General features: G+C 49.2%; 4 protein-coding genes across 6 annotated transcripts; all 4 read left to right on the top strand.

Moving 5' to 3' along the window:
* Positions 1–7444: 7444 nt before the first annotated feature.
* Positions 7445–28958, top strand: LOC103182063 (microtubule-associated serine/threonine-protein kinase 3). Of its 2 annotated transcripts, none has more exons than XM_007898918.2 (26): positions 7445–7535; positions 10618–10706; positions 13408–13480; positions 14806–14884; positions 16034–16191; positions 16859–16934; positions 17183–17392; positions 17775–17876; positions 18459–18591; positions 18720–18787; positions 18894–18982; positions 19130–19338; positions 19734–19872; positions 20565–20697; positions 20973–21138; positions 21683–21784; positions 21924–22046; positions 22550–22665; positions 23163–23299; positions 23670–23893; positions 24408–24611; positions 24982–25208; positions 25708–25830; positions 25976–26112; positions 26328–26509; positions 26785–28958. In XM_007898918.2, the coding sequence occupies exons 1-26, from the start codon at positions 7453–7455 to the stop codon at positions 28182–28184; spliced, it is 4782 nt and encodes a 1593-aa protein (XP_007897109.2). In that variant the 5' UTR covers positions 7445–7452; the 3' UTR covers positions 28185–28958. The 2 variants fall into 2 exon arrangements, with proteins under 2 accessions (XP_007897109.2, XP_007897110.2); XM_007898919.2 differs by having other exon boundaries at positions 18897–18982.
* A 4985-nt stretch (positions 28959–33943) lies between these two features.
* On the top strand, positions 33944–51969 carry LOC103182064 (phosphatidylinositol 3-kinase regulatory subunit gamma). 2 transcript variants are annotated; one of them, XM_007898921.2, is made up of 16 exons: positions 33944–34006; positions 37452–38117; positions 42079–42171; positions 43033–43107; positions 43905–44036; positions 45302–45503; positions 46186–46271; positions 46408–46525; positions 46893–46991; positions 47708–47888; positions 48310–48435; positions 49068–49210; positions 49679–49855; positions 50249–50323; positions 51133–51303; positions 51738–51969. In XM_007898921.2, exons 2-16 carry the CDS (start codon positions 37778–37780, stop codon positions 51925–51927), a joined length of 2208 nt encoding a protein of 735 aa, XP_007897112.2. In that variant the 5' UTR covers positions 33944–34006; positions 37452–37777; the 3' UTR covers positions 51928–51969. The 2 variants fall into 2 exon arrangements, with proteins under 2 accessions (XP_007897112.2, XP_007897113.2); XM_007898922.2 differs by lacking the exon at positions 33944–34006 and adding an exon at positions 37058–37077.
* Positions 51970–56078: 4109 nt separating this feature from the next.
* Positions 56079–60115, top strand: LOC103182066 (IFI30 lysosomal thiol reductase). The gene is made up of 7 exons (XM_007898923.2): positions 56079–56254; positions 57470–57646; positions 58448–58522; positions 58826–58921; positions 59163–59315; positions 59511–59579; positions 59964–60115. Exons 1-7 carry the CDS (start codon positions 56126–56128, stop codon positions 60024–60026), a joined length of 762 nt encoding a protein of 253 aa, XP_007897114.2. The 5' UTR covers positions 56079–56125; the 3' UTR covers positions 60027–60115.
* A 6374-nt stretch (positions 60116–66489) lies between these two features.
* Positions 66490–67994, top strand: LOC103182101 (C2 calcium-dependent domain-containing protein 4C). The gene has a single exon (XM_042342806.1). It carries the CDS (start codon positions 66490–66492, stop codon positions 67855–67857), a length of 1368 nt encoding a protein of 455 aa, XP_042198740.1. The 3' UTR covers positions 67858–67994.
* Positions 67995–69244: the final 1250 nt, after the last annotated feature.

Consider the following 69244-nt stretch of genomic DNA (forward strand, 5'->3'; position numbering starts at 1 on the left):
GCGAGTTGTTCGAATCTGGAACCCATTGCCTGAAAGGGCGGTCGAGGCCGATTCCATAACTACTTTTAAAAACGCGGTGGACGGGTATTTGAGGAGGACGGGTTTGCAGGTTATGGGGAAGGAGTGGGGGGGGGGGGGAACTGACATTAATTGCTCTATTCAAAGAGTCGGCACAAACTCAATGGGCCGAATGGCCTCTTTTTGTGCTGTATGATGCTATGATTCTAAAGGAGTGGAGGGTGAGGATGCACAGGTTTGCAGGGGAGAAGGAGGCAGATTCCACACGGGGTAATTTGGGTGGGGGTTGTATGTCCGTGTGTGTGTGTGTGGTGGGGGGGGGGCGGGGGAGAAATGGGGCTGCCCTCAACAGACCACCAGCACTAATCTCTTTACCTTTCTCTTGCAGAAGGAGCTCAGTCTCCCTCGGAGAGGCAATGTGTAAGTAACAACAGTTGTTTTTCCATACGGCGCACTGACCAACAACTGAAATACATGTGGAAGCGTGGTGATGATGGTGATGATGGTGATGATGGTGATGATGGTGATGATGGTGATGATGGTGATGATGGTGATGATGGTGATGATGGTGATGAGGATTGTATTCAGAAGTACTTCATTGTACCCAGTACCAGTGTTTAACTGTATTTTGTTTAGACGTCCAGAGGATAGATGTGTCTGAGTGTATGTGTGAGTGTGTGAGTGCATGTGTGTGTGTGTATGTGTATGTGTGAGTGTGTGTGTGTGTGGTTGAATGTGTGAATGTGTATGAGTGTGTATAAGTGGCATCATTTTCATGGTAGAAGGATGAGCTTCCAGCGACAATGGAAAGCTCCCCCCAGTGCTGCAATGGAGAGTCAGCCGAGACTGTGAGCTCAAAGTCCCTGATGTGGGGACTTAAAACCCATAACCTTCTGTCTGAGAAGCGAGAGTGTTACTGAGTGAGCCAGGCTGACACATTGGCACAGACAGATCTTTGGTGGGTGGGGAGAGAAGAAGAAATAGCCACGGAAATGGTTCAGAAGGTTATTCTCGCTACTGAGTGTGACTGAACAGGAAGATTGCCTGAGTCACAACCCCAGGGTCACAGGTGAGATGGTTCTTAAAGTGTCTGAAACTGGGATAAGGAGGGAGTTTTCCTCTACACACCTGATGTTTGTTTGAGGCTTTTTTTTAATCTGAGAGTTCTTATGATGGACGGACGTAAACACAATTGCGGGTCTGAGCTCAGATGACTCATTCTAGCCTGAGATCAGTATCCTCCACTTCAATTACTCAACCATGCCATGCCTTAGCTTTTCTCTCTTCTCTAAGTCTCTCCTCTGTCTCTCTCTCTCTCTCTTGCATCTGTGTGTCTGTCCATCTGTCTGCGTCTCTCTCTCTCTCGTCTCTGTCTCTTCTCTTTCACTTCATATCACAATAATTGAGGTTGAGGGGAGTCTGTGCATCCCTCCCACTCAGTGATCGGAGGTTAATCACACACTGTGGTGGGGAAGATGTGCTTCACAGCAATTTCCCGCGATCAGCCTTGAGTTGAATGACCGATTATAATCAACGAGAGGTCAGGGAAACCGGGAGACATGCCCTCCTCGTTTCTTAATAGCGTCGCAGGTACAACCAGCCGCGCAGGCACAGTTGGGGCTAAAGAAAAGAAAATCGGTCACTCAATCCACGACGGTTTGTGGGACTCTGCTGTGCATAATTGGCTGCCGCGTATTGCCCACAAAATGTAGTCACTCCGCTTTACAGTGTGTCCTGTGAAGCGCTTTGAGACGTCTCGCTAAGGAGCTGTATCAAATGCAAAGATTATTATTATTATTATTATTAACACTGCGCTGGAGCATTAACCTAGACCTGCGTTTGATTCCTGCACTGTGGAACACGCTTTCAGCAGAGCGAATGCTTTCTCATTTTTCCCTCCCTCCATCCCTCCCTCCCTCCCTCTCTCTGTCATATGTCTCTGTGAAATCAGCGCTGCAGTGTTGATAGGATAAGTCAGTACAGCAGGCATGTTTGTCTGTGCAGCCTTTCCCTGCAGTCATGAAATCCAGAAGGAACAGATTGAAAATTCCGGCTCTTACGTTAGAGTGAGTAGGAATCAATTTTATAATTTAGCAGCAAAATGAAATAAAGAGGGGACTTGGTGCTTGTTGTGTGTGCAGACAGTATATCATCTAATATATACCGATATCTTTTGATTTTCACATTTATTCATGTTTTTAATTTGGGAATCGGGGAGTGCGGGCAGCGGGAGGAGGTGGAGGAAGGGAAATAGATTCCGTATACATTGCATTGTGTGTCTCGGTGCATGTCAGCATCTCGGGGGTGGGGGGTGGGGCGGGGGCGGGGGGGCGGGTGGGGGGATTTCATCTGGGAGGACAAGCTACTCATTGCTTCTGGTGGGGAGGAGATGTGTGTGGGGGGGGGGCGGGTGGGGGGTGATGGGGGGCAGGGGAGGGGGAGTTCTGATGCTGATTGTGACTAGCTTTAGACCATGGTGGGAGGGAGGCCCGATAAATCCTCAGCCTTGTCTGACACTCAGACCCCCACTCTTGCCTCATTCGGAAGGCTTTCAGGGCTCTCTGTGTGTGTGCTCTCTGGATTAGGTTCTGCCTCGGGAGTAGAGGGAGAAGCAGAGAGATGTGTGGGCGGTGCAGAGGAGGGAGAGAGGGAGGGAGGGAGGGATGGTAGGGCTTCCCCTAGTTCTGCAGATGGCTTTTCCATATGATAGAGCCATTCATCCGTCACAACCCCAGCAGGCATCCATGTCGTATTGCCATCTCTTCAATGTTCTTCTTAATAAAATAAGACAAAGGCAGAGATTTGCATTTTTTCTGTTTGCATGACCTTTCCTTTCGCAGATTTCTCCATCTCACATCCATTCTTTTATGACCATCCACACCGTCCATTTGCCCACCCCACAACCATCTACTTAAGCCCGAGAACGTAGAGCATTTCAGGTCCCATGTTTGATATTCCCAATCTGTGCAGATTCCCGTTCTGTGCAATCTGATCTCGTCTCTCTGTTCAGGTAGACGTTGAAGATCCAATGGCACTATTTGAAAAGAGAAGGGAGTTTCTCTCTCTCTCTGTCGCTCGGTGTCCAATCCCCCACATACATTACTTTCATGGCTGTTTGTGGGACATTGCTGTGCGCAACTGTTTGCCTACAAATATAGTCACTCCATTTCACGTTAAAAATTGTATGAAGCGCTTTGAGATATCCTTCCGACCTGATAAGGCGCTATACCAAATGCAAGGGTTATTATTATTTTCTCATCCAGATTTGACTTAGTGTCCCTTGGCTAGAAAACGGGGTGGTGGTGGTGGGAGCTGTGTGGGGGGGGGTTGTGGGCTGGAAGGGAAATTTACCCAGAATTTCTGATCATGATTGCTATCCACCGCCCCTACTGGAATGATGTGCGTATGTGCATATTGTATTGGGTGAAGACAGGATGTGAAACCAAATCATTTCATCAACAACTCTCATTTACATAACTCCCTTCAAGGTATGGTAATGTCTTGGAGGGTTTCACCGAGAAGGGGTGGGCCGTAGAACAAGGGGTGTGGGAGTGTTTGTGGAAGGTGAACAAAAGCGAGGTCAAGGTGGTAGTTTCTCACTGCAGTTAGAGAGGGGAGAGCTAGAGGGTTCCAGAGGTTAGGTTCCTGTGGTTTTACGCATGCTTCATGGCCTCAGGCAGTTGCCGCATGGACAGAGACTGTCAGTCAATTTGTGTTCGATTTGCAGCTTATCTCCACAATGCCAGAGCCCGACACTGCTGAGTCCATGCAGCCCTTGCAGCCCGAATAGCCCCCTCACAACGCTACATCCATGGAGGTAAGGCAGGGCATCCGTGGGGTTAGGGGAACGGCAGAGGACAGACAGTAGCAGTGCCAGCCTGGCTCAGTCGGTTGCACTCTTGCCTCCTAGTCAGAAGGTTGTCGGTTCAAGCTACGTTGGGGATTTTGAGCTCACAGCCGCGGCTAGCGCTCCAATAAAGTGTTGGGGGAGCGCTCGTATTGTAAGCGGCGCCGTTCTTCAGATGAGATGTTAAACTGAGGTCCCATCTTTCTCCCTCCGCCTGTTCAGATGGACGGTAAAGCTCCCATTTGGTAAGAGAAGAGAGTTTGTCCTGGTGACCTGACCAACAATACCCAGATAAATCCATTATTTCACCCAGTGGCTGTGTGTGTGTGATATTGCTGTGCTCAACGTGGCAAAACAAAGGCAAAATGGTCTTGCGGGCTAAGACTGGGTGGAATTTGGGGGCTTCTGGAGTTTTATTATCCATTAGCAATACAACAACTTGCATTTAAATAGTGTCCTTCATGCGGGGCAGCATCTCGGAGCGCTAACACACAGAGGGCTGTGAATCTGCCTGTGTGTGTCACTGTGTCTGCATGTGTGAACAAGTCATTACATCATGGAAAGGTCTATCTGTGGCATTGACCTGCCTGAAGCAATCGCTGTCCTTGGGATCTGGCGCTTGCTTTGTGTAGACTGAAACTTCGGTTGATTAATGCAGTGAGGAGGGACACACACACACACACACACACACACATACGGGGAAGCTTCACTTTTGGTCTGGGCTTCCTGCGATCGCTGCTTACTGCAGCCCGTCCTTTTGAGATGTCCCTGTGTGTCGGACTGGTTACTGGGACGGGAGCTAATGCCAGACACGAGGGGATGGATTTGGACGTTTACTGTAAAGCGTTGAGAGGAGAACTGGAGCTGCCGCTGAAGCTCAACACTAACAGGTGCAGTGGAGCTTGTTAGGGAAAGTCTTGGCCTGTGGTACAGGACCGACATCTGTAGGTGGGATGTGCACCAATGCTGCAAACAGCAGCTGCACAGGTGTCAGTGTTGTATTGCAAAGTGCGTTGATGACAGCAATGCATTTGACGAGCTGCATGGGGGTCAATGTTCCATACAACCGGTCACACACATTGCACTGATGTGTATCAGTGACATAGGCTGTACGTGCCGGAGAGTTGCATGGGAGCAGGCTGCACGGGTGCCAGCGTTGCACGCATCAGGCCCAGGAGGTAAGAGTCAAGATGGGCGAAAGAGAGACACAGTGATCTGAAGCTAGAGCGTGAGACGTGAGAGTTTAGCGAATGAGTCAGGAATTAGAGAATGAGAGCGTGAGAGCGAAAGGGGGTTGAGAGAGAGGACTAGAGAGCGGGGTGGGGGGTTGGGTGAGGGTGAGAAGGAGAGAATGGATGGGGTGAAGGAGAGAACAGATCGATGACATTGCTCAGTGGAACATGTCCCGTTTGGCTTCCTATGGGGGGGGTAGGAATTGAATGGAAACTCTGGACCTGTGCCAGGGCCCGGTTTAATGCATTGATGGTCTAACGCGAACGGAATTTGTGCCTCTTTTTTAACGTCGATTCTCTCTCTCTCTCTCTCTCCCAATCCCCAAGTGGAAAATCCATCTGCTGTTGTTTCAGGGAAGATTGACTCCCTCTCTCCACCCACACCCCTGAAGACATCTGCCTCCTTTTTCCTCCTCCCGCTTCCTTCACAGCCGACTGACTCAATATTTCTGTGCGAATCACCCTGTAAACACGGGGTCTTCCTCGCCTTAAGTACTGTGTTAGCCCTACGTTATCGGATGCGGCAACAGCAGCCCTCCCCCCCCTCCTACCGTTTCCCCTCCCCTTCCCTACGTGGTTCCTGGCTTCAGGGAAAGACATTCAATCGGAAATGAATGTCATAATTAGTAGCTTGTGACACATCGATTATTATAGTCAGGTCGGTCCACGGCAACCACCATAGCATGAGGCTGCTGCGTAGTAAACAGAGAGAGAGAGAGCTCAGAGAGTGAGTCAGGAGTAAAGGGAATGAGAGCGTGAGATTGAAAGGCAGGAGAGAGAGGACTAGCGAGTGCGGGGGGTGGTCGGGGTGGGGGTGGGGGTGAGAATGAGAGAGTAAGAGGTCTAGAATGGAGGGGCGAAGGAGAGACCGGATCGATGACATTGCTCAGTGGGACGGGTCCTGTTTGAGGGTCCGACGGTCCGGTCCGGTCCGGGGTCGATCCATTTCATCGCCCACGAAATACACAGTCACTCCACTTCACGGTGTAATCTGTGAAGCACTTTGAGACCCCCCCCCCCACCTCCAGCCTGTAACACCCTCCAGCCTGTCCACCCCCCACAGCCTGTCCCCCCCCCCCCCACAGCCTGTCCCCCCCCCCCCCACAGCCTGTCCACCCCCCCACAGCCTGTCCCCCCCCACAGCCTGTCCCCCCCCCCACAGCCTGTCCCCCCCCCCCCAGCCTGTCCCCCCCCAGCCTGTCCCCCCCCCCCTCCACAGCCTGTCCCCCCCACAGCCTGTCCCCCCCCCCACAGCCTGTCCCCCCCCACAGCCTGTCCCCCCCCCACAGCCTGTTCCCCCCCCACAGCCTGTCCCCCCCCCCCCAGCCTGTCCCCCCCCCCAGCCTGTCCCCCCCCCCCCCCCCAGCCTGTCCACCCCCCACAGCCTGTCCCCCCCCCACAGCCTGTCCCCCCCCCCCACAGCCTGTCCCCCCCCCCTCAGCCTGTCCCCCCCCCCACAGCCTGTCCCCCCCCCCACAGCCTGTCCCCCCCCCCCTCAGCCTGTCCCCCCCCCCCACAGCCTGTCCCCCCCCCACAGCCTGTCCCCCCCCCCCCCTCAGCCTGTCCCCCCCCACAGCCTCACCCACAGCCTGTCCCCCCCCCCTCAGCCTGTCCCCCCCCACAGCCTCACCCACAGCCACACACACACACACACATACGCACAGACTGTCAGTGACAGACGGAGGTGATTGACGGGGAAGTTCCATTCCCCCGGAGGCGCGCGGGGTGAGGTCCGCACACCGGGCGCTCCCCACCCCTCAGCCCCGGGGCCTCAACCCGCGCGGAGAGCCCACGGGCACAGGAGCCGTCGCCCTGTGGTGTGTGGAGGGGGGGGAGAGAGCCGCGGAGTGGAGGGAGGGCGCGGGATGAGAGCCCGAACCACACGGGTTCCCCCCCCCCTTCAGAGTGGTAGGTCCCAACTGCCACTCACTGAGTGACCCCCCGCGAGCTCCCGCCTCTCGCGCCAGAGCCGCTGCCGGTCGTGGCGGCGGTTGACGATGGGCGGGAGTCTGCGGCCCGGAGAGGAGCGACAGCGGGCGAGGGCCGCCGGGGGCAGGCCTGGGGCCTGGGTACTTTGAGAGAGAGAGAGCGAGAGTGAGACGGAGAGTCCCTCCTCCTCCGCCCCGGACTGTGCGCGTGCGGTGAGGGGAGCGCTCGGCCTTTGTTGCTCTGAGGGGAGACGGACCCACCACCAACATGGAGGAGGCACCACCGTCGGGCGCTCAAACGGCCCCGCGCGGCCCTTGAGTCGCCCCCATCACCGGACAGCGCGAACTTTCTGGAACTTTCTCTGCAGCCTCTTGAGACTGACTGACTGACTTCCCCCCCACCCCCCACCCCTACCCCCCGAGCATCATGTCCGACCCCATCTACTGGGCGGCCGTCCCCGGCTACAAGAGTCACCTGGCGGCCGGCGCCTTGCTGCACCGCTCAAAGAGGTAAACGTACGGCCCCCGGGCCTGATCCGGCCCTTCAGCCTGTACCGGGGACGGGGAGGGGGGGTGGGGTGGGGTGCAGGCACCTGTTCACGCAGTGCGGTGCCCTTGTGTCGAAGGGGTTTTGAGGGGTGTTATTGGGATCTGTGGATGGGTTGGGGGTCTTATTGGGGATTGGCGGATCGCCGTCCGGGGGTAATAGAATAGTAATACTAATTTGGTCACTTTGGTCCACCACTGTTTGCGGGGGACGTCGCTGGGCGCTATTGGCTGCCGCCTTCTCCCCGCTCCCCTCCCCCCCCCACAAAACACACAGTCACTACACTTTACAGTGTATCCAGTCGAGCGCTTTGAGACGTCTCGAAGACGTGATAAGTCGCTGTGTCAAATGCGAGTATTATTGTTTGGGGGTTGGATGGAGGTGTTGGGGTTTTGGGTGAGTTCGAGGTATTATTTGGGTTTGAGGGATGGAGATATTGGTATTGGGGGAAATGGGTCAGTGGTCCTTATGAGTGTTTGCGAGTCTTGTTGGGGTGGAATATTTTGGCTTCAAAGCTGGGGGTGTAGCCGTGGGCAAGTAAATGAGCTGTTTACGTGAACATGAGTTGCCCTTTAATCATTCAGTAGGAGGCAATTCCTGTCTGAGCAAACCTGTGTTTACAAACCGCTTTCCAGACTGGGGCTCTTTCCACTTCCTGCATCGTACTGACCAAAGTTTAGTTGATGCTGTTCTTCTCTGACTAAGTGCTGGGCCTACGTACAGATTGACGTGTGAAGTCATGAAGTTATTTCAATCCCTTTCGCTCATTCTCTTGCCCATTTTTCTTCCCTCTCCTGGAAGTGTTTGACTCCCTTTTTTTCCTCCCACCCGCAAGACCCCCTGGGCACCCTCCAGTACCCCGTCCAAGTGGCCAATATGCGAACATTGACATTGGGCTCTGTCACCTGCTGATCAATGCCATTCACTACTTCATCTGAACCCCGCTGTGTTTACTTTTTAAAGTAGGGAGAAAAGTCAGGGCAGGGCGATCACAATCGCACTTGATCATATCCTCATCCCCGACGTTCAGGAGCGTACCCGAAACCTCGCAAACTTCCGAGGCTAACCGCAGGAATCCTTTTTATTAAAAAAAATAAGAGCAGGAGAAAGAAAATCGTTGGCAGGATGCAGATCCGTGAGGATTGGGTAAATCTGCATCAAAAGCCATGACCGTACTTCAGCTCCCGCTGAGAAGAATTAGTTTAGGTGAGGGACTGAAGCAATCAGTCACTGACTAGTTGTAAATCTGGAAAAACTAGGGACAATTTGACTCCAGTTGGCAACGAGTTCCAATGGCTGGTAGCAGAGAAGCCAGAGGTTAATTTGCTCTAAATTCACACTTTGGGGAAAGTGCAACTAAACCTGGTGTTTGGAATTAACAATTAACTTTAGTAAAAATTAATAGAAGTTTGAGAACTCATCGTCTCTCACTGTGGACGTTTACTGACCTCACCGAAGAGATCCAGCGATGGTAAATGCAAAATGTTCTCCCAGGCCAATTTTGAGTCTCTGATCATTATCATTAAAGTGAGCATGTGTGTATGTATGAGATGGATTTAGGTAGATAGCAACAACTTGCATTTGTATAGCACCCTAAATGCGGGCTAGCATCCCGGAGCGCTTGACAATGGCGGAGTTTGGCACCGGGGAAGAGGAAGGAGGGAGGTGACCGTAAGCACGATCAAAGGGCAACATCTATAGGCAGGATTTGAAAGCGGGTGGGGGGAGGGAAGGAGGGGGCAAGGCGGAGGGATTGAGGGAGTGAGTTCCAGAGTAAAAGTGCAGGGGAGCGGGACTGAATAGATAGAGACAGAAGCCCACGGGCATGACAGATCAAATTAACTCCTCCTATGTTGTATTATTTACTCTTCCAAATGTCTGAGTAATCCTTTCTGTGGGTTAAAGTAAAAGCTGCCAAACTGTGTGCTGTGGGTGGGGAAACTCCATTTTAATACTGGTGTGGGTGTGCCTCCATTGTGGGCAGACGGCGTGTGGGAAACTAGCTTACTGTATCATGTTGGTGCTGGTTTGCGGTTGTTCCTTCATAGAGGTGTATATGATGCCAAACAGAGTAGAGAAAGTAAATAAATAAACCCTACGTTTGATAGAGCGCCTTTCAGATCGTAAAGCTGTCTCAATGAGCTTCACAGGATTTTACTGTAGACAAACAAAACTTTGATGTTCCAAGGCAGCAGGACAAGAAGGCACGATAAGGGCAATAAAAAGGGCAATTTCAGGACTGACCCTGGAAAATACTTTTTTTACACAAAGGAGAATTAATTAGTACAATAATACAGAAAGCATGGTTGAAGCAGGAAGTGGCTAAGTGACTTAACCAGGAGACGGTCAGAAAATGTTTGAGTGCTAGAGGCTTCCCCAGAGAATTAGTTAACTTCCTTTTATGTTGACTTCCATTCCAAACGAGGGAAAGGGAGCAGGGAATAATATCTGCATCGAAAACTCTGTTGTCAGAACCTAAGCGAGTGAGTGTAAAGTGTGTGATTCAGTGACTGCCCTAAATAGGGCAGTTACTGAATCACACACTTACAGTTTGTGGTGGTATTTGTGTAACAGCTTCTTGCTCAACAAACACTGAGCCATACCCAGAAACGGTGTAAACATAAGTCTTGTATAGTGTTAACCGTGTGCTGTGGCTTGGGGACGGGACAATCCCTGCTCCTGAACTTGCATTGATGCATCTTGATGCTGAACAAAGTTCTTCCCCCTCTCTACCTGCACTTTACCACCATAAACCAACTTCATCCTGTTTACTGGCCACGCTGTCATGGTGCTGCGTGCAGCTGTCACGAACACAGGAAGTGACAGAGAAACCACGGCAGTGAGACTTGACTGCTCAGGGAGAGTCAAAAGTAGGGACCAAGCTAGCAGCCATCTCTCATGTCTGTGCTTGACTCCTAGTTATGGTCAGGATGGGTTCTTGGCTGTGACATGCTGTCACACTGTGGCGGACTTGTTCTGTACCTGGAGTCTGGCTATGTTGTGCTGTGCCAAAACTGAGCTGAGTTTTGTTGTCTTGTTTTACAGCTGCCGCAGTAGTAACCGGAAAAGCTTGATCGTCAGCACCCCATCTCCAACGCTATCCCGGCCGCTCTCTCCTCTCTCTGTGCCAACAGGTAATCAAAACGTTCGGATCCTTTAAAATTAATTCTCCATTTGATGTCTGGATGTGTAGGATTTGCTTGTGGTGAGTGGACAAAATAGCACAATGGGGGGACTAATTGTAATATTCCCCAACTGCCTTGTTGTATTTATTGTGACTTCCATGACCTGATGAGATCCAAGCTCCCCACAAAAATGGCTGTGTTATCTACTATCCCTTCAAACAGCTGTACAAAAGGAGTTGCTGCATGTTACAGTAATTCCTCCTGAAGCTCTTTGAGACGTGAAATGCGAGATCTTTAAATAAGGATCCCTCTATTTCGTTCAGCTCCTATACTGTCAAAATATCTCACAGTGCTTCTCAGTGAATTGGTGCGAAATGTAGTGACTGCATTTTTCTCTCTTAAAATGGCCTCTGACATATGTTGGTGATCTCTCAACCTTGCAGAGCAGCTCCAAGCCAAAGGCTGCTTGTTGGCATGAACTTTTATTTCACAATGAGAGGATTTTACTTTAATCGTTGTGGACAGCATCAGCATTTGGGAGGTATTACTGGGAGTTCAGCCTAGTAATCTACTATAATCTCTACATTAAATGGCTTTAAACACAGTTGGAGAGTTTTATTTCTCCTGCATTTAATGGGTTCAGCATTATGAGTTAGAAACATTCTGTATATACTCCTCCACAGATTCACAATACTCAATTAGATTCCAACCTATACAACAACAACTTGCATTTACCGAGCACCCTTTATATAGGATAACTCTGTAACTAGCTCCTGTCTCGCACAACCCCATAAATGGTCACCTGTCCTAACACCCTGTGTAAAGAAATACCTCTTAATATGCGTGTTCAACTTGGACTCCGTAGCCGTCAACCTGGGTCCGATTGTCACGTTGCCTTGATGAAGGGGATCAATTGGCTGTATCTAACCTTGTCCTTCCCTTCCTTGTGTCTCCATATTGTTATTCCTCGGTAGTAAAAGTCCCTTACCCGTTCTTTAAGTGTGTCCTGGGAAGCAGTTGCGCTTTACTCTGCTCTTCTCTGCCCGGCCCGGTCTGTGCTTTGTTTTGTTCACCCTGGAATCTGCCTGGAATGTTGATTGCTGAAGTGTTCTCTGAAAACAAGGACGGAATGACCGCCTGACAGAGCAGAGTGCGTTCCCTGGGATGCCTCAACATTGACCTCCATTGCTGAGTGACAGCCTGACTGGGAGCACTGGTGTCACTTTCACTTGCAGTTCAGAAAGATATTGGTTCAAGCCCCTCTCTGGGACTTGGAGCTCACAGGCTGGGGTGACACTCCAGTGCGGTACCGGGGAGGAGTGATGCATTCATTGCAGGAGGTGCTGTTTCTCAGATCAGATTTTAAAAGCTCTCACGTGTCTGGACTGTTCAAGTGGATCTACATAATCAGAAATCACAATTCAGAAAAAAAGGACGTTTTTTTTTCCTTGTCCTGGCCGATGAACCTCTAGGTACATTTGTCATTTGTCTCGAGGCTGTTTTTGGGAAACATATTGTGCTTACACATTTACCTCCAAATGCACAGTCGCTACACTTGACAACAATTTCCTGTCTCCCAGCAGCACAATATCATCCGCCAACAGAAGCGCCAACACAATAATAATACTTGCAATCTTGTCAGAGAGGCCTCGAATAGATACACCGAGTGGAAGGATGTGTCCCACCAGAGAGAGCGTTTGCATTCTATTCCAACAATCTATCTGGGATTTCCATGTGGATGCATGGAAATCCCATCTTGGTTTGGAGACCCTTAAACATGGGTTTCCCCGTGTGTCAGACACCCGGCTGACCAAAAAAAAAAGCAATTTCCTCTGAAGCGCTTTGAGACATTTGAACGTAATAATAGATAAGCTGTCGAATGCAAGCAGTTTCTTTCACAACCTCTGATGCCCTGCCAGGTCCACTCAGGGATTAGATGATGGAATCTAAGTAATTGTGGTTGCACACAAGGTCAATGGTTGGCAAGTAGGAATCATCACGTTGATTCCGCCACATTGTTGAACAGAGCTGGCCAGACCTCGGTTACAGATTATGCACAGCAGCCCTAAGAATAATTGGCTCCCGCAAAGGCTAAGCCACATTATCCAGCGAATTAGCTGGGTCAGAGAGGAAAGTACTCTGTGTGTTCCTAGGTCTGTGTTGACACAACTGCTGTGAAGTTGTTTAGGAGTGAAATATCCTGCACTCTGATACTTTTGATCAAGTAAGCAGTCCACAATTGCTGTCTCAATAGTGGTCACTTGGACGAGGAACCGACAGGCAACGGACCTTGTGGCCTTGCAAATAAAGAGACAAACTTTCTTCTTTAGATGGTTTTGCTCTGCACGTAACCTGTGCTGTACCTGACCTGGGAGTGCAAAATGGGACAGTGTAGAGGAAGATTTACTCTGTATAAAAATCTGTTCTGCAGTTGATGTGGGAGTGAATGTTCCATGAGTCAGTGTGGATGTAATCATTCTGGATGTATCTTACCTAACATTAACAGTGTTTGATAGTGATCTGTAACCTCTATATTAAAGGAGAACTATTGAATTAGTTCATTAATTTTTAGCTGTCCCATCTCTCAGCCTCATTACCCCCTCCGCCCAACCCATTATAGCTCTAGGAATTGTACAAGTTGTGCATTAAGCAAAGCTAATGACATGTGTAGGTCTAAATTCTTTATAAACTGACTTTTTCTTTGTTACAGCTGGAAGCAGCCCCCTGGACAGTCCCAGGAATTTCGCCACCAGCGCCTTACTCAACTTTCCCTTTGCTCGCAGGTAAAGCTGCTTCCTCCAATAATGACACTTGCATTTGATGCAGCACGTTATCTCTCTGAATTGTCTCGAAATGCTTCACATAAGAACACAAGAATTTGCTGGCGAAAGAAGGTCCATCTAGTTTGCCTTCCACCATCCTGGCAGTCGCTTGACATGTCGTGTCCCAAACTATATACTATATCCCGAGATATTATTTTCTAGCAGAAATCTATCTAATTTGTTCTTGAAACAAACAACACTTTCTGCTTCCACCGTCTCCCTAGGGAGCCTGTTCCATAAGTTGACTACTTGCTCACTGAAGTAGTGTATGCAGTAGTTACTTTGAAATGTAGTGACTGTTGTTGCCGAGGTAAATAAAGTCACTCAAAGCATTGAGAGGAGCAAGCAATTTTCATAAACTAACATTACCACAGAGTAATGAACACACTAGTCTTTCATCTCCGCTACTGATCATTCTTCACAGCATCTTTGAGACTGAAGACCTACAATGGTTAACCTCACAGCAACAAATCACTGAGGACCTAAAATGAAGACATTAAACTGTGATTTACTTAGCGCTTCCTGTACACTTTGTCAGAGCAGTCAATGATTGCAATTATCTATGTGGGATGCTGACTGAGAACAGAGAGGATGCTTCCCTGCACTGGGATTGTGTGGGCAGCAAGACAGAGCGAGCTTCTCTCAACATGTAATGTGTCTTGTCTCCTTTTTAACGGTTGACCTACACAGTCATGTGTCGCGGGATGATAGGTAAATCTTTTCACTGGCTGCCCAGTACCACGATCAATACTACAGAGCTGCAGGGAAAACAATTCCGTGTTTCATTACTGATTGGATGCGATAATTATCTATACACAGATTTTTCATCCCTGTGTGTGTGTGTGTGTGTGTATATGTGGGGAGGCGGTGGGAAGTGCACTTCAGTGAACAGTTCATGTGAGTTTCTATGGGAACCTCATTGATGCCAGAGTATAGTCTGGGTAACCGTGAGAAACTGACTCCCACTGGGCACTGTACAGCCCACATGTACCACAGTGCCTGCTCCTGTCTGTCTGCCTCAGTGCCCGCTCCTATAGTGTGCTGTAGCAAACGTGAGGACGCACGACTGCTGCTTGTGTCACAACTGTCAAATGCATTCAAGCTTTCCTTTGTCTCTTTGTGTGATTTGAGAGTCTGTCTAAAAGGCAAACAGCTGAACATTGCATCTGTGCCATTCTAGCTAGGCCTAGTTATGTTTGGTTCGGGTATAGAATCACTCCTCTTCTAACCTTGGCAGTCTGTCTTGCTTGTAGTAACCTTTTTCCCCTCTCTCTGTATATTTCCAGGGCTGACGGACGCAGGTGGTCCCTGGCCTCACTCCCATCATCGGGCTATGGCACCAACACTCCCAGCTCCACTGTGTCGGTGAGTCAGGTTCATCAGTAAAAGGAACTGAGCTAAACCTCCTCTCTCTCTTTCACAAGTTGCTTTCCCTCAAGGACTCTTAGTTCTTGTCAAAGTTTAAGGATTTTCCAGCATTGGCATTAAGATTAATCCAGTATGAGTAGGGATATAGGAACGCTTGTGTTTATTTGGCTGGATGACTCACAGTTGTGGTGAACACATTCAGTTCTCTATTTTATGGAACCAAGTTAAAATGGGTTCTGATTAAGGGTAGTGCCAAAGGCTTGCTGAAAGGTCCCTGGCACCACCATCCTGGCAAACTCCAGTTGAGTTAAGGCGCGTTTCCGAGAGAAAGCCAGGCACTTTTTCCGCACTCACAAATGGAGCTGGAGGACTCTCCGAAATCTTCGGGCCTGAATGGCTCAAAGGTTTTTTGTTTTGTTTTTCTCTTTGGTTCTCTTTAAAACTGTGGAAAGCCAGCTTCTAAATTTAAGGATTTCAAAAAAATATTTCCTGGGTTTTTCAGACCACAGTCCAGAGGCCAAGGCTGTGATGAATTTGGGGCCTCTGGAGCCTTGAAGAATCGTTACATCGTCAGCAGCCTCTTCGATAAATACAATACAAAATTGCATTTGTATAGCGCCTTTCACAAGGCACTGGACAGTCAGGGATTTGGACCTAAGCGGGTGGGGGTTTGGGATAAGGGAGGGTGGTTGAAGAGGAGGCTCTTGAGATGTGCTGTGATAAAACCGTGTGAGCATTTGATTGGGAGGTGGTCTCATTAACAATGGCCTCAGGAAAAGTCTTCAGCCTGTCAACAGCTGCCAGGTCAGCAGGTGCTGCAGAATTATCCGACCCACATCAGACATAAAAATGGTGACTTAATGTCAAATTGGGGCATGAGTAATAATAAAGTTAAAACATTGAATTTCACTCACTGTTCCCTCATTTCTCCCTTCAACTCCTGATTGTTTTCTTCTCTTTGCTCTCTTTCGTTCTCTTCTACCCCTCCAACCCCTCCATTATTTTTTCATTGAACCCTTCCTCCTCCTTTCCTCTCTCTCCCCCACCCTCGTTGTCCAAATCTCATTTTTTTTTCCAAACTATAATTTATTTCTCTTCCTCTCAAATCCACAGGAAGAGACAATGATTTTTCCCCTCTTTTTCCAGTCCTCCTCCTCCTCACAGGAAAAGCTGCACCAGCTACCCTACCAACCCACCCCAGATGAGCTTCGCTTCTTGTCCAAGCATTTCCGCAGCACAGAGAGCATCGCTGATGAGGAGGGAAGATGCTCTCCCTCCATGAGGCCACGATCCAGGAGCCTCAGGTACAATACACAGTCGGTGGGGTGGGGGGGGGTAGAATGATGGACGGACAGATCATCAATAAAAGTAGCTAGTATTTATACAGCTGCATTCATATAAAAGAATAGGTTAACCGAGAGAGAGAGACTCAACGGGTGAAGGGGTGTGCTGCTAATTTTCGGGGTGGTGGGGGGGGTAAATGGCTCTTTATTCCTACTCTGTCACTCGGCCCTTTATCTGTGGTCTTTGTAAGATTAAGAAGCTTTCGTTTTTATGTGGCGTCTGATCACATCCAGATTATTCAGCCTCGCGGTAGCTTGTGGGAGCTCGCTGGCACAATTTGCATCCCGCGAAGACGTTGGCTTCGCTTGATGGTAACGTGAGATGCTTCCGCGTGATAAGTGCAAGCTCTTTCTTTATTTTCTCTCTCTCTAATCCCACTACCGGAGGTGGGACGTTGCTGTATTGAAAGCTTCCTACCGCTGTACAAATTACTCCTGAATCCCTTGCCAGTCACCCGTCTTGTGTGTGGATCCTCCTTTCCAACATTCCTTGTCCGTAAAGTTCAGTTCAGGTGGTTTAGTTGCTCCTGCCAACGCTCCCCCCTCTATCCCGCTCTATCACTGACCTACACCATACTGTATCTCCCCCTGGTCCCGCTAATCTTTGCTCGTTTTCCCCCTCTTGCAGCCCGGGTCGGACTTCGGCTTCCTTCGACAATGAGATTGTGATGATGAACCATGTTTACAAAGAGCGCTTTCCCAAGGTGAGACAATGAGCCTAGATACAAGGATTTTTAGGTGTCCGCTTGGCTCAGTTAGTAGCACTCCCATGGACCTCCGTTCCTGCTGTAGCACAATCCCAACCATGCACTGTGTACATTACACCATCACTTTAAATGTCTGATCAGTTATTTTTTGACTGCCGAAATAAATTGGTTGATTTAAAGGAGCACTTTTCTGATCTTGACCCTCCTGCTCACAAGGCATTGATTTTTACCGGTCACATTTTCAGGCCACAGCTCAGATGGAGGAGCGGCTGCAGGAGATCATCACCAGCTATTCTCCCGACTACACGCTTCCCCTGGCAGACGGGGTCCTGGGCTTCATCCATCATCAGATCATTGAGCTGGCCCGAGACTGCCTGGACAAGTCCCTCGGGGCGCTCATCACCTCCCGCTACTTTCTGGAGTTGCAGGAAAAACTGGACAAGATGCTGCAGGATGTGAGTTGCTGTTTGTATTCCTCTTACCCTCTCCCTCCCTCCCTCCCTCCCTCCCTCCCAGGGGAAACCAGAAGGCCGTTTGGCCCACAAAACACACAGTCACTACACTTTACAGTGTTATCTTATGAAGAGCTTTCTCGACGACGTGATAAAGCTCTATCAAATTCAAGGATTAATATCCTGCCCATGAAAGAGCTCTCTAATTTTAGCTCCATCTAAACCTTTAAGGGAAAATGGTCTTATAGGCTATGACCCTCAGAGCATAAGCCTGAGGGAAGTTCAATTGCGTGTTCCCTAATCCATGTGACATCTCCACTCTGCTCCCTTCACACGTTAGTCACATCCAGGATTGACCAACCCTCATTGACATCTCTCCCAACAGGCCTATGAGCGTTCGGAGAGCGAGGAGGTCACCTTCATCACTCAGCTGGTGAGGAAGCTACTGATTGTCATTGCTCGGCCAGCTCGTCTCCTGGAGTGTTTGGTGAGTTTACCCACCGTGTTACCCTTCTCTCTCATCCCCTCTCCGGGAATCGCTTCCTGCAGAGCTCGGCTCAGTCAGTACCACTCTCACCTCTTGATCCAAAGGCTGTGGGTTCAAACCCTACATTGGGTTCACGGTCTAGGGCTGAATCCTCAGGAGTATTGGGTGGGGGGGTTGGAGAAGAGTGCTGCTCTTGTTGAATTGTTGAATGCTTCGAGGTGTCCTCTTGCCTTGAAAGTTGCTGTATAAATGTAAATTGATTTGTAATTGGATTGGATTGAGGTGCTGTCATTCAGATAAGACCTTAAATCAGGGTCCTGTCTGCCTATTCAGGCGGATGTTAAAGATCCCTTGACACTATTGAGAAATAGGCCATCGGTCCTGCAAATAAAATTGTCCGTTACTTCACAGCTGTTTGTGGGATCCCACTGCGTGTAAATTGACCGCTGCCTTTACCTAGAAATACACAGTTGCTACACTTGACAGAAATTCCCTGTGAAGCTCTTTGAGCCACTACAACGTTAAAAGGCACCGTCTTAAAGGAAGATACTAATAAGTGTGGGTGTTTGGCTTCTGGCGCAGGAGTTTGACCCGGAAGAGTTTTACCATTTGCTGGAAGCAGCGGAGGGTCACGCAAAGGTCGGGCAAGGAATAAAGACCGATATTCCTCGATATATCATTAGTCAGCTGGGTCTGACCAAGGACCCTCTCCAAGGTAAGGACTGAGACGGTATCTGTATTGTGTTTTGTGGGATGTTATCTAATCTTCAGCTCTGCACAGTTACAGCGAGTGACTCCCTACGGCTAATCTGACTTAACTGTTTGTCTCTCTCTCGTTGGCAGAAATAGGTGAGTTGCAGAGCTATGACGAGGAGAACACAGTGGCTGTGGATGCAGAAGACCCGCCGGATGTGAGTACAGCCATTCACGGTCTCTCGTCTGATGTGAACCAAGCTATTTTTGTGTGTGACATGCTGTGGGATTAATGTATTGACTGAAATTGGTCCGTTTCTTTAGCAGAACCGAGGAACCTCGACACCGTTGCGGAGGAAACCGAGGGAGAGTGATTTTGAGACCATTAAGCTGATTAGCAACGGAGCGTATGGGTAAGGCTGCCAGTAATTATGGATTGTGTGATCCATCTACTCTGGATAATAGTGCTGAGTTATTGGTTGGGGGGGAGGGGAGAGAGGAGAGAGTTGCTGTGCGGAGTTGATTTATGAATGCCCCGTGTCTTGGGTCCTCCCCTACAGCGCGGTGTACCTGGTGAGGCACAAGGAGACTCGGCAGCGCTTTGCGATGAAGAAGATCAATAGGCAGAACCTGATCCTGCGGAACCAGATCCAGCAGGTCTTTGTGGAGCGCGACATCCTGACGTTTGCTGATAACCCTTTCGTGGTCACCATGTTCTGCTCCTTCGAGACCCGGCGTCACTTGTGCATGGTCATGGAGTACGTGGAAGGTGAGACAGGGCTGTAGCGGGGCGGGTTGGGGGTGGCGGAATCCGCACAGAATTTGGAAGGTGGGGGGAGATGTACAACAACAACAGATTATATTTGTATTGCACCTTTCACATCAGGAGGACGTCCCAAAGCACTCATGTACAATCCTACTAGTCTCAACTCTGAACGAATTTGCCTGTGAGTTGCACTGACCACAGTTCCTGTGGCTCAGAGTGACATACTCTCAGTTATCATCAGGTTCCCCTATTTGTCACTCAGCTGAAGCTAACTGGACCTTGCTGTGTGGAGGTGTGATACGCAGTGTGCAAGTGTGGACCTAATTTCATGAGTGATTCGTCAATTTAAACCCAAAACCTCAATGTCAGTCCCTGACAGTGTTTTCACGTGTGTCCAGGTGGAGACTGCGCTAACCTGCTGAAGAACATGGGGCCGTTAACGGTCGATATGGCGAGGATGTACTTTGCGGAAACGGTCCTGGCTTTGGAATATCTCCACAACTACGGCATTGTCCATCGGGACCTCAAGCCAGACAAGTAAGTGAGCGCCTTGCGGTGGGGGCGCAGAGCAGTCCAATGCATTGCCTGACATTGAGAAATTGTGAGCTGTGGGAGAATGGAAAGCTACCAAAAAAAACAGTTGTTTGTGAACCCTCTTGGCTTGTGTCTGTGTATTTTACCCTTAACTTGGATCATTGGGATTTATGTTCATATGGCACCACCTTGTGGCAATGTTATGTGTGAATTTGTTGACAATAACTACTGGAGCTCCTTCATTAAACCTCTCGCCAGTCTGTTCACACCAGACCCGGCGCACATTTACAATGAGAAAAACATGAATATTTATTCTTTTGGCCTTCGGTTGTTTTAAGTATTTTTTTCAAATTTCAAAACGCTGTTTGCAATCGAGGTAGAGCAGCATTCACTTTCATTTCCAATGGGTTGTATATTTTGTGAAATGCTTTGAGATGTTTATTCTTATGTGAAAGGTGGTGTGATTGTGGAGTCTTTAATTTGCAATTTTCGGAAAAGACCTCATTAGGATATATCCACTGTCAAATTGCAATTAAAAAAAAGTCTGGTCTCTTTGGAAGCAGTCAACCATTTTATACCAAGTACAAATAGATGCTGTTGCTGTTGTTAGTCCTGGTGAACAGCCAGTGTACAAAGCAATACATAGTAATTGTAGCCACATAACAAGTGTCTCACAACCTCTGCCTCCTCTTCAGTTTGCTGATTACTTCCATGGGACACATTAAACTGACAGACTTCGGCCTCTCCAAGATTGGTCTGATGAATATGACCACCAATCTCTATGAGGAGCACATTGAGAAGGACACCAGGGAATTTATCGATAAGCAGGTATGTCAATAAGGCAATGATAGTCAGAGATACTGTACTTTGGATGCGATGTTAAGCTGAAGCTCCTTCTGCCAGTTCATATTAAATTATCCTGAGAGACTGTAAAAATAAGAAGAGATTTCAGTGTGCATGCGTTGGCAAAGTCTCAACATTTAGCAGCTGGAGGGATTTATCAGTCTTTCCTTCTCCCCTCATGGATCTCAATCCTTGAGTTAAAAGAGACATTATTTTCTGATCAGCATACGATGGGCTTGCTTTATTTTTTTTTTTTGCAGGTGTGCGGAACCCCAGAATACATTGCCCCGGAAGTGATCCTGAGACAGGGGTATGGGAAGCCCGTAGACTGGTGGGCCATGGGAGTCATTCTGTACGAGTTCCTCATTGGCTGCGTTCCGTTCTTCGGTGACACTCCAGAGGAGCTGTTTGGGCAGGTGGTCAGTGGTAGGTCTTTGAGATACTCATCCTACAATTGGGTATCAACTAGGCTTGGTCTGTAGTATTCTCGCCTCTGGGTCAGAAGGTTTGTGGGTTTGAATCCCACGTAAGGGCTTTGACTTTGAATCCACAGTCGAGATTGACACTCCAGTGCAGTGCTGGGGGAGTGCTGCATTGTCTGGAGATACCACCTTTTGAATAAGATGTCAAAACAAGGCACAGTCTGCTTCACTCATAGTCCTTGCATTTGATATAGCGCCTTATGTTACTGAGACATCTTAAAGCGCTTCACAGAATATACTGTAAAGTGGATGACCGTATATTTTGGGGGCGACACAGAAGAGTTGGAGGTGGGAGGGAGGGAAATGTGTCAACACCTTGGGACGTCCTCCCGACAGGAAAGGCGCTGTACAAATGTAATTTGTTTGTTGTTGTGTGTCAGTGAAAGGAAATTAAAACAAAACTCATTGTTGAGCAGTTTCCTGACTGAGCAATTCTTTATAAAATTCCCTAAATTTATTTGAAGATGTTTTTTCTCTCCCTGTCATAGATGAGATAATGTGGCCGGAGGGAGAAGAAGCTTTGCCCCCCGAAGCCCAGGACCTGATCACCAGACTCTTGAGGCTAAACCCTCTTGATCGTCTAGGAACGGGTAGGTGACATCAGCATAGAGTCTGAAATTAGCATCCGTCCTTACCTACAAAAAAAATAGGCTCTTGGCCCGTGATACATTTATTTCAGCATGATAAAGTGCTGCAAAAATCTTCAAGTTCTTCCCTTCTCTCTTACAGGTGGGGCCCACGATGTGAAGCATCACTGCTTCTTTGCGCCTCTGGACTGGAATGGGCTCCTGCGTCAGAAGGCGGAGTTCATTCCCCAACTGGAGTCCGAAGATGACACCAGTTACTTTGACAGTGAGTTCACCAGCAGTGTTGTGAACCCCAGGCTTTCACCTCCCTCTGCCAGCCCAGTCCTTTTGTCATTTGAGGAGAAGAGGCTCAGTTACGAAACTAGTTCTTAACTCTATACTGAAGGTGTTTGATGTATCCCAGTTTGGTGCAGTCTCGCAAGCATTAGGAGCCCTCTCCCACCGCATTAGTTATGTAGAATCATAGAAACTTACAGCACAGAAGGAGGCCATTCAGCCCATTGTACCTGTGCCGGTCCGGTTCTTTAGAGCTATCCAACTAATCCCACTCCCCTGCTTTTTCCCCCGTTGCCATGCAAATGTTTTCCTTTTTAAGTACCTATCTAATTCCCTTTTAAAAGCTGCTATCGAATCTGTGTGTTAGACTTGACCGGGAGTTGGGGGTGTGGGGGGAGTCGGGAGTTGATGTCTGTTGGACTCTGAGAGGGGGTACCTGGCGTTTCCTGGGCCGAGTGGAGATGACCCTTGGTGCTATCATTTTTTTTCCAGCCCGCTCTGAGAAGTACCATCACTTAGCCTCTGAGGAAGATGATGATGAGACAAACGATGAAGAGACGACGCTGGAGATCCGTCAGTTTTCCTCCTGTTCCCATCGCTTCAGCAAGGTGCGGCTTCCAGTCCCCTTCTCTACTTTCCTGAGCTGGTCCTGGTTCCGATCCGGATCCAGAAATGATAGCACAGGGAGCAGAGGATTCCGCTAATCAAGTCTAATCCCACTCTTTCTTTTCCGCCCCCTTCCTCCACCCCCCCCCCACCTCCTCCCATACTTGTTTCAGCCATTTGTCTTGTTCCTGGTTGTGGCAGCAAATTCCACATTCCAATCACTCGCCATATAAAAAGATCTTTTCCAAACTCCTGTTTTATTTCCTTTTGCCATTTTGGGGCCCGAAACACTGGTTGTCCAGGATCTTGGGAGGTCCTCCCAGTGTGAAAAGGGGTATACAAATGTAATTTTGTCGTCGTCGTTCTTTCATTTGTGTCCTCTTGTTACTGGAAATGTAATACTATTTTTACCGTGAATAAGCCCTTCATAATCTTGAAGATTGCTGTTGGGTCACCTGTCGTGTTCTAAGCTCATGTCTCTGTGCATCTCGGGTTGCAGGTTTACAGCAGCTCCGAGTACCTGGCCACGCCGTCCAACCTGAGCTCCTCGACTGAGCGCAGCCACAGCGAGGAGAAGTACGATCGCAGAGATCGCTGGGAGGATGATAAGAACCAGACGCTCAGTGTTACTTACAGGTATGAAGCCGGGGGGTGAGGGAGAGAAGGCGGCCTGTGTGTGGTGGGTGATTCTATCCCGGTGTTGGGCCAGGTATTGAGGACTGGACAGTCCCAAGGCACTGGACAGTCAAGGATTTGCACCCGAGCTGGGGGTTAGGATCGGGGGGTCGGGGTGGAGGGCAAGGAGAGTGGGGGTGAGAGGGGTCGGTCAAAGAGGTCGAATGAGACGGGCCTTGAAGGAGGCAAGTGAGGGGGTGTGAATCAAAGGTACTGTGGTATGGAGTTCCAAAAGGTAGGTACAGAAAGGCTGAAGGCCAACCTCTTGGCTTCTGAATTCGACTCTTCAGTGTGCTACCCGCTGACCTGGTTACTCTCTGCTCTCCCTCAGCTCGAGACCTCGGGCATCCTCGGCCTGTTCCCATCTGGACCGAGGCGGCAGCATGTTGATGCTGCGCAGCGGGGCCAACACTCCGGAGCCCCCGCCGCGCTTGGCCTTCTCCAACGAGGACGAGAGCGAGGTGTGCGCGCTGACCCAGCCCGTCACCCGCCCAGTCTTGCAAGAGCCAGACCAGGAGAGAGAAGGGAACCGGCTGAGGATGCGAACTTTCTCCGGTAGGAAGGCTTTCTCCTCTCAACACAGCCGTTATTTCTCACCTTCAAAGTCTCCATTCACATATTGGTGCTGTGCTAAAGCCTAAGGGAAATGAAGGGCTGAATGTTCTAGCAGAGAAACTACCTGTGTACGCTGATGTTTTTTCTCCATGTGATGCCTTCTCCCTGCTATGGATTCTGCTTTTAGCTATGTCTCTTGATAGGGCATTCAGTTTCTCTAGTCTTGTCTCACAACTCTCATCCTTGCCATCCTACGAGTAAATCTCTTTTGTAAAGCTCTCCTGGGTCAGATCTCTCCACCTTGTGTTGCCGGTTGCGTCTCAGGCCATTGAAATTGAGATCTTGTGAATGCGCGCATCATTAAAAAATCTCCAACATTGCAGCCCAGTTGTGGATAGTTAGTGTAGAGATATTCAGTGCTGTAGTGGATCTGGGGATGAAGACAATGGATATGATGCCAGGCTAACGAAGAGATTTTGCGATTGTCTGAATTATTCCGATTGTTTTGCGCCAGATGTTCTCGCTGATAGTATCAATCGCATGCGGGTGCGGAGCAACAGCACCGGCCACAGAAACTCCTTCCCCAAAGCGCTGGACCCCGCAATGGGACACAGACATGGGGGCCAGACGGAACCGGTGGAGATAAGCAAGGTGATGCCAGGACACAAAGTCCCCAAGTCGGCATCCGTCAATGCTCTCTCGCTAATTATCACTCCTGGTAAGTGAGGGCGGGGAAGGGGTTAAAAAGAATAGTCCTGGGCCACAGTTGTGCATCTGAATAAAAATTTTAAAAATAATAATGTCGCTCAGTCCGCGACTGTTTGTGGGGACGTTGCTGTGCGTAATTGACTGCCGCATTTCGCCCACAAAATATACAGTCAATTCACTTTTACAGTATATTCTGTGAAGCGCTTTGCGATATCCCGAAGATATGATCACACGCTATATCAAATGCAAGGATTATTATAATTATTAATTTAAGGAAAAAATTATTGTAATTATTATAATTATTAATTTAAGGAAAAAATGGGCTCACAGGCTAAGACTAGTTGGGATTTCAAGCCTCTGAACTGCTTGCCTTTTCACAGATGAGCTGGGCTGTATGCCCCTGATCAGTCCTGTATCTCCACACTCCCTCTCATCCAATCCGTCCTCCAGAGATTCCTCCCCCAGCAGGGACTCCTCTCTGATCATCGCAAGCCTGCGGCCTCCGATCATCATTCACAGCTCCGGAAGGAAGCTAGGATTCACATTGCGAGCCATCCGAGTCTACATGGGAGACAGCGACGTGTACACAGTCCATCATATGGTCTGGGTAAGAACTTTGGGGTTGTTCACAGTCTCACAGAACATCACAGCACAGAAACAGGCTATTGACGCTGTTAACCAAATCTACAATGGTGTTTATCTCCATATGAGGCCAACTCATCTAATCCTACTCTCCTGTCACTCTCCCTACTCTTCAAGTATCTTAACTTTTTATAAGGAGGTTACGCAGTTTGTGTCTACGGCCATCGTATGGTAGAGAATTCCAGCCACCCTCGCTCGGTGTGTGTTAACACGGCCTTAAAGTTTGTGGCGTTTCAGAATAATTGCCCACTAGATGGCAGGACCCACCTGGTAAGTGGTTCCTGACGGTTCAGATCCCAGCGCCTGACATTTTTATAATCTGACGCCAGTGATCTTTGGTTTGCAAATTGTGGGCCTTGGCTGCTCCATCGTTAAAAGAGATTTGACCCGAGAGAGCATGTATTTTACCTTCTCCTCCCCTGTTCTCCACTGGCTGAGGAAAGCTGTTTGTGTTTGGCCTGCAGAGCGTGGAGGAAGGGAGTCCAGCACAGGAAGCGGGGCTGAGGGCCGGGGACCTCATTACCCACATCAACGGGGAGTCTGTGCTCGGCTTGGTTCACACTGACGTGGTGGAGCTCCTCCTGAAGGTAAGCGCGTTACTAATCTGCGAGCCTGTCCACCGTGTTTCCCCTGCTCTCTTCCCCCTCTCCGCCCGGTTTCCTCCTCCGTTCCCCCGCCCTGTCCCCCAGTGCGAACCATCAATAGCTTTAATAAATCGTTGCCTTCGCACAGAGCGGGAACAAAGTAGCGATCAGGTCCACACCACTGGAGAACACCTCAATCAAGATCGGGCCGGCGAGAAAAACAAGCTACAGGGGCAAGATGGCCAGGCGGAGCAAAAAAAACCGGAAGAAAGATGGACAGGACAGGTCAGTGTCTGTAACTGGGCGAATTCGGGCAGATCAGTGTCTGGCCAACAATCCTCCAAGTAAATTAGTCGTTTGTTTCTTGGCTGTTTATTGGAACCTTGCTGCGTGCAAACTGGCTGGCGAATACATGTATTGTGTTTTGAGATGTTTTGATGTTGTAGACGCTATATCAAAGACAGATATTTATTGTCGTCGTTGTTGTTGTGTTCCAACAGGCGAAGATCGATCTTCAAGAAGATCTCCAAGCAGCCGACTGTGCTACACACAAGCAAGAGCTTCTCGTCTGGTTTGCACCAGTCTCTCTCCTCCAGCGAGAGCCAGCCAGGCTCCCCCACTCACAGTCTGTCTCCCGGGCCGGCCACTCCCTGCCGCAGCCCAGCCCCCGACCATCAGTCCGGTAAGGAACATTAGGAACAAGAGTTGGCCTTTCAGCCCCTTTCATCCTATTCTATTAGGATCATGGCTGATCTCTACCTCAAATCCATTTACCTGTCTCTGCCCCACATCCTCGCTATCCTGACCTAACAATATCTAAGAGTCGTGTCAAAACGCCTCAAAAGATTTACACTCCACTCACGGCAAAATGTATGTACATCACACCTGAAAAACTGACCTCAATAAAAGCAAATGCCAAGGGATTTTCTTAAACCAAATATCTCCCATTTCTTACAGGGACAATCTCTCCGCAGAGCACCTCACCGGCCTCGAGCGCTCCGAACTCACCGGCCGGACACATCCGGCCCTGCACACTGCATGGACTGGCTCCGAAGATCAGCAACCAACGCTTCAAGGTCGGCCGTCGCAAGTCGACCAGCAGCATCCCCCCCTCTCCGCTGGCCTGCACCCCCTCGCCGACACCCCAGCCTCCGTCCCCGCAGCGTTCCCCCTCCCCTCTGTCCTGCTACTCCAAGAACTTCCACCTCTGCCATGGGAAGAACCTCTCGCCTCCCACCATCGTCAGGCATGCGGCCCGTCCCCGCAGTGCAGAGCCCCCCAGGTCCCCTCTGCTGAAGCGCGTGCAGTCGGCAGAGAAACTGTCAGCCGCCTACCTCGCTGATAAGAAGGCACTCGGCTTGTGGAAGCACACGCTGGAGGTGCCTCAGGGCGAAGGCCTCCAAGCCACGGGAGAGATGGAGATCGACCTCCAGCCCACGGTCAGCCGGCCATTGCCAGAACACGGCCGCTTGGTTCACGCGGGAAGCCCTAGGTTAAGGGACTGGACGGGGGAGATTCACGAGAGAGATCAAGATATTGTGGTCATGAGGAAGCTGAAATGGTCAGAGCGCCGAGATTCCTTTAAGAAGCAGGAAGCCGTGCAGGAGGTGAGTTTCGATGAACCCGATGCCACCAGCGAGCTAGGGAGAGCCAGGAGAGATCAAATGGGAGAAGATGGTGCTCGGAGGCAGGCGTGTTCTCAGTTTAAAGTACCTTGGTTGGAGAGTGAACTTGACTTTGATTCCAGTCCCAAGTCAACTTCCAACAAATTCCCAACAGATCATCTCAGAAGTTCCAGCAGATGGCGGTCACCCTTCGTACCACAAATCGAAGTTTATAAGACGGAGGTTGAAGGGCAGAAGAAGGGCGTTGTGGAGTGGGAATGTCAGGGCAGCTACCCAATCTCAAGGTTGCCTCACGACCCCTTTGGGCTCTTGGATAAACCCGGATTTGCCGAATTAGAAAGACTTGAGCAGGAGTGGGCGAGTCGGTCATTGCCAGGAACCCATTCAGAGAAGGTTGAACAGAGTTTACCGGGCGAATTACCCGTGACCCCCAGACTAATCGCTGGAACGTTTAGCACATCGCTGCTGTGTCCCCTCATTCCAGGAAACAGCCAAGTAGATTTGTTGGACTATCAGACGACAGATCCCAGGCCCTCGGTGACGACGAGTGAGAGTTTGACACAGTCCGCACCGGCTGCGGGGTCACCCGGGCAGGGACACCGCACGGAGCTGCAGGGAGAACCCGCTTGCCGCAGAGAGGGCCTGTCCGATAGACGCGGAGCGGACGAAAGCACCTCCGATTGTCCGGACGGGAGGACGAGGAATCGCAGGAAAGGAAGGATCAAAGACTGAGTCTGGCAGTGGGCGATGCCGAAGAGATATCAACAAAAAAAAACATTTGGGTTAATGTTTGCTAAGCTGTGCCTGTGTTTGTGTGCGCATGTGCGTGTGTGCGCGCATGTATGTCTCTGGATAGGGTCCAGGACAAGGTGAAAGAAGGTTTCAGTATTGTAAATATCCTGGTTTTGATCAAACGCTTTTTAAAGGTCTAATATGAACCAAGTTCAGCAAGGTCGCAAGTGAGAGTGAATGGAAATTTCTTCAGCTGTTAAAATACAATTGGGAGTCTTCAAGCGCCGTTACTGATGTACATATATACAAGCGAGCAGGTCAGAGCAGAACAAGGAATTAACTGTCATTAATTTATTTAATACATTTATATAAGCTAATAACAAATTGGTAAATGGGGCCAAACTCTAACCTGGGCTTGTCAGCTGTCTGAAGACCAGCTTGCGACTGCCCGCCAGGATAGGGGTAAGGGGAGGGAAGTGGAGTTTTTCTCTCGACTCTTCAATGAATAATGGTGATAATTGTCTACGTTGGCTCTGGACTGATAGTTGAGCCAGGTAGCACTGCACTTAATTTGTGACCAGACCTCCCACTAGGCTCATGAAAGGCACTGACTGATGAGCATGTCACTACAGAGGGTGAAGGGGGGGATTATTTCCACCCATTTCCTGCCAACCTTTCTTCTCAACTCCCTGATCGCTAAGTTGGTCCTAGCTGCACAGTCAGCAAAAAGGTCACCAGTGGTTTATTTGTTTCATTCCCAGTGTTCCCCCCCCCCCCCCATTTACACACCCATGTAAAATTTGGGGATACCCAATGTCTTGATGTCTGCCAATTTGGATATGTGGTCTGTGGGCAGAGGCAAGCAGAGTCCATTGGCCTTTTCTCTTCCCCCCCCCCCCACATCTCCCAACTGGATCCCTCACCTCTCCCCCCCCGGGATTGGAGCATTGTTAGACTGGTAAAATAGGTCTTATTCCTGTGCATCCTTGGAAGTTGGAACTGGAGACTTTTAAGTCCACTAAAGGGTTTCCGTGGAAAACATCTGACCAAATAGTAGGACACTGCTGTCCACAATTGGCTGTTGCATTTTTGCCCACAAAATACACAGTCAATTCACTTTGAGGGACAGAACTCCTCTTTAACATGACATTCCATATTTGAGTAATGGTAATTTGCAATGCTTCATAATTCTTTCCTTGTGATAACTATTGCATTTCACCCCAAAAGCTTTCACCTGAAACTTGTCTTTTACTCCCATTTCCGATGGTCCATGTGTAATCCGCTGGAAACCGCTGCAGTGCTGCTCACGGGCAGGCAAGCTGTCTGAGTATTCACGTTGCTGGCAGACAGACAGCAGATCAAGCTTTCTGTGAGGAGATCAGTTTAACCTCGGGAGCGCGCTGACCAACTCAAATGAGCTCCATTTGAGCTTTTAGCCATTATGCCCCTGCTCTCTGTAATTGACTTTCAGAACCCCACCACCTTGTTCCCTCCCCTCTCTCTCTCTCTCCCTCTTTCACACAGAATTAGAGACTTGAAGTCCTCAAACGCAGCTGGCTGGAGTAAGTGAAATTCTTAAGACAGCAGCTCCCAGGTTGTGCCTAATTTTTATACATTCCACTCGTAACGTCAAAAATATATTCATCCCAACAACAATGGCCCAAGTGTACTTGATGCACGGTGCCCCCTTCCCTTCAGCTGTGACCCCATTAGCAGCTGCTGCTTTTGGAACCTTTATTACCTGTTTAATTTTTTTCTTGGCTTTCCTCTTCGGAAGGTGCTTTTATTCCTTTTTTTCTGCTACGGGGTTGTGGAAGGTGGAGGGTGGAACGAGAGAGAGTGCTGCTGCCTCTGGCACATGTGATGTGTTAACATTGGAATGCACCGCTGAATTGACCCCAATAGTCCACTGCTTCCTGAGCTTCCCAGACTCTCCACACATTGCAACTCATTGCGTGTGGTGTACTCTCCAGAGGAAGAGGGAACCCTTTCACCCACAAAATATACAGTTATTTCACTTTACAGTGTATCCTGTGAAGTGCTTTGAAACGTCTCGGAAGACGTGATGAGGCACTGTATTAAATGCAACGATTTTTATAAACTGGAATTGGCTCGCGGGAGTGGAGGGGGGAAGAAGATGAGTTGGTGTACATGGTGGTTGTTCTGTGGTTTGTGTGCATTTTCCGGTCAGCAAGCTGCTTGCATGCTACAGATAAGCATGTTTTTTTTAAAAAAAAGTCCTATTTGTACTCCTATTACATGACTCCGTTGCTTTGTTAAGCCTGATTGCAATCCTCTTCAGAATGACTGTTTTTGATTTTTTTTTATTAAAGTTGTCGGGATTGTTTTCGTACGAAGATGTTTTTTTTTTCGAGTGGGGGAGTGGAAGGATTAAAACATAATTTAACCTTTCAGACACAAACTTACACCCCAGTCAGAAAATGGGTGTAAATAACTTGATTGAGGGACAGCTTGCTGATGGGCAACTAATGGATTGTGCGACAAGAGGTTTTGGAGGAAAATGTCCAAAGAGGATCAGACAACGGTAAGACAATGATATTCGAGCGCTGGGTTTGTACAGTGCCGTCAGCTCTCGTGCAGTTCGGGTTCCAACTTGCAAGATTTGCCAATGGCAGATCTCGAGTCCGCGGCTCTCTGGGCGTCCACTTGTGATGCTGGGTCATTGACATCTGATTTGAGGGGCTCGCCTGGCTCTGGCTCGCCAGAGATTTGCTTGTTACGTGTGTGAACGAACCATCTGCAGTGCTTGAAGTGCTGATTCTAATTGCTCTAGAGAGATATTGGTGTCAAGACAATCCCAGTGTTACGATGAACGCAGATGCAGAGTAGGGTCCGCTGTGCGTTCCCGGAACTGGGACGCTACCCTGCGTATGGGGCGTTATATAAATGCAAGCTGTTGCTGCTATTAGGAGGACCTGCCAGCAACCAGCTATGGCAGAACAAGTGTCCGTTAGGTGAGAAGCAGGTCTGGCTTACTTTTTCCCCCCCTCAATGAACTATGTTGCTTTTCGAAACCCAACACGTGAAGGCTTTTTCAATGTTAAGTTGGTGGATATCCAGCATTACCGTTTTTAGGATTGGCAGAATGTGAATTTGAAGCGGGAGGGGGTGGGGGGGGGGTGTTATAAATAATAGTGTTAAGTAGTGAAATGGGAACCTCTTCCCCGTACACACAATGTGCCTTGTGCTAAGAGTCTAGCAATGCTGCCAATTCGCACACAGCACAACCGTGGTACAACTCGGAAGCGTAATAAATTGGTGAATGTTCAGAAATAACGATGGGTTCATCGGGGGCACCTTGAGCTCACAGTCCAGCCTGACACTCCAGCAAGGTACTGGGAAGGCGGCGCTTTGCCACACTTTGCCATCCTGTGGACAAGAAGGTCATGCCTCGTGTTCAAGTGCACGTTAAAAGATTTGGATAAAAATGGACATGGTTCAAAAAGTAATGGTCACTTTGCGGCCGGTTTCGGGATCCGACTGTGTGCAAACTAGTTACTGGCCCATTTGCGCATGAATACAGACATCAAGCGTGTCAGCAATCGGCCGTGAAGCACTTGGAGAGAAGTTTCAACGTTGTAGGCCGGCAGGCGCTGGGCGAAATGTAAAGGATTTAACAGCTCCAGGTTGGAAGCTTGTGGCCAGCACGTCACCGATCAGACGTCGATCCCCTTGAAACAAAACTTGTGCACAATCCATTAACCTTTGGTTCCCAAAAATAAAATTCCAACAGCTTTAGCATAGCACAGAACGGTTGGGTTAAAGCTCTCCAGTTGCGCCAAGTGTGAATGAGACAGAAACTATGTTCGGACAATTCCTGCGACTGATATTTGTTTTGCCCGTGGTATTATTTAATCAAGAGAAAATTACATTCCTCCAGTTCTTATTCCTGTAACGTTATGACTGGTTTCCAGCGCGTGACTCGATGTGTGTGATTTTTGTAAATTTTAACGGGACTGTAATGCAAACGGTAACAAGCCGATCCCGCGAAGAAATATTTTTTAACCATTCTGCCGGTGTGTTTTTCTGTGCGCTTTAATAATTGGGATTTTTTTTTTTTAGATATGTATACATGCACGTGCATATATTTAAAAAAAAACTTTATAAGTTTCGCAAGTGCTTCGTCGGGTCACTTTTAAGCGGCGTGTTGGAATAAAGGAGTTTGGAATAAAGGTGTTTGGCTTCTGTCACTGGGAGTATTTCGGGTGTCCAACTACAGTTGGGACGTATTCTGGGGGAGGTTTCAGCAGCTGATGTTATTCCACGTAAGGGACCGGGTCACTCCGAAACGACTTCATTATAGGTCGACGCAAAAAAAAAAAGGATCCTTTCCCCCCCCCCCCCAAAAAAAAAAAATGCCTCCTTTCCTTTTTGAAAGTGAAACGCGATGATTGCGCTCGATCCAAGGTTAGGTTCGATCGCCGTCAGCAGAGCGAGGACAACGTCAGCCGCAACACCGGTAGACTATGTGCTATAATTTGAGGGCGAGTGTGAGATCAACCTGTAATTCCTGGAGGACAGACAGCCCGAGGGGCTGGACAAGACGGGGATTCCGACCCACGCTGGGGTGTGAGATCAGGAGAGGGTGGGAGGGCGTGGAGGATGGAGGGTGGGGGTAGGAGGGTGTGGAGGATGGAGGGTGGGGGTAGGAGGGTATGGAGGGTGGGAGGGCGTGGAGGATGGAGGGTGGGGGTAGGAGGGTATGGAGGGTGGGAGGGCGTGGAGGATGGAGGGTGGGGGTAGGAGGGTGTGGGTGGAGGTGGGAGGGCGTGGAGGATGGAGGGTGGGGGTAGGAGGGTGGGAGGGGTGGAGGATGGAGGGTGGGGTAGGAGGGTGTGGATGGAGGGTGGGAGGGCGTGGAGGATGGAGGGTGGGGGTAGGAGGGTGTGGATGGAGGGTGGGAGGGCGTGGAGGATGGAGGGTGGGGGTAGGAGGGTGTGGATGGAGGGTGGGATGGATGGATGGATGGAGGGTGGTGGTGGTGGTGGGGTGGGGGGTGGTAGGAAGGCGGCCGAAGGCGCGGTCCAAGAGGAGGGTCTTGAGGCGTTCCTCGGAGGGAGGGAGGGAGGGAGGGAGGGACTTCCAGAGGGTGGAGGGGGGGGGCAGAGAGGCGGACGGCCCGACCGGTGAGACGGAAACAGACGCATTGTGCCCCACAATGATTGTTCCCAGTGAGACCCCTGATTTACCACCCAACCCCCTCCCCTCCCCTCCCCATGGGCTCCCACATGGCAATCCCACATGGGTCTGAGCAGGAGTGCTGTCTCCAGGCAGACGGAGCCAGCCGGCGACCAATGGCAGCGCTGTTGCCGGGGCACGTGGTCGGGCTCCCGTCACCGGGTGTGCGTGCGCTCCGCTTGGGACGGGAGTCGGGCGCGCTCGGGTACGTCCGTCCGAACTCGGCGGCGGCTCGAAGCGGCGCTCGGCTCCATCCCGGAGACGCTCGGCCCGGCGCTCGCGAGGCTCTCGGCCGTTTCCGGAAGGGATCGGCCGTTTCCGGAAGAGATCGGCCGTGTCCGGAAGAGATCGGCCGTTTCCGGAAGAGATCGGCTCTTTCCGGCGGGAGGTGGGGGGGGACGACTCGGCGAGGCGCTCGCTCGACGCTGCAGGAGATGGCGGCGGCGGCGGTGGTGGCGGCGGCAGCGGCGGCGGGAAGCCCGCGGGAGCCGAGCGTCCTCCGCGGCCGGGAGTGAGCGACCCGGAGCCGGCCTCGGTCAGCGAGGGGAATGTGCGCGGCGTCTGCAGAGGAGGAGCGGGAGGAGGGAAAAGCCGAGGAGACGCCGGGAACCGAGCAGCGACGGGTGAGGGAGTGAGGGAGGGAGGGAGGGAGGGAGGGAGTGAGGCGCCGGTGCCCGGGAGAGAGGGGGGGGTTGCTGGGTGCCCGCCCAGCTCGAGCCCGCTGCCTCCGGGCCTTCCCTCCTCATGAGGACGGGGAGAGGAGAGGAGAGGGGAGAGAGAGGCACTAAAAAAAAACTATGTGAGGCTTTTCTTCTCTTCTTTTTTTTTTGCAATCGGCTTTCGAGCGCCCGAAGTCGTCCCGTTCCCCCCCTCTCTCTCTCTCTCTCTCTCTCCCCCTCTCTCTCTCTCTCCCCCTCTCTCCCACCACCACCACCATCACCGCAGGTGATATTGGTGATCATCATCATCATCTTCTTCATCGTCGTCGTCATCCATAATATTCCTGGCGTCCGAATCGGCGCCTGTAATCGGGTCGTCTCAAAGCGCTTCACAGGGACACGCTGTCGAAGCGGAGTGACTTGTGGGTCAATGCAAAATGAAGTCCCCCCTTCTCTCCACTGATGTATTTTTACCACCAACCCCTCTCCCTCCCTCCCTCCCGCTTTGCCCCATTCCTAATCCCGCTCAGGACCCCACTTCCCTACACTTAATCTGCCTTTTTACCCCCTCCCTCCCTCCCTGTCCCTAATCCGTCTCCATACCCTCTCCCTCACACTCCCCCTTTATCCTCCTCTCCCTGTTTCCCCCTCCCCAGATCCTCCTCTCTCTACCCCCCCTCCCCTGTATCCTCCTCTCCCCATACCCCCCCTCCCCTGTATCCTCCTCTCCCATAACCCCCCCTCCCCTGTATCCTCCTCTCCCCATACCCCCCTCCCCTGTATCCTCCTCTCCCATACCCCCCCTCCCCTGTATCCTCCTCTCCCCATACCCCCCCTCCCCTGTATCCTCCTCTCCCTATACCCCCCTTCTGTGTATCCTCCTCTCCCTATAACCCCCCTTCCCCTGTATCCTCCTCTCCCTATACCCCCCCTCCCCTGTATCCTCCTCTCCCTATACCCCCCCCTCCCCTGTATCCTCCTCTCCCTACTCCTCTTTCCTTTCTCCCTACCCCCTTTCCTATTCCTTTTCTTTAACCCCCCCCTTTTTTTTTTCCTTCTCTCCCGCCCCCCCCACTTTACCAATTGCCAGTTGCAGTACTCCTACATGTCTGTATGCAAGTCTGAGATCAGGAAACTTGGCCCAGACCTGGCTGTGGCTTGCCTCTGGCCATTAATGCATTTCCCCCATTGAGTGAGTTTGCGAGGGGCTGCCAGCTCAAGAGATTTAAGTGATTTATTTTAAAAGAGTTGCCGGAGATTGCGTGAGTGCTACAAGGCTCCCGATGCCCTTTCGTGCAGCCCTTTTAATTGCGATCCTTGCATTTGGTAACGTCTTCACAGGAAATTGCTGTCAAGTGCAGTGACTGTGATTTGCAGGCGAATGCACCGTTTTGGGGGTGCCGGGGGGGGGGGGGGGGGGGGGATTATCTAAGAGTGCAGCCCGTCTCTGTTGGTTTGGTGTTTCTCTTGAGAATGGCTCATTGTTGGGAAATATTTCTTTGTACTGAGTTTGTATTTTATTATTGAGTGGAGTCTGCGGGGTGATTTCCCAGCAAATTCGAATGTCTAATTGCTCTAGTTGGAACAAGTGTGATGTGATGTGAGACAAAGCAAATGTATGTGTGTGTGTGTGTGTGAATGTGGGGGAGGGGGAGAAAGGAGGTTACTCATTGGAAAGAATCCATTGCAAAATGTCTAGGACTCCAATCCAGCGCAGCAGACATTGATCACGAGCACGGGCTTGAGTGGAATTTGTTTCTGACCACTGCAACGCCGTCGGTTGGGACAGAATTTGATGAGGAAAGGTGAAAAATAATGGCACGTCCCGAATGCAGAACTTGAACCAAAGAATAACTCAATGGAAACTTTGTGAGAAGTTTCTGTTTTTATTTAAAAAGAACTTTTTTTTTCCATACATCATGTAAACACATCAAAAGATGCAAAATGGGGAGAGAGAGAGAGAGAGTCGCCCTTTGGAGACTAGAATCCTGGTTAGTTATACACAAAAAATTAAATGAGTACCAATATACCTATTAATAATAACTACTCGATTATACAAAATCTATACATGTATATACATATATAAATGGTATTTGATAAAGAGAAAAGGAATTGGAATAGGCTGGAGGGTCAAAAGCGCCCCCCAAAGTGACTGTATTCTGTGATGGAGTTAAAGACAAGAAATGCTCACGTAGACGCTTAGAAATCTACAGTATGAAGGCAACCATTTGGCTGGCTCACGGAGCAATTCAGTTGTACTGCCCTGACTTGTACCCCTTCAAGCCCCTCTCTTTAATATGCCTGTCTGCTTCTCTCTTGAAAGGCTACAGTGCCTCTACTTCCCTCCTCAACAGGACATTCCACATCCCAACAATTCTCTGCGTGAAAAAAAAACCCTCCTAATTTTCCCTTTTGCGGTTATTTGTGATTCTCTTACCATTCTCTAACTCAGTTGATGGGGGTGGAAAATAAACCTGGCGGAGTTGTGAGGGCAAGAACGCAAATGCTTCAGGTCAGTCAGCAGGAACCTTGACTAACCTAATAGTCATTTTGGATATAGTGGCTTAGCCTCACCACCCGCTGTCTCCGCTCGACTAGCTCCTTCCTTCATCATGTCCTTCGTGCCGTGCCCTACGTTCCACCATCAGTGACCGCGCCTACGGCCCGAAATGCTAAGTGTTCTTGTTTTCGTATCAGCCCGTCTCGAAAAACTTACTTTTATTTAACAAACTAAAACCAGATAAAACTTGTGAACTTCCTCACCCCAACCCCCCCCCCTTCCAAGGTTGCAAAATGTACCTGCAACAAGAAAAAAAAAGGTGAGAATCTTGAGCTGAACGACTGAGGAAGAATTTGATTTCAGAAGTGAAGGATGACTGACGTTGGGGAATTTGCCTCGTTAACCACAATTCTTATCGCACTGATTCGTCTATTTATAGAGCAGTCAGGAGTTTTACGAAGGTTCTGCTGAAAGCGTTTTTTCAAAACCCTTCTCTCTACGTGGTTAAGTGCACAGCTGTGGAGGTGTCCAAAAGGTGACTTGTCTGATACCCACTCACGGATTTTGGCTTTGTCCATGGAGGACTGATGCAATGGTTTGCTAAAATGCTGTGGCAATGTTTGATGTGAGATTCACCAACCCTTTGTGCTTGTTGCAACCTCGAGTTACTTCGTTCTCAGTCAACTTTGTTGGGAGGTGTTTCTGGGAGAAATCGGTGTGTTCTCCGTGTTAAGTTTCAAGAGAAAAAAAACCACTCCAGTGCCATCTTTGTGCTAGCTTTCCCTTAGGCTGAGTTTAAAGGGGGGGGGAGTCATTATTCCTCCTAGAATAATTAACTAACGAATCGGAAGCTTATTTCTCCTTATTTAAAATTGCTCTGTAATCATTTTTTGTTGTTTTTACCGTTAGGAGATGTGCGCCCTGTGACACCAGCGTCCTTGCAGTGTGACGGAAGGGTAACCAATTCATGGTGCTTTAACACAAACCATTAATCACTTGGATTGCGACTACTAGATGTGTTCTACAGAAGCAGCTTCAGGTTTCCTTGACTGTCTACGTGATAGGAAAGCTCACCTGTTCTGCTTTGGCTCTGGCAGTTTGAGGACTACTATGTTGGTCTCTGACCCCCAGCCCTCAGTAACCTGCTTGAAGCTAAGAAAACAAGGTACTTAATCGTGACTTTTGCCTCATTGTAGTTTTCCCACCAATCTTGGGCACAGCTTGTGAAGTCAACCATGTGCGCCGAAGGGTATCGGTACCGCGCGCTCTATGAGTACAAGAGAGAGCGAGAGGAGGATATCGATTTGATGATCGATGACATTCTCACCGTTAGTAAAGGCTCTCTGGGGTCTCTTGGTTGTAAGGAAGGGGACGAGCAGAGCCCTGGCCAGATCGGCTGGATTACAGGAATCAACGAACGGACCAAGCAGAAGGGTGACTTCCCCGGCACCTACGTGGAGTTCTTGGGACCAGTTGCAATCTCATTACCTATGCAGAAATCCAAGCAGCCCAGACCATTGCCTCTGACACCAGGAGGCAGCACGTCCAAGATGGAGGCAGCAGAAGAACACTATAGTAAGTATTTGTTGCCAATTTGTGAATGTCTTTTATGGTTAATCCACTCTGTGGAATTACACTTTACAAACTTAAGAGCCTTTGACCTGAGGATTGTGGCCAAAACATTCCCTTTTATAATGAAAGTTAAACGTTGAGAATGTTTTGTGCTATTGTGCCAACTCAAGTGAAACTGTTCAACTACTTAAATAGGCTCCGTGGGGAAGTAAACTGGAATGAGGGGACCTTTTAGTCTTTCTCTGAATACTCTAAAGAATTGATTACTGGTTAATTGGTGGGCCAACATTGGCAATAGGGGAATTCTGCCTTTCCCCATTTGTCCTGTTTTTAGCAGAAAACCCAAATGGAGGCTTTTTCCCCATACTTGCCTTCCCCTCAGGCAAGTAAGCAAAAAGAAGCTGAATGCGATACTGTTGGCAAACGTTTTTCTTTCGCTCCTGAGGCTGCTCTGAGTGGTACTGGCAGATAATTGGGAGTAAGTTGTTTATTTTGGGTCTCAAGATAAGTTGAGGGGCGTGGTACTGCCAGGTACAGTATTTGGGAGTGAGTTTTTTATATCTCCGCAGAGACTCCAAACTGATGAGACAACTGTAGTGAGTGCAGTTTTGTGCTTTAATAGTGTCCCTGCGAGGGAAATATAAGTTAATGTTTCATGCCTGACATTTCATTGGAACCCGTAAAGGGTTCTGACTGAAAAGCTTTCGGGTCTCGTTTTCAGATCCTGAATGAACCGTCCTCCATTCCTGCTGCTTTCTATTTTCATTTCACAATGTAGGCAAATGCTGCCTTTTATTGTGAGATTTATAAGCCAGCATTACACTTGAGCACACAGGCAAGCCGCCATCTGACTCCATCTCCTCCGCCAAGTTCTACCCTGCCTTTGCTAATGTATATGTGCACACTGCATAGTTATTTAAGAATAGGGGCCTGGCTGAAGGAATTTTGTTCTTTATCCCAATCAAAGTACATTTTTATTTAAAACGAGAACAAAGTTCAAGATTTGCTCAATTTTCTTGTCTCTCCTCCTGAGCCCCAGCGCCTTGGGACGTTCTCTCGGCATGAAAGGCACTATACGAATGTAATTTTGTATTGTCTTGCATTAGTACAATTATGGTGTCAGCGAGAGATCTTTCTCCAAACTCTCAAAAACATATTCTCCGGAGGAAGAGTGAAGAAAGAGTGCCTCTTTAATGGTTAACCACTTGCTTTTGCGAACTAACTCCAGGCTAAGTATTTAGAACGTATAGTTGCCGAGGGGGGAGTAGGGGAGAGAGACTGTGCTCAGGCAAATCAGGTTATATTTAGCGGTACAGAAAATGTGAAGATAGGTGCACGTTTCATCATGTAGCTCGCTCGCTGGCTCTGTGCATTGGAGCAGTTTCAAGTTTCTGAGAATGCTGTTGCCAAGATGCCAGTGAGATTATGGAGAAGGGCAGACTAATCCTTCATCCTATTCCTCAATCTCCTTTCCTTGCCAGAAATAGTTCTGTGTTTTTCCAGAGGTGATGTTTTTTTTTCTCTCTCTCGCGCTCCCTACGTGAAAATGCGAGCGTTTCCCTGTCCGCATTGATCCCACACCACTCACTGAATTGTCTTACAAGCAGCGCAGAAAGTGTGAATTCAAATGGTGCCGTTTCCAGTTGACATAATGCTCCTTTCTAATGATTTTTAAAAAAAAGAAATCGACTTTTCTACTCGTTTGGGTCTTGATGGAATCTGAAAATCTTACGGTTTTTTTAAGAGGGGGTGGGGCGCGGGTAGAACGGTGTGAGGGGGGGGAAGGGTGTACAAGGCTTTGCTTCTGCACAGCAATGGAGTCAGATAAATTTTTTAAATTCAAAGTATATACTTTTTTGATGCTCGACGGACACAGAATAAATCAGTCCAGTGAGTTTGGAAACCTCTACACCAGTAGTGAGAGAAGGAAGGGGGTGTGGGGGGGGGGGGGAAAGGTCAATCAAAACACTGAATAAAGAGCAGCCAACTGATTTTTTTTATATACTTGATGGCATTAAACATTGTGGTCAGTGTTGTAAATCCTTCCAGTCCGCAAATTCAGGGCTGTGGAAATTCCTTACTCTTTTTTTTCCCGCTTGATTTAACCCCTTCTCTCTGAAAGCACGATATCCTGTTTTAAAGCCGGCGTACCTTAATCTCCACGTTGACTCCCCATTGGTAGTAGTAGAAGGGCTAAACCAGCAGGTCGGTGATTATCCCAACAATTTTCAAACTCCTTGGTGGATACTACCTCAAACCTAAATGTATTAAAACGCAGGAATGTCTCCTGACACCTGATCCTGTTAATCTTACAATTTAAAACTTTTTTCCGCACGCTTTGATTAGTGGGATTACCGCAGCTCAATTAATGGTGCTGTATTTCTCTAGTCCTGATTGGTACACACGCAAACAATCCTCGAGTTGTTGGTGTATAGTGTGACCCGTAACAATAGTAGGGTTTTATTTTTCGTGGGGTGGGAAGGGGGATTTCAGGATCAGCCAGATGAATTACAATAGTCTTTTCCGGCCTGTACGTCCGTCATCTACCACTGTTAACAAGGGTGTCAGTCATTATATTCCACGAGTCCTTTTCTCTGTCGATGAACAATTGCATCAGTGTGATCTCGCACCTCCCCATTGATGCCGTGCAGTTGCAGTGGGAGCACATCACTTGGACAGACTGATTTATTCTTTGAGCAAGTTGGGCATTAAACCTCCAGCAGGAAGGGTCTGTAGCAATTGTGAGTCTTTAGATTGCCGTGCCACTATCCCCCATACAGGCTTTTCACAGTCTTATAAATGCTACTGCTAATAATAATATTCCTTGCATTGATACAGCGTCTTATCGTGTCTTCGCGACGTCTCAAAGGGCTTCTTCACAGAATATATTGTTCAGTGAATTGACTGCATATTTTGTGGGTGAAAGGGTGACTGGGTAACTGCACAAGGTGTGGATGGAATTAGAGCTAAAAATTTAAAACTACTTCCGTTCCCCCCCCCCCACCACCCCCACCTCCCAATATTTTTCCAGGGTTATGTTTTTGAGGGGCATTACTATACCGATGTTTCTTTTTGCGTGTGGGGTGGGGGAAGGAGGTGGGGTGGGGGGGGGTATTACATAATTTTGAACCCTAATGATTGTGGGTCATTCGGCTCTGAAAGCAGCAGTGTGTGTAGTAGTTCAGTGGAATCGATGTCCTAGTTACCAAGAGGGCTTTGCAAGGAATCTGCTGACTAGGCAGCTTTAACATCTGCAGGAGAGGATTTATGACCACGCAAGCCAGCTTTGACAAAGGCCGCCAGTGTTGGTACTTGTTGGAAGGAATGTGCTCTGTGTATGTTGAGGTTTTTTTTTTTGAACTTGCTGCATGCATCTGCGGAGGCTTGAAATAAACTTTTTTTTTTCACCTCTCCAGGATTATGACTCCTATATCGGTGATTAGGGAACGATGGCCAAAGTTTTATTTATTTTTTTCATTTGAGTACCAGATCGGAATCACGACAAGATCAATCCCCGAGGCTGATGCGTATTGCAAATGCCCCATGACCAGGATTGGGCTCCCATTTTGAAACATTATTGGCCATGCTCGCAAGCTGTTAGCTGCTTATTTGAGAATGTTGCATCTTCTGCGCGGGCTAGTGTGCGAACCAAATATAATGCTCCAATCGCAAATCTTGAATAAATAAGAATAACAAACCTTGTATTTGATACAGCACCTTATCACGTCTTTGAGACGTCTCAAAGCGCTTCACAGGATTTACTGTCAAGTGAATTGCACACAGCAGTGTCCCACAAACAGACGGGGATTGAGTGAATAATTTAGTGAAATCTCCCATAACCTTTCATGGTGATGGAACTCTTGAGTTTAAAAAAATCCAGCTGTGTTTTCATAAGAGATTACAATTTCTTCCTGTTTTTACTTTGGGATCTATTTCCTTATATGTATATATTGTTTTCTTAAAGTGACTAATTTGCCGGACGTGACCGAGCAGTCTACTACTCCAGATGTGGTGTCTCCAATCCTGGTCAAGTTGATCGAAGCCATTGAAAAGAAAGGTAAGCTGGAACCCGACTGGGGAGAGCACAGAAAGAGCAGGCTTTCATTAGTGGTTACGCTCAAACCACTCAGTCGATCTTTAAACTTTATATTTAAAGAAAGAAAAATAATCAATAGATGATTCCGGTGCTGGCATATATGGTCATAGAATCTTACAGCGCAGAAGGAGACATTTTGGCCCAACGTACCTTTGCTGGCTCTATCCAACTAGTCCCATTCCCCTGCTCTTACCCCATAGCCCTGCAAATTATTCCTTTTTAAATCCTTATCCAATTCCTTTTTGTGGCGCCTTTAATTTTCCTATTTGGATCTTTCAATATAAGTTTTTTTNAGATTATGTCAGACGAAGGATATTGAAGCCCCCTGAAGAACTGAAGCCTTTGTTCTCCGACTTGTACAAAGTCTCTTGTTTGCGGAAATCTACCATTGAAGGGTGAAAGCTAACTAGGTCTGACAGCAAGTAGGCAAGAGTCCCTGTTTATCCTGAGACAGTTTAAGGGCCAATCTAGTAATAGTAACAATAATAATAATCTAGTCTAAACTTGCCTTTGCTCTCCCAACGGTGAGTCACGCCAGTCACCATTGGGAGGTTGTGATTGTGGAGCACGTTAGGTGGTGATTTTGTTGGCAAATGTCTGCTAATAATTGGGCTGATCATACATGAATCATCTTTGCAAATCATCTCGCTCCTGACAACACCTAGCCACAGAACTCCAATGCAAAGTGGATGCTTATAAAATGCCAGAAGACCTGAATGTTCTTCCCGTCCTGAGAGAGTTTCATCGCTGAGGTTCCGTGTTGTTATTTTCAGTGTAAAATGTGCCCGTCCGTTACCAGAAATCCGTTTTTAACCCTTGCAGATTTGCGAAGTGAAGCTCTGTACAGGACATCTGGGTCTCCTGCTGGATGGGAACTCCAAGAATCCCTGCACAGCGGTAAGCACCAGATTCCCACTTTATTCTCAGGGTCTCGGAGTCAGTGAATACGCATGTCAGGGGTTAGGGGCGCGAGAAGAGATAAGAGATTAATTGAAGGCAGTTCCTTATTAAGCGCTCTGAGGCGCTACCCTGTTTGAGGGTATAAATGTAACTTGTTAAGATAACAGGAATTTGTTGTGTCGTGACATGAAGACGACTTCTCCACGCAGAGTCTTTCCCCACTTCCCTGTATCACAAGCCACGTGTATCCGAGGGGACCTTATAGATATATATACGAGGTACTAAATGGATGAGAGAAACAGTTAAACCAGGAGCATTGCCATTTCAGGTTTAACTTATGTTTCCCTTTGAAGGCGGTTGGCAAGTTTGAAGCCTGGAGTTGCTTCTTTTGCTGGAATAGTTGTTTCATCCTCAAATACTCCTTCCTCTGCCGATCCTTTTGGGTGTGCGTATGTGTGTTTATGTACTTGCATGTATGTGCGTGCAAAAGAGTTTTGAGAGGAAAGTTTAAATGTATCTTTAAAATTAAAGCACTGTATTGCAGCTGTTTGCAATTATGTCAGTTTAATTTTCCAGAATTGAAATGATGGATTTCAACATCATTCACTGAATTCTCTCCTACCAAATGGCACTCTCTGTTGGGTTATCCCTCGCTCCATGACCAATGTCTAGACTTCCTTTGGTCTGGAATAGCTGCATTGTTCTGGTGCCAAGAATGTTACTCGCTATCACGCTGAGTTAAGCAGCTGGAATGGTGAACCTGCCCAATACCTCGGCTCTTTTCCTGTTCGTAGATGCAAATTCAACAGACATCGAACAGTTTGATCTGCAGTCCCTCACGGATGCATTGAAGGGTTACCTACAGGACCTTCCGAATCCTGTTCTACCAGTTAGTGTGTATAACGAGCTTCTCTACTCTGTGCAAGGTACGTTACCTTATCCGTTAGGCATTTTGCATACCTGATAAGGAATGTTTGAATGTGGCAGTGACTAGGAAGGGCATTGCTCCCAAGCAAGTAAGGTGCTGGCAGTGGGACAGGATGCGTCTCACTGAACAGAAATATGATGTGTGTACCCTTTTGCTTCTGGAGTTCCAAAGGGAAATGGACTGGAATTGGAATAAATTCAGTGGAGGCTGAGCATCAGCACCTGATTGTTGCGCTACTCTCCTCCGGCTCTGTTAGCTATAGTTTCTACTGCACATTTCCTTTCCGGTTCTCAGGACTGTACTGGCCTGGTCGATGTACGACTTGCATGTAAAACACGAAGCTAGGCAGACAAGGACCACAATTAATGTCTTAAAGGGAAAACAGGTTGCCTGTCAATCTATAAATAAACTTGCATTTAGAGTAAAATGTTCAGTGACAGTCCCTGATATTCGGATGTTCAACAATGTGTTTTTCTCCACCTAATGCTATCCGTTAGCAAACTCACTGAACACGTGGGCATCAACGAAAACCACTTCTCATGGCTATTCATTCCCTGAGCATTTGGTGTTTGTCTATTCTGCACTTGTATAATGCGTACAATTCTGTTACGTGTGGGAAGGAGGGGCTGTGTGTGTCGGGGTGGGGGAGAGAGAGATTGTGTACCTTGACCTCTGGGTGCAGGCAGGAGGACATTGGGTGTGGGCGCACAGAAACATCTGCACCTTCTGTTGCGCTGCGAATGGAATTTCATAAAATCCAAAGAATGTGAACGGCTTGAGAATAGTCAATGATTCATTTTACATCTCCCGTCCCATTCCATGTCCTTTCCTGTACACTTCACTCTCCTGATTATTGCTAACAATTTGTGCCATTCTTAATCGCCACAAGAACTCTGGTTGTTCTCATGAATCCAGGAGATATTGAGACAGAATGGGGGAGATTTGTTATAATACGGAGGGAATTACTCCCTTCAAAATAAATAAATAAATAATGATTTGGTCGCTCAATCCACCACTGTTTGTGGGACGCTGCTGTGCGCAATTGGCTGTCGGGTTGCGCTCGCAAAATACGCAGTCAATTCGCTTCACAGTATATTCTGTAAAGCGCTTTGAGCGTCTCGAAAACGTGATAAGGCGCCGTATATATCAAAATGCAAGGATTATTATTATTATTTGTGTGTGTGTGAGACAAATAATATTTACTGATGTTTAGTTTATTGCCTGCAGTTGCTCTCGCTGACTTGTTCTCCCTTAAAATCTCAGAGGTTTCCAACGCGAAGGAATGCAGCCAGCAGCTGCGGCACATCCTCCAGTCCCCTGCCGTCCCGCTGCAGAACCAGCTCACCCTTCAGTGTCTCGTCAGGCACTTGAACACTGCCTGCCAGCACTCCGGGACAAACGGACTCACCCACAGGGCCGCGGCTGAGATATTTTGCCCTTTGCTCTTCAGGCTACAGTCGTCAGAGTGAGTATTGAAATGGGAACCTGAGGAGGAAGAAGAGACGTGGGTCGCGTCACGGTCCTCGCAGGACACTACGAGACGAGCGTCCTATGTGTGAAAAAGGCTCGATATAGACTACTCTTTGTAGTGTGTTCTCATATAAGTTTGTATCTTAATAATAATAATCCCTCCAAAACCAAAACAATAATTAAATTGGTCATTTTCAATCTACGACTGTTTGTGGGACATTGCTGTGCGCAATTGGCTGCCGCGTTCGCCCACAAATATACAGTCAATTCACTTTACAGTGTGTTCTGTGAAGCGCTTTGGGACGTCCTCCTGACGTGAAAAGCGCTATATCAAATGCAAGGATTATTATTATTATTATTATTATTATCTTGCAGTGATGATTAACAATAATTGATAATAATGCTGGCAATTTCAAAGAGCGCCTTTTTATTGCATTGGCGGGACAATTCAGATTTACCCAGGGTAGCGTCTCAGAGCGCTTCACAGTGCTGGAGCAAACCGGGTGGAGGGAGGAGGTGGCCGTAAGCAGTCGAAAAGGAAGGTCTTTCAGGTGTGACCTGAAGTTGTGGAGGGAGGAGGCAAGGCGGAGGGATAGAGGGAGGGTGTTCCAGAGTTCTGGGGATGCGAGACTTATTTCCCAGTCGGGTGACGTGCGGAAGTTTTCTATCTCTTTCAGGAACGAAGTGAATCCTGAGCATCTGATTGGAGTGATCGAAACTCTAGTGAAGGAAGGCGGCTGGGAGGAAGAGCAAGTGGCCCCAGGTACAGGTCCCGTTTGCTTTGCAAGTCGTAGCCTCCTATTCAGTGCGGCCAGCACAACGCCTACATATTAACAGAGCCCGGACAATCTAATTTCTCTCTCTCTCTCTCTCTCTCTCTGTGTGTGTCTGTCTCGCAGCCTTACCGCCCAAACCAGTGAAGAACAAAGCAACAGTGAACAGTGTGGTCAATGCAGCCGTCAATGGGAACAGCATGGCGCTGCAGGATGGGGAGTGGTACTGGGGCGATATATCCAGGTACACACCATCACAAAAAGCTTAAAAATGGCTGCCATCCTCCTGTCACTGTCCGTGACCGGCTTCTCCAAGAAGGAAAACAGTCCTTGTGTCCGGATTTGACTGGACGTTGCGTTTTTAACTAGCGAGCTTCCTGAAAGACTTAACTTGATAACAACTTGCACCCTTCGCGCGGGGGGTAGCGCCTCAGACCGCTTGCTTGTTGAACCGGGATCCCAGCACAGAAAGTGGGCTGAGAGAAGATTGGGTGGGAGCTGGGGCTGAAGAGAGTGAATAATTCCTCAGGTCTGGGCTTTGCTGCTGCCTGTTGAGAGAGATTCGCAGACAGTGGACAGCGTGTAAACATTGCACACACTTCTGTTAACAGGGAAGAAGTGAACGAGAAACTCAGAGACACGCCCGACGGGACTTTCCTGGTTCGAGACGCCTCCACTAAGATTCAGGGAGATTATACCCTCACCCTGAGGTAAGCAAGAGGCGAGAGTGAGTGAGTGAGTGGGAGCGAGCGAGCGAGCGATTGCACCCGTGTGTGTGGGTGCGAATCAGCCTGTCGTCTCGAGGTCCCAGAGGGGAAAAACAGCTGGTTTTGATGTCCTGGACCCTCTCCAGCGTTCTCTACTGGCTATGTGCATGTACAGCAAGCGCGGAGAGGAGAAGCTCGTTCTTGCTCGGCTCTTGACTCCCTCTACAGTCAACTGGGCTGCCGTTTCTCTCTCTCTCTCCCTCTCTCTCTCTCCCCCCAAGGCTCACACTGCAACCATCGGTGGGTGTCTGGCCTCTTGGGTGGGCAGCCAGGGCCCGTGAAACCGCAACCTGGCAATAGGAGGCCGGAGCAGGTGAACAGGGGTGTACCGGCAACACAGAAAAAAAATTAGAAAAATATTTGAAAATTAGAGAGGGCTTGTTGCACTTCCAACAACAGTAAGGGAGCAATAGACGGGGAGCACTTAGAGACACCCCCCACACCCCTCCCTCACACCCCTGAGTGAGCATGTGAGGCTGTCTGCTGGAAGTGCAGCATTTAGTGGAATCCCATTGCTGTTTGGGTGGCCGAGACTTTGAACCGAGCTGCTTAAAAATAATAATCCTTACGTTTGATCAAACACCTTATCACGTTGTCGACTTTGCGACCCCTCAAAGTGCTTCACAGAGTCTAAAGGGTTTCTTGGGTTCTTTCCACAGGAAAGGAGGAAACAACAAGCTGATAAAGATCTTCCACCGCGATGGGAAGTACGGGTTCTCCGAACCGCTGACGTTTAACTCGGTGGTGGAGCTGATCAACCACTATCGCCACGAGTCGCTGGCTCAGTACAACTCTAAACTGGACACCCGCCTCCTGTACCCGGTGTCGAGGCATCAACAGGTACTAGGAACACTCCTCTCACCCTATCCCCACGCGCCAGTGTAACCCCCAACCAGTTCCTCACAGTCCGTCACTGGAGATGACCGTTCCATCTACAGAAGAAAGAACTTGTACTCTTTTTTTTAAAGTGTGTCTAAACGTCTCTGTGCGCTTCACGTGTAATTAGTGTCTGATGGTTATTGGCTTCTTGTTGGCAAGCGCGGAACCTGCAAACAGCTATCAAAGAGTTAACGTGTCTTGTGTGTTCTTTTTCTCCCCCCCCCCCCCCACACACACTACACGCCACTCACACACACTACACGCCACTCGCACACGCACTCTACACGCCACACACACACACATTCACTACACCACACACACTCTACACGCCACACACACACACACCACACACTACACGCCACTCACACACACACACCCATAGGACCAGCTGGTCAAGGAGGGCAGTGTGGAGGCAGTGGGTGAGCAGCTGAAAGTTTACCATCAGCAGTATCAGGAGAAGAGCCGAGAGTACGACATCCTGTATGAGGAGTACACCAGGACCTCGCAGGTGAGGGAGTCTCTGTGCCCAGCGCGTGGCCTGTGAGAGACGCGCAGCTCTGTCCCGTTTCGTATCGCAGGAATGGTTCAGATGAAGGAAAGCCCCATCAGCCCATTGGTGTCATCCTTCCCCAAATGCAATCCTCCTGAGCTTTGTAACCAAATTCAGCTTCCTGTCCACAGCTGCCTTCTTGGTAACCCTTTCACTTGTCCATTATAATAACTAATAATCCTTGCTTCTGACACAGCGCCCTTTTCACGCTTTCAGGACGTCTCAAAAGCGCTTCACAGGAATATACTGTAAAGTGGATTGACTGCGTGTTGTGAAACTTGCTCAACATTTTGCCTTGCCCGGGAATCGGGGCTCCGGTCCTCTCGCTCGTGAGGCGAGGCGCGCCTGCTCTAACCGCAAAGCTACAGGACTTCATTCTCTTTGAGGAGGAAAATCTTCCGGGTAGCAACCAATTCAGCTGGGTTTCTGCCACCACTTGAGCTTGCACTGTGAAGAATCGGCAGGTTGTTCTTGTGTCGGTGGTGGGAATTCTGTGTAAATTCCAAGAGGAAGGTGTGGGCAAGGGAAACTAATCCACTTGTTTTCTGTGGTCTGGGTGCTTAACTTGTGAACTTTGTTCCCTCCTGCAGGAGATTCAGATGAAGCGCACGGCGATTGAAGCTTTCAACGAAACCATAAAGATCTTTGAAGAGCAATGCCAGACTTGGGATCGCTACAGCAAAGAGTACATAGAGAAATTCCGGCGGGAGGGGAACGAGAAGGAGATACAGAGGTGTGTGTGCACGTTGTGAGACACTGCCCTGCATGAAGGGCACTATATAAATGCTAGTTGTTGTTTGTTTGTGGGTGTTTGCTTTAAAAACATCCAGTTCACCTGAAAAGGGGAAGTGGGAAACCAACTAAGCTCCAGTCTTGTTCCTGGCCTGGGCTGCTCTCTGGCCAGCGAAGGGCCAGAGGGCGTCCGATTTCTCCCCACCCACCCGTTATACAATATATTTCCCCACTTAATAATAATTTGGTCACTCAATCCACGCCTGTTTGTGGGACGTCGCTGTGCGCAATTCTGCCGCGTTTCGTCCACAAAATACACAAGTCAAGCCATTTACATATATTGTATATATTGTGATATATTGTAATTTCGAGACATCTCGAAGGCCCGATAAGGCGCTTTATCAAATGCAAGGATTGCTACTACTGTTACAATAATGAGAGTTGGAAGTGAAATCGTGCTCTTGCTCAGGATTCAGCTGAATTTCGAGAAGCTGAAGTCTCGGATCACCGAGATACACGACAGCAAACTGAAGCTGGAGCAGGACCTGAAGAACCAGGCCACGGACAACAGGGAGATCGACAAGAAGATGAACAGCCTCAAACCGGACCTCATGCAGCTCCGCAAGATCCGAGACCAGTACCTTGTGTAAGTCTTAATCTTAACGGGCGTCAATGTTAACAACAGCATTACATTCCAGCTGGGGGTTGGGATCAGGAGGGGAGACTATAGGGGTAGGAGGGTGGGTGACCGAAGGCGCGTTTGAAGAGGAGGCTCTTGAGACTGGCCTTGAAAATGGCGAGCGAGTGAGTCAAAGGGACTGTGGGATGGCGTTCCAAAGGGTGGGGGCAGAGAGGCTGAAAGCCTGACCGCCGATGGTGGGCTGGAGCCCGCTGAGCGGTGGTGGGGGGGAGCAGATTCTCCCCTGCTATGGTGTCTGCAATCGCCTTTGGTGATGTGGTTGAAAAGCAGAAGTGAGAAAACAGGCGTGGGAGTCAGGAAAGGGCTGTGGTGATGATGTTATTTACCATCTTTCTGAAGGTGGCTGAACCAGAAAGGGGTTCGACAGAAGAAGATTAATGAATGGCTGGACGTCAGGAACGAGGCGGCAGAGGAGTAAGTCGCAGTCATTGCACCTTAAAGTATATCCACAGTCACTACACCTGACAGTATATTCTGAAGTGCCTTGAGACGTCTACACGATGTGATAAGGCGCTGTGTCAAACACAAGAACTACTATTACAATAAGTCGCCAAATGATTTTCTTTCAGCCTTTTCAGTTCCTTTCTCTGTCGTGCGTATGACCAAAAGGAGGTCACCTCCTCTCATTAAGAGTAGGAATGTCCCTTGGAGTCAGAGCCGTGGCTGTCATCTGCGTTGAACCTCTTTATTGAGGAATTTCACACGGAGCAGCTGGGAAAAAGCACAGAGCCAGACCTGCGAAAGGTTCTTCCCTGTGACTGTGGTAACTGGGTGTAAACGCACTCGCAAAGAGGTGGGGGTGAGGCACGGCTACTTAATGCCTGTTGAGCCGTTCATTATATCAATCTTATATGCTCCACTTGAGTCTCCTGGTGCGTAACCCAGAAGTGGGTGCGCAGGGGAAACCTGTATAAGAGCTAAGCAAGGTATGCAAGCGTGTGGGAATGGGGGAGAGGCGTGTTTCATTGCAACCTGGGCACTTGTTTTACCGATTCCCAATATTATTATTATTTTGGCCACTTCACTGTTGTGTTCTGTCTTTCCTCTCCTCGCACACCACACACCCTGAATCTTTTCTGCTTTTTCTCTCTCCTCTTCCCCCCCTCTCCCTCTCTTCTCTCCTTTCCCGATCCTCTCGCTCTCTCTCTCGCTGTTACTCCGCTTACCCTCCTGTGCTAACGTTTCTCTACACCTCCCCCCCCCCCCCCCTTGCCCCGTGACAGCCAATATTCCAGTCTGGATGATGAGGAAGACCTGCCTCATCACGAGGAGAGGACCTGGTACGTGGGGAAGATTAATCGGACGCAAGCCGAAGACCTCCTCGCTGGGAAGCAAGACGGAACATTCCTGATCCGGGAGAGCAGTCAGAGAGGCTGCTACGCTTGCTCAGTGGTGTAAGTTTTTGACACAAACTACACAGTCACTCCACTTTACAATATATCCTGTGAAGCACTTTGAGACGTCCCAACAACATGATAAGGCGCTATATCCTCGCTTTGAAGCTGATTATTATAATTAATCATAATCGCTTTCGAAAATAATAATAAATTGGTCACTCGCTCAATCCACCACTGGTTGTGGGGACGCAATCGGCTGCCGCGTTTTGCCCACAAAATACACAATCAATTCACTTTACAGTATATTCTGTAATGCGCTTTAAGACGTTTCGACAACGTGATAATAAAAATATTATTATTAATATAATGCGACTCTTATTTACTTAGAAAGGGGCACAAACTTGGCCGTGAGTCTAGGCTGAGGCTGCGTTTACCTGTGAGATGTTTCCCCGGGCGCTGATGGCAATTGTTTTTCTTTCTCCCTCTCGCAGTGTGGACAGTGACGTGAAACACTGCGTTATATACAAGACTGCTACGGGCTATGGATTTGCGGAGCCATACAATCTCTATGGCTCTCTGAAGGACCTTGTCGTACATTACAAGTATACCTCGCTTCTACAGCACAACGACTCGCTCAACGTCACTCTGGCTTACCCCGTCCTCGCTCCACAAGCCAGATAATTACATACCCCCCCCCACCCCCGCCCTCCCCCAAACCCCACCCCCCCCCGCCCTCGCCAAGCCACACAACGTCGAGTCGCACCTCCTTCTCTGACAGAGAGAGAGAGATGGAGAAATACTAGTTGTTTTAGAAGTTTTAAAACTCATCGCACAGTCTCCTTACTCTTAACTCCTCCCCTGGACCTCAAGATTGTGAAACCCTCTTTTCTTTCCCTTCTCTTGTTCCCTCCTTACGATCAAACGTAAAGGCTTTTGAAGCCTGAGCTCGGTGTGACCTAACCACTTCATCTCGATGTATCTTGACTCCTCTGCTGTCCGTTTAAACCCTCCGGTGATATCCTGCACAGTGAACCTCAACCCATCACCTTGGTCCTGAATATTATTAAAAAAAAACTTAGAGCAACAAAGATGTAGCAAACTTTTATAATAAAACTTAGTTTTGGTCTTTCCTGTGTTAGTTATTTTGTGTGTGTGTGTGTGTGTAAAAAAAAACTGCCCCGCTCCAGGAACATAGGAACAGGAGGAGGCCATTCAGCCCCTTGAGCCTGTTCAGCCATTCTATTAGATCGTGGCTGATACGTACCTCAACTCCATTTGCCCCGTATCCCTTGATACCCCGACCTACCTAATGAAAATCTATCCACCTCAGGCTTGAAAATTTCAATGGATCCAACCATAACCACAGCCTTTTGAGGGAGGGAGAGAGTTCCAGATTTCCACTACCCTTTGCGTGAAAAAAAACTCTTCCCCGATTTCACTCCGAGCTCTAATTTTGATATAATAGCTCATAATGATAGCTCATAATCTTATGTATGCATCATGCCTACAGTCCTCTTAACCACAGGCCTGTGTGAGAAGCCTTTGGTGGTACTTAGTTACTAACTTAAGAGGACAAAGGTGTGTTGTATTGCACAATTTTGAAACACTGATTTCTTTGTTAAACTGATTCCAGGTAATTGCAGAGTGATATTCGAGTGCACAGGATGGCCGTCCTTCCCTACTTGTAATTTTTAAGTATTAATTATTAATTGACGGTTGTTGGTGGATCGCTTTCCAGGGCTAATAATCCCTCTGGGGGAAAGGAAAATTTGCTCGCTCAATCCACACCTGTTTGTGGGAAACTGCTGTGCACAATTAATCGCCGCGTTTCGCCCGCAAAACGCCCTTTACTATGCATTCTGTGAAGCGCTTTGAGACGTATCAATCAATAGTACTAATTATTCATACAAAACAGTGTTGATAAGGTGCTCTGTGACATTGATCTCAGTGTATGAACAACCTTAAACCTTGGTTTTAAAAATACCTCAAGAGAAATCGGCTCTAGTTTCCGTTGCCTGTGCAGATTACAGGGTCAGTGTGGTTTATATTAAAATCTCTGTTCACATCCCAAGCCGGTGGTGTGGGGTGAGATGAGGCTCAGTCCCTCAGCCTCGCACTCGCCCTCTGGTTTAAAAACGCCCTGTTATGAACTTCCCTCTTTGAACGTTCATCTGGTTCCTACCCTCCTCGGGCGCCCACTCTTGTTTCTAATTTTTGTTTTGCTCAACCAGGTGTCTTGACGCACACGGAAACCCGTCACCGTGATCAGCCAGGCGACTTGACACGCGCGGAAGCCCATCGCCGTGCTGAAGAGTTTTCAAACCCAGCCGAGAATTCCATGTATTTCCTACCTACGACGTGGAAAAAATCTCTAGAGAGGTAGCTTGTCGGAATGGAATGCCCTCTCGTGCGTGAAAGTGCAAGTAGTTAAATATTTAGCTTCTGCAAAGAGTTTCCTGTTAACTGGACTCTACTTTGATGTTCAGGGTTGTTGCTCTCCCTCCTGTTTGGCCAAGTCCTGTTTGCGACTCGGCCGAGACCTTGGCACAATTACAGCGGGTCAGCAAGTGTTGTAAAAGCCAGGGAGCTGTGTTGGATACCATATCTATTTCTGTCTGGGTTGTAGCAACAAACTCGATGTTCTTGCAGACAATATTGTACATTTTACACTGTTATCTGCCCCACAACGAGAGAGAAGGAGCCTTGAACCTTGACTGAGATTCTGTTGAGACCTCTGCCTCGCGCAAGTCTTAACCCTTCCTCAACTAGAACAAAACCTTAGGATAACCGGGGGGATCAATGCACCGAATAGGGGGAAACCCTTTCACTTCGGTTGACAGATCTGAAGCGTTGTGTTTAATTTTCCCGCTGACCCTCATTAGAAATTTACGCACCAAATCCATGCAATAATTGACTTTTCTCAACAGCGGCAACTTGCATTTATATATTTATATATAGTGCCCCTCGAGCAGGGTATTGGCCCGGAGTGTTTCTCTTGTAATAAGCAAATTTTAAAAAAAAGCCCCTACGATTTCTGCAAAATGGTGACTTGTGGTATCTGAACTGCATCTCACAGTTTGTTCCTCTTTTTCCTGCTCAGAGCTCTACGTGGTGGAGATTATTTTTCTTCCTGTATCTGACTGCCTGAGCCCTATAATACTGAACACTACCTTTGCTTACAGCCGCCTGGTTTAACTTTGACTTAAATCGTGCGGCTGAATGTCCTCAGTGACCCCACCCCTTGCCCCTAGGTTTCAGCGCCTTGGGTCATCCTCCCGACATGAAAGGCGCTATAGAAGTGTAACTTGCTGTTCTAGGTCAGGTCAATATTCGCCCCCAAATATACAGTCAATTCACTTTACAGTCTATTCCGTGAAGCGCTTTGAGACGTCGAGAAGACGCGAAAAGCGCAATATCAAATGCAAGGATTATTATTATTTATTATTATTATAGTAGCACCTCTGTTGGAAGCAACTTTAATAACTTGGGGTGTTTTTTTATTGCAATATCCCTTGTTGTTTGGGTTCAGTTTTTTCCCCTCTCATCCGTTCTCTCAGCATTCCCTTCCCTCTCATAATCTACAGGCCTTTTAAAATCGGAGATTGTTGGCGCCAACCTGATTTATCTTGTGTGTGTGTGTCTGCTGGCTTTTTGGCCTTGTCGGTGTATTGTCTACGTAAGGGGTTTCCACTATCCTGATTGTGGGGGTGAAGCTGAACTCCGCCAAGATGACATGCCATAGCAGCGGAATGTCGGAATCGATCCAACCCTCGGTGGTGGTCTTTGTAGTCCGGTTCCTGCGCTCGGCGGGTCTGCAGTCCTCCAGCTCAGCCGGACTTGCAGGACTCGGACCGGCAGACAGACCGACTCACTGGTGGCACGGAATCATCCCACTCAGCCATTGCCAACCCAACAAGCCAAAGCCGTAAGGTGGGAGGGTGGTCTTCACTGGACAAGCAGTGGGAAAGCTTGGTTTCAAAGCCTTGTCCTGTCTCCCCCTCAACCCCCCCACTCCCTCCCGTTCTCTCCTCCCCCAAAACTCCCAAAGGGACCTCAAAGCACTTTAAACATTTCAGTTTCAGTTCCCCAAAGACACGACTTCCAACTTGACAGATGTAACCACAGTTATGGTGACTGATTAAATCACTGTTTCTGTTCTCTCCTCCAAACACACCCCACCTCATCTTGACAGTGATGTGGATGAACTGTCCCCCCTCCCCGTGCTATTGACCACTGTCCCATCTAAAGACAGTACTTGCCTGAGTTACCCACACGGATGTCAGCCAGTAATTAAGAAATCCATTAAGAACCAGTGCAAAATACAACCCCCACCATATTGCTAGTCTGGCCAATGGGCCAACAGTGGTCAGCACCGCACACGAGAACACAATTTATTTCTTATAATGTACTAAACCTGTGATGTGGGTCTCACACAATACCAAGAACATCAAGTCCTGGAGTTTCTGATTTCTGCTGCAATCATTCAACAACAGCAACAACAGCAACAACAAGCGTTTACACATTCCCCTTCATCCGGGGCAGTGTGTCTCAGAGCCTGACGCTGAGCCAGGGTGGGAGGGCCGAAGCCGAAGGTCTTCAGGGTGCGATATGAAGACGAACAAGGAGGGGGAGAGCGAGGCAGAGGGATCGAGGCATGAGGGTTACGGAGTCTCAGCGGAGGGGGGAAGGGGGGGGGGAGCGGCTCAGTGGCCACCGACAGTGGAGCGGAGGGAGGGGAGGGGTTGATCGAGGGTTAATGAGATAACAATCGGTTACGGCCTTGGTCACGTGAGTTGACTTTCAGGAAGTTGGCTTTCGGTATAACTTCTGCCGGTGGGTGGAGGAGTATCAGACCCGCTCCGCGCTGGGCTGTGAGAGGATGAGGAGCTCAGCCGTGTGGCTCCTGTGCCTTTTGTTTTGGGCTGTGAGTGAGGGAGAGGCCAAACCCGCCTGCAATTACTCTCCAGCCCAATGGTGCAGCTCCTACAAAATAGCCGCTGCTTGTCAGGTAAGCCCCTCGGCCCCCCGAACTGCCCTTCGATAACGTGAGAAGTTCCCAAACAACTTTTTCTTTCTCTCTCTCTCTCTCTCTGTCTCTCTCTTTTGTTTTCTTTCTTTCTCTTTCAAAAGGGCTTAAGGTTTGTACAGAGCGACTCGCAAGCAAAATGCTGGCTGTGGCTTTTTCTTGTTGTCTTTGGCTCCGTCCTGTCAGAATCTCATTAACGCTTCATTGAGCCAGGAGAGGTCTTCCCCACCCCACCCCACCCCACACACACACACACCACCCCCACCGCCCGGACTCTCCCCCACCCCTGCAGCCTCTGGAAGCCGCAGAAATTCTACCCGGTCTTAGCCTGCGTGACCATTTGTGTCTTGGAGTGTTAAGAAAACATGCGGAGACTGTGCTAAAGGCTTAGATCCGCTCTTTAAGTTGCGATCGTTTTTTGTGCAGAGTTAACAGGTGTCCCTTTGAAACGCATGACTGATGCTCCACTGCAGTGCGTGGGGTGTGTATGTGTGTGTGTGTGTGTCTGTGTCTGTTGATTTGTCAGACGAGATGTTAAACCCAGGTCCCGTCTGTGCTCTGTTCAGACGAGCGTTAAAGATGCCGTGGCAGCTACAGTGTTTGAACAGAGAAGGGAAGTGTCCTGAGGAACAGTCCCCCAGATACAGTCGAACCTTCACCCTTGTGGCTGTTTGGCCGCAAAATGCAGGGTCTCAGCCTTTATAGTACAGTACAGCCCGTGAAGAGCTTTGGATGGGAGCAAACAAAAAGGTTTGAAAATCCCAAGTGTATTTTTTCCCCCCGGCTTCGCCCGGTCAGTCTCCGCCACTGGAAATTCCCAAATCGTGGATAAACTCTCTCTCAGCTTTTCCGGCTGTGGCTCCGGTTTGGTGGATCGCCAACGAGAACAACTCACCGTTATACAGCGCTGCTCTCGTGGCGTAACGTCTCGGAGACTTGCCGGGGTGGGGGCTAGAGTCCGAGCAATGTGGGTGGGAGGGGTGGGGGGGGGAGGAGGAGGAGGGGGGAGCAGGTGACCATAGGCACGAGGTAGGTGTAAGAGGTAGGTTTTCAGGTGGGATTTAAGGACGTAGAGGAGGGTGAGATGGAAGGATAGAGACAGGCGGTTATTTTAAGGGATGAAACTCTCTCTTTCTCTCTCTCTCTCACTCCCCCTCTCCCCCCCCGCCCCCCGCCCCCCATCTCTCTCTCTCTCAGGTGCTGGGGCAATGCCCTGGGTTGGAGCGAGACAGTGCGCCCCCAGTGGAGATCAGCCTGTACTACGAGAGCCTGTGTCCCGCCTGTCGCAGTTTCCTGGTGCTGCAGCTCTACCCCACATGGCTGATGCTACACAGCATCATGAACGTCACCCTCGTGCCATACGGCAACGCTCAGGTAACTCACACTCGCTCTAACACACACACACTCACTCACTGACTAACTCCCTCGCGTACTTGCTCGGTCACTCTCACACTTGCTCGGTCACTCTCACACTTGCTCGGTCACTCTCACACTTGCTCGGTCACTCTCACACTTGCTCGGTCACTCTCACACTTGCTCGGTCACTCTCACACACACACACACACACACACACACACGGGTATAATAACCCTTGTGGAATCTTCTGCTTTCAGTCTGAGCTCTGATTTCACTTGAAACGCTTTTAAATCTGTTCCAGAATTAGAAAGAAAAAGTTAGCAGTTCTGGCGTGAATGTGAGTCACCGCCAGACACAGTCAGTGGTTAGCGAGATCTTCACTTCTACCAACTGACAGCTGTGATTTAAACACTTTTTTTAAAAATACGACAAGAAGATCACAAGATCGTTTCGGCCACAAAACACACGAGTCAATTCACTTTACAGCGTATCCCGCGAAGCGCTTTGAGACGTCTCGAAGACGTGATAAGGCACTGTAACAAATGCCAGGATTATTAATTGTTATTATTATTATTATTATTAAGATTGGTTTGGATGAAGGAGGACCTTTTTGATCTGATCACCTCCAGAAAACCCGACCATCTGCCCCATCACAACATTGAGCTGCTTTTAAACGGAGTCCCAGAGTCCCAGCCTCGACCACACTTCCTGACAACACACTGATTCCCCGTCTCATTGATATTAACCTTAACACCTTCCTCTTCTGCCCGTCTCTGTCCGACCAAATCCCGCTCACCTTTTGCTGTCGTCTCTCCTTAGGAAAAGTTGCAAAGTGGCAAGTGGGCGTTTGAGTGTCAGCACGGAGAACAGGAGTGTTTGGGCAACATGATCGAGGTGGGTCTGAGCTTCCCAAGGGCGTCTTCCCACCACGCGGGAGACTCGCTCTATATTCCTATCGTGTTACAACAGATTCCTGTAGCGTTGTGGTTAGCCCCCACCCCTCGCCTCGCAAACCAGAGACCCCGGGTTCGATTCCCGGGCGGGTCAGGGCAATACCTTAGACAAGTTTGGGTTTTTTGCGGGCGGGGAGTTTGGTGAGGGGTGGGGGGTTTTGGGGGGTGGGGGGGGGTTGGGGTGGGGCAGTGGGAATGGGACCTCTCCTACTGCGAGGCTGACCTCTCTGATTCCTGCTCACAGGCCTGCCTCATGCACACACTGAAGAACCCGGAAAATTACTTCCCGATCATTTACTGCATGGAATCGGCTCCTTACGTCATCAAAGCGGCTGAGCTGGTGAGTAGCGGGCGGGAGGGCGGGCGGGCGGGGCTGTAAATCCCACCGCTGTTTGTGGGGAACGCTGCTGTGCGCAATCAATCGGCAGCCGCGTTTCGCCCACAAAATGCACAGTCACCGCACTTTAAAGCATATTCTGTGAAGCGCTTTGAGGCGTCTCAAAGGCATGATACGCCGCTGCATCAAACGCAAGGGTTACCGTTGTTATTATTATTATTAATAACCTTTCTGGGCTGCGCAGTGTGTACGGATCTACGAGCCTGCCCAGACCTGGAGCACCGTGGAGAGCTGCGTACAGGGAGACCTTGGAAACCAGCTGATGCACCGGAATGCTGTGCAGACTGAGGCACTGAATCCACCCCATCAATACGTGCCCTGGATCCTGGTCAACGGGGTAAGACTGGGAACCTGAGCTCCGTCCCCCAGGGAAACACACTGTGTGTGTGTAGATTGGCTGCCGCCTTCGCAAAAGAAGGTCACTGCACTTAACAGTGAAGCCCGCGAAGCACTTTGAGATGTCCTCCTGACGTGAAGGGCGTTGGGTCAAAGGGGAAGGGCTATTCTTTTTATATTGCCATTTGATTTTCAGAACCACACAGATGTCCTGGAGTCTCATGCCGTAGGTTCCCTGTTCAACCTGGTCTGTAACTTGTACACGGTGAGTGAGATAGTCCGAGTTGATGCTCCTCAGTACAGCGCAGTTGGTGGGCGAGGGGAGGGGTGGGGGCGCGGTGGGGGGTGGGAATGGCTGCATTGTTGGAGACGACGTCCTTCAGATGAGACGTTAAACTGAGGTCCCGTCTGTGATGTTAAAGATCGGGCGGCGCTGTTCGAAAAGAGAAGGGAGTTTCTCTCTCTCTCTCTCCCTCCCAGGTTCCTGGCCAACAATCCCCCTAATTAAATTGGTCGCCCACTTCCTCTGCGGCTGTTTGTGGGACACTGCCGTGCGCAAACTAACTGCCGCGTTTTGCCCACAAAAAAACACCGCTTGACAGCGACGCAGCATGACCACGAGTGACCCGGCTGTGTTTATGTCCGGCAGGGAACCAAACCGGAGGCCTGTGCCAAGGCGGAGAGGAAAGAGCTGAGCGTGTGTCTGGCCTAAACCCCGGAAAATGTGTCTCCGCGGACGTTCCATCGTGGGAGGGAGATGGAAGAGGTGGAAAGTTATCCTGAAGGCAATGGGGGGGGGTGGGAGGGGAAGGAGGGGATGGTGGGGGAAACGGTGGGGGCTGGAGTTTGGGGTGATGGGACGGGGGGGGGGGGAAGATGGGAGGAAAGGGCCATAATTTGTAACGGTGACGTCCCAAAACATTTTCTGGACCGAATTCACCAAATAATAATAGTGTGTGTTGGAGGTTGGGGGGGGGGGGAGGGGGTGGTACAGGCTGGACACCTTAGTTTAAGCTGACCCCAACCCAAAGAATGGACCTTAAACATCAATGCCTCACCACATGGACACAGACACCCAACTCTTCGGGGGCGGGGGGGAGAGAATCTCACTGAAAGATTTTCCAAAAAATAAAAAAAAGTATTAAGTTTTTTGTGGCTTAAGCGGAGTTGTTATTTCTCTCTCCCGCTCGCTCCGTCCTCTACAATGGAAAGAAACGACAGCAGGTTGGCTACCGCCTTCAACCGCAGAAAATCACACAGTCACTACGCTGGGACTTCCTGGGAAGCGCTTTGACACGAGCTCGGGAACGCGCTTAGGTGCTGCGCGAAATTGTCTGCCGCGTTTCGGGCACAAAACACGCGGTCGATTCGCTTTGTAGTATATTCTGCGCCGGGTGGAGAGAGCGATGAGCCAGTGTGTCCCACTGACACGAGTGTTACAGCTCACATAGGTCAACGGCGCCTTCTTCCCTGGTCTTTTACCAGCAGAACGGGGTGTGTAACGGTTTATTACCTACCCCTCCGACCTCCTCACTCCTCACCTCCGCTCGACTGGCACCGGCCTCCTGCTCGTCCCTCGCACCCTCTGCCCCACCATCGGAGGTCGCGCTTTCAGCCACTACGCCCCGAAACTCTGGAACGCTCTCCCCCCATCCCTCCCCCCCCACCCCTTTTTCAAACCTTCATTTACGATCGTGCTCACAGTCACTTCTCCCCCACTCTCTTTATAAGTGCAAGTTATTGTTATATCAAATGCAAGGATTATACTAATAATAATAATTATCATTATTATCATCAAATGGGAGGACTATTATTAGTATTTCCGGCTGGTTCAGGAGTTCTCTGAGATTGGGATGGTCTGTGTGGGAGTGCTGACGGCTAACACTGGGTGTCACTGTGACATGACATTAACGCCGGCTCCTTCGTTCACAGGTTTACAGGCTAAGGTTTGGGGGGATTTCAGCTATTATGAAGCGTAAGGGTGATTACCGACCGTTTTTAGTATCGGCCGCTCGCTCTTGTGTCCGGCTTCGGTTTGCCTGCGCGTGTTGGGAACGAGCAGAGAATAAACAAAAATAATAATGAACAAAAATAATAATAATTTATTACTCAATCCCCTGACTGTTTGTGGGGACGCTGCTGTGCACAACCGGCTGCCGCCCACAAAATATACAGTCAATCCACTTCACAGTATAATCCTGTGAAGCGCTTTGAGACGTCTCGAAGACGTGATAAGGCGCTGTATCAAATGCAGAGATTATTATTATTATTATAGACTTGGTTAGAGTTTAGGATCACTTAACACTCATGTGTGTGTGTGTGTAATTTCCATGTGGATGGAATGTGCCACTTAACGTCAACTCCCCAGTGAGAGACCCTGAGCCAACCGCATGCGTTTGGAGGTTACCTTTCCAATCACCTGGTGCTCCTCAACAAACAACCAGTTGGGAAACAGTCAAGGTGAAGCCTGACAGGTCAACTCATCCCATCTGCCAACACAGCCTCTGAGGCAACAGCAAGGCTAAGGGTATGTGACGCTTCCCTTATTTGCCTCCTTCAAGACCCTCCTCTTCGATCACGCCTTCGGTCAACCTCCTACCCCCTACCCTCCATCCCTCTTGATCCCAACCACCAGCTTGGGTGCAGATCCTTGATTGTCCAGCACCTTGGGACCGCCCCGATGTGAAAGCACTCTGAGACGCCGTCCGGCGTGGAGGGCGCTATATAAATCCAAGTTGTTGTTGTTGAAAGGCGCTGTACAAATATTCCTGGTGAATATTTTTACCTTCAGTTATTGACCCTTGTTACTTGGGGAGGAGGAAGCGAGGATTGAATGGGATACCTGTATGAACTCAGAAAATTTCTATATCTTGCTTTCGCTCTCTGTTCTCTCTCTCTCTCTCTCTCTCTCTCTGTCTCTCTCTCTGGACTTAAGAACAAAACTGGAATTAAATGAAAAAGAAATGAGAATTGTCGACTAAAGTCTATCCGTGTGTGTTTATGTTTCATCACCGGCTCGAGATTGGTTACCAAGACAGGTTTCTGTCTGCAACATTGATCAGCACCGTTTAGATGGACAGACACTCACTCTCTCCCTGTATCAGTTTTTGCCGTCAAGGCTGAGTTAGACTATAAAACACAACCGCCACCTAATGGCCTAGTTACTGATAGATAGATATACAATTTTGTTTTCTCGCTCCCTCTCCTCTCTCTGTCTCTCTCTCTCTCGATGGTAAGGTGAGTTCGGATGAAGAAGACCCTTTGGTCCATCTGAATAGTAATAATAATAATGTGGTCACTCGATCCTCGACTGTTTAGTGTGGGACGCTGCTGTGCTGCCGTGTTCCACCCATAAAACACAGTCAAGTCACTTTGCAATACATTCTGTGAAGCGCTTTGAGACGTCGCGACGACCTGATAAAGTGCTGTATCAAATGCAAAGATTATTACTATTATTAGAGGCCTAACGCACCGCTCTGGATAACTCGTTGCTTGAAGTGATGAGTGATCAGGAGTCTATTGTTTGAAGCCCATTTACTTCTTATTGGGAATCTAATTTGCGGTGTTTCTTAATAAGAAAAGTGGCGGTGGGGTGAGGGGGGGGGGGTCCGACACACGTGGAAACCCATCACTGTGCTTAAGAGTCTCCAAACCAAACTGAGAATCCCGGGCTTTTCCACCTACACATGGAAATTCCCGAGTTAGATTGAATGAGAAATGTGATGAATCACATGCGATGTTTCAGGAGCTGAATATTTATAAGTCCGATAAGAACTATCGCAGTGTTAGAGTAGAGTAGATCTCTGATTCAGTTCCAATTAAATATAAACAATAATCTTGGTGTTTGATCCTTGCGCCTCTAACGTCAGAACGTCTCAAATTGCGTCTCAGTAATGGCTGTCGCTCGTGGTGACTGTTTTAGCTGTAGTGGGACACGGAAAAAGATTTGCGAGCGAGGGATTTTAATTTTAGTATTTCCGCCCGCGAAATACACAGGCACTACACTTTACAGAATATCCAGTGAATCGCTTTGAGACGTGATGAGGCGCTGAATGAAATGCCAGGTTATTATTATTATTATTATTATTATCTGGGAGTGTTGCCAGCCAGGGCAGCTGTGTGGAGAACTGCAAGGCATCCGAAAGGTCGGTCGGTCCATCCGTCCGTCCGTCCGTCCGTCTGTCTGTTTGACAAGCAGGAACCGTGAAATGTCATCTGCACTGGCGTGAAACGACACGTCACTGGCATCGCCAGGTATCTGGAACAGAATCTCTCTCTCTCTCTCTGCCTGAATCCACCCGAGTTGGTATCTGCCGACTCCATCTCTCAAAATACTGTCGTTTCGAACGCTGGTTCTGCGGCTGAGGTTCCTTTTGCTGCACGTTCTCTGCTTTAGGGGCAGACACCGCCTTGTGTGAGGAGGGGGTGGTGGGGGGGGGTGGGGGGGGTTAGAGAGCCGGCTTTGGCTTAGAGTTAACATCTCGGGTGACGACTTCCCAACCAAATCGCGACTCAATCACCGTGACTTGACGACGTGACCACAAGACACTATCCCGAGATCTCTAAAACACACACACCCCCAAACACACGCACACACACGCACACACACGCACACACGCACACACACACGCAGGGCCGGGATTCATTGGAACTCTCTCTGATACACACTGACACACAATCGCTTTCCGATGAAGGAGGCCGTGTTTACAGTAAAGTGTAGTGACTGTGCGCTTTGCAGACAGAGAAGCGAAGGTTACTACACCATGAAATGTTAATTAGCAGATTATGGTCACCGGTTACTCACTCACTGATTCACACTCACACACACACTCACTCCCCCTCACACACACACACTCTCTCACTCTCATTCACTCACTCACTCTCACTCACTCACTCATTCCCACACCACACACTCACTCACACACTCACTCACTCTCTCACACTCATTCATTCTCACATTCACTCACACACACTCACTCTCACTCACTCACTCACTCACACTTTCACTCACTCACTCACTCACTCACACTCTCACTCACTCACTCACTCACTCATTCACTCACGCACTGACTCGCTCTCACTCATTCACAGTCCAAGGTTTAACCTGCAGATCAAGCTGCGAGGGTTCACCTATTGGTTGCTCGTCTCATTATATTCCTGCAGGAGTGGCTGTTCGTAGGGTTTAAAAAGCCGAGAAGAGGCGAGACACAGACAGAGAGACAGAGAGAGAGAGAGGGAGGGAGTCCAGCTTCACTGTCGAGCTTTGTGGCAGTATCACAGGGAGAAGGAACAAATTCGCAGCCACACAGTGAGTATCGATTTCATTCCGCAAATTATTTTCTCATTTATCAGCTCCCCACCTGCCCCCCCACCCCCAGGCCCCCAAATTTTGTTTGTATGTGTGTGTGCGCGTGTGTGAGAGAGAGAGAGAGAGAGAGAAAGAACGGGATTTTGCAACGAAAAGATGCTTTCATCCGGACGAACAATAGCAAAATTTCCAACGGTTGAACAGCCGAGCGGTCTGTGCGCGGTGGAGCAGAAAAAAGTTATTTTAAGTGTATTTGCACCTGTTTGACGCCTGTTTATTTTGCTCCGGGATCTTTGAGCGTTCAGTTAATAAGCTTTCCGTTCCTTGTTAATCTGGTTATTTTGTGCCCTTCACTGAACCCACAGAGTATTAATCAGCCGGGGTGAAACTGGAGCAAAAGAAAAAGCTGCAATTGTTTGATTGCTGCACTGAAACGATCATAATAATCATCGTAATAATCCTCGCACTTGATACAGCGTCTTCGAGACGTCTCAAAGCGCTTCACAGAATAGACAGCACTGTAAGGCGAATGCTTTTTTGCGGCCGGAATGATCTTGAGATGTTATCCGGACAGACAGACTCTGTGGCTAAGGAAGCGAATGATTTATTTGCATTTTAATGGGAAAATATATTTACACTGCATTTAATTACATCTATATTTACATTTGCATTGATCTAAATTATACATCAATCTATTGCATTTTGTTTTAAATGACATATGCGTATTGCCTTTGCGTATTGATATTGCCTTTATATCACATTAATATAAATGGCATATACTTTTATAACATGTTTTGCGTTATTACATACATATGATTCACACACCTGTGTAAATTTGCTTCACATGACTGTATTATTATTTATTATAAAAGATTGCGTTTTATTGCCAAATAATAAACACACACACAACCTACGCAACAACACAACGACAGATACACACACATCTGGTAACAATCCTGGGGGGGAAAGCGGCAATATCTATATGTGTGTGTGTTTGTTGTGTGTTTGTTGTGTGTTGTTGTTGGGTGTGTACTGTTCTTGATGATGGGGCTTTACTGATGGTTTGGCCTGGGATCAGCAGTTGCGGTCCAGCGATTTGTCATGGTGTGTTGTGTGCGACTGTTGGTGTTGGTGTGTGAGTGTTGGTGTGTGTGTGAGTGTTGGTGTGCGAGTGTGAGTGTTGGTGTGTGTGTGAGTGTTGGTGTGTGAGTGTGAGTGTTGGTGTTGGTGTGTGTGTGTGAGTGTTGGTGTTGATGGTAGTGTATGTGTGTGTGTGTTTGGTTGTGTGTGTGTGTGTGTGTTGATGGTAGTGTGTGTGTTGATGGTAGTGTGTGTGTGTGTTGATGGTAGTGTGTGTGTTGATGGTAGTGTGTGTGTTGATGGTAGTGTGTGTGTGTTGATGGTAGTGTGTGTGTGTGTTGATGGTAGTGTGTGTGTTGATGGTAGTGTGTGTGTGTGTTGATGGTAGTGTGTGTGTTGATGGTAGTGTGTGTGTGTTGATGGTAGTGTGTGTGTTGATGGTAGTGTGTGTGTGTGTTGGAGATTCACAGTGTGTGTGTGTGTTGCTGGTAGTGTGTGTGTTTGTGTGTTGATGGTAGTGTGTGTGTTGATGGTAGTGTGTGTGTTGATGGTAGTGTGTGTGTTGATGGTAGTGTGTGTGTTTGTGTGTTGATGGTAGTGTGTGTGTTTGTGTGTTGATGGTAGTGTGTGTGTTTGTGTGTTGATGGTAGTGTGTGTGTTTGTGTGTTGATGGTAGTGTGTGTGTTGATGGTAGTGTGTGTGTGTGTGTGTTGGAGACTCACAGTGTGTGTGTGTGTTCTGTTGCCCAGGTTGGTTGGTTGGTTGGTTGGTTGGTGTCTCTGTGAGGATGTGGCTGTTTGAGAAGCTGAGGGGGTCGGTGGAGACCAGTCTGGCGCTGCCGAGCGAGGCTGAGCCGCGGGACGGGAAGCCCCGACCCTCCCTCTACAGCAACGTACTGACCCCGGACAAGATCCCGGATTTCTTCATCCCCCCCAAACTGGCCGGGGGCTCGGGGGAGGGCGAGAATGGCGAGGGCAAGAGAAAGAAACCGGGGCCAGGGGCCTCGCCCGCCGAGCCGGCCGACGGCGGCAAGAGAACGCCGGGCGGGAAGCGCTCGGGCGAGGCCAGCGCCGACTTACTGCAGGCGGCGAGTCGGTACATCATCCAGATCGAGAGCGCGGACGACCTGGAGCCCGACGACTTGGATCTGGCCTGCCAGCCGGCCGGGGGCTCGCCCCAGCCCCACCGAGCCCTGGCGCACACCCCGTACGGCTGCTCCACCCTGAAGGAGAGCCCGCACACCCGGCGCAAGGAGTCACTGTTCCACGTGGAGCAGGGCGCCAGCCCCGGGTCCTCGCCCGGCTCCCGGCGCAAGGGCTCGGGCCATGGCAAGACCAACGGGGAAAGCCACCACCTGAACCCCCCCGAGCCCGGCCTGGGACTCTGGCCGGCCGGCACCTGCCGGTACCTCGGCGGCGGGGACAGCGACACCGGCTCCTCGGCCGAGTCCTCGCCCTTCACCTCCCCGCTGCTCTCCCGCTCGGTCTCCGGGACCTCCCTGCTCAAGATGTTCAGCCACGAGAACCTGTCCCGCCGTCTGCAGTCGCTCCATCGCAACAGCTCGCTGTCCACCGACGAGTGCAGTTCGACCGACGCCACGCCCAACGTGTCCAGGAGGGCGGGGCGATGCCTGACTCCTCCCGCCACTGGCCCCGGCTCCGCCCATGGCTCCACCCCCAGTTCCACCTCCACCGGCCCCGCCCTTGGCCCCGCCTCCGCCCCCTGCCCCCGGGCCGTGTTGCCTCTCAACCTGCCCCACTGCCGGGACCGGCTGGTCAAGGAACACACCGTGCGGTTGAGCAAAGGCGGGGCGGTCCGGCTGTCCGCGGAGTACGACTGCAGCAACGCCAGGCTCCGTGTCCGGATCATCACGGCCGAGGAACTGTACGACAAGTCCCTGGACCACAAGAGCATCAACTGCTGCGTGATCCTGTACCTGAACCCGGGCAAGACCCAGAGACAGAGGAGCACCATCATCAAGAACAGCAGGAACCCCATCTTCAACGAGGACTTTTTCTTCGACGGGATCTCGGCCGAAGACTTCAAGAGGAGCTCGCTGAAGCTGAAGGTGGTGAACAAAGCCTCCAGCCTGAAGCGAGACTCCGTGCTGGGCGAGAAGGAGCTGCGGCTCCCTTTCCTCTTACCTTTCTTCTGAGACGTGATGTCGAATGCAAAGATTATTATTATTATTTTTATTATTGTTATAACGTTGGGTTGTGCGATTCCCCCGATAGACTGGATGGCAGCTCTCTACATTTCACCTCCCAACCTCACCCACATCCCCCCCCCACCCCATACAGACGCACACACACACACTCGGCAAAACTGAGCATCAGCCGATCCTATTCTCTATCAGCAGATGTCCGACCCCCGAGGCACAGTGTCGAACGTGGTTGACTCGCTTGTAAAGCAGAGGCCTAACTCTGAGCAAACACTGCCCTGTAACCATCATTTTACCATCGTTCTTATTAAAACTTGGTTGACAACGGCTGAGCTTGAGTACAAGTGAGTCTGCGCTGAAACGGGGGGGTGGTGGCGGCGGGGGTTGGGGGGGATGGAGGAAGGGGGGAGCAAGAGAGAGAGAGAGAACGAGAGAGAGAGAGACTTCAAAGGGAAACGCATCATTTTTTTGCCTCTCTAACCATATTCACTTTGTTTCCAATCAACCTTGTTTGGTAAAGTGCCTCCGAGCCATTTATCTGACATGAAAGACGCTGTGTAAATGTAAGCCGTTTGCTGTGGCACTTCAACCCGCTATCAATTTTGCTCAGTTCCTAAGTTCCATTCACTCCGCACGTCCCCCGGGTCCCTCCGAGCGCGGCTGGGAGACAGCCCGTAATGCTCCTCACCTGCCTGTGGTGACACACAAGGAATAAGGAACGTCGCAGCGACAGCCTTCGGGCCGAGTTTGCTGCCGTCACACCAAACAGTGTTGAATATTGAAGGTAAGATCTCGCAGGACAAAGAAAGCCCTTTGACCCTTTTTGTTTGATTTTCCCTTTGAACTCCCGCCATTCGCGCCCGCACTCTGTCTTCTCCTGGCAATTCCAGGGCTTCCCTTCGCTTCGCTTCGCTTCGCGCCCTCCCCCAACCCCCACCCCCAAAACATACGGTCAATTCACTTTACTGTCTATTCTGCGAAGCGCTTTGAGGCGTCTCGAAGACGTGCTAAGGCGCTGTATCAAATACAAGGATTATTATTATTATATAACAATATAAAAATCTGCTTCTCATATCTCTAACATCAATACGTCTCACGGAATACACTGTAAAGCGTAGTGACTGTATATTTTGCCGGCGAAATGTGGCAGCCAATTGTGCACAGCAGCGTCTCACACAAACAGTCGTGGATTGAGTGACTAAATTATTATTATTATTATTATTATTTTTCTTTTCGAAGGGATTATTACCCCCCCGGAAAAGCGATCAGCAGGTCCTGTGAAACTCTTTGAGACGTCGCAACGATGTGATGAGGCACTGTATCGAATGCAAAGATTATTATTATTCATATTATTTCCAAGGAGAGTCCAAGGTTGATTTCA

Source organism: Callorhinchus milii, unplaced genomic scaffold (genome assembly GCF_018977255.1).
Source record: "Callorhinchus milii isolate IMCB2004 unplaced genomic scaffold, IMCB_Cmil_1.0 Scaffold21, whole genome shotgun sequence".
NCBI lineage: Eukaryota > Metazoa > Chordata > Chondrichthyes > Chimaeriformes > Callorhinchidae > Callorhinchus > Callorhinchus milii.

What these genes read in the sequence shown, in the direction of transcription:
- LOC103182064 (XM_007898921.2), top strand. Translation starts at nt 37,778, where the DNA reads ATGTGCGCCGAAGGGTATCGGTACCGCGCGCTCTATGAGTACAAGAGA. An exon ending in GGCAGCAGAAGAACACTATA is followed by an intron (nt 38,118 to 42,078) that starts GTAAGTATTTGT and finishes GTTTTCTTAAAG; the next exon opens with TGACTAATTTGCCGGACGTG. An exon ending in CGGTGTCGAGGCATCAACAG is followed by an intron (nt 47,889 to 48,309) that starts GTACTAGGAACA and finishes ACACACCCATAG; the next exon opens with GACCAGCTGGTCAAGGAGGG.
- LOC103182066 (XM_007898923.2), top strand. Translation starts at nt 56,126, where the DNA reads ATGAGGAGCTCAGCCGTGTGGCTCCTGTGCCTTTTGTTTTGGGCTGTG. An exon ending in CCTGGATCCTGGTCAACGGG is followed by an intron (nt 59,316 to 59,510) that starts GTAAGACTGGGA and finishes TTTGATTTTCAG; the next exon opens with AACCACACAGATGTCCTGGA. An exon ending in TGGTCTGTAACTTGTACACG is followed by an intron (nt 59,580 to 59,963) that starts GTGAGTGAGATA and finishes TATGTCCGGCAG; the next exon opens with GGAACCAAACCGGAGGCCTG.
- LOC103182101 (XM_042342806.1), top strand. Translation starts at nt 66,490, where the DNA reads ATGTGGCTGTTTGAGAAGCTGAGGGGGTCGGTGGAGACCAGTCTGGCG.
- LOC103182063 (XM_007898918.2), top strand. Translation starts at nt 7,453, where the DNA reads ATGTCCGACCCCATCTACTGGGCGGCCGTCCCCGGCTACAAGAGTCAC. An exon ending in GAGGATGCGAACTTTCTCCG is followed by an intron (nt 23,894 to 24,407) that starts GTAGGAAGGCTT and finishes GTTTTGCGCCAG; the next exon opens with ATGTTCTCGCTGATAGTATC. An exon ending in TGGTGGAGCTCCTCCTGAAG is followed by an intron (nt 25,831 to 25,975) that starts GTAAGCGCGTTA and finishes GCCTTCGCACAG; the next exon opens with AGCGGGAACAAAGTAGCGAT.